Genomic DNA, 72089 nt, shown 5'->3' on the forward strand with positions numbered 1-72089 from the left:
TATTTATAGTCTTACGCTGGAGTTCCGTACGTTGGACCAGCCCACTCCGCTTCTGCATCAGGGGGGAGACAACACAGCTACATGACCGAGATATTCCCCAGTGTCTGAGATAATATGGTTGCGTCCTCTGTGCAGTACACTACACGTATCAATAGTATATCCACACACGGAAAAGTTTTTGGTGTGTATAGTGAGTTGTGTATAGCATATCACCGGTAATGTTAGGATTGTGTACATTATTGTTGATGTGCGAGTTCCTTCCCTTATACATAGTTGATTGCCACATCTCTGAATATTGAGCTGGTGTGCTGTTGAGGGGATATATTACTTTGGGAAGGTCCGTTGTCCTGTTTTGCGCTGCCTCTGAGTTAGTAGAAGGGGAAGGGTCAGGAGGGGTGGTTGTAGTGGTGGTGGCACTAGGTGTTGTGATTTTATTGGATGTTGGAAGTGCATAATTAGTACTTCTATTAGATATTTGTCTTTATATTTGGGTGTGAGTTGGATGTAATTCACGCAGCACATATTCCACATACTTACACTAGTTAAATATTGATATTAATTTGTTAGTGGTAAGTGGGTAGCATTGTAGATTTGGCTTGTTGTTGAAAATATGGGGAAGTGGTGTTTTTTGATTTTTTACAAAGGGAACGCCTAGTTTGTATATCATTAATGTTAGTTGTGGTTCTGGTTTGAGGTGATTTTCTTGGAGGAAGCAATAAATTGAAGAATGGTAATATTTGCAGTTTGTACGACGTTGAGAATGGGATAATAATTAAAAAAGATAAAAAAAACAGATATGCTTAATGAACATTATAATGAGGAATTATCATTTAAAAAACTTTTGAAATTCATAGAAAAAACATATGTTTCAGGCAGGTTATAATTAGGAATTATCATTTAAAAAACCTTTGAAATTCAATGAAAAAAACATAGGTTTCAGGCACATTATAGTTAGGAATTATCATTTAAAAACCTCAGAAATTCATTAAAAAAACCATAGGTTTCAGGGGTGTTATAGTTAGCTGAACTAACTGTAACTCTCGCGCCCGCAATCCACTGGTGATGATGTCACATATTACATCATTCATAACATGGTCAGTGACATCACTGATGACATCACTGATGATATCTCAAATGACAGCACTCAGGCAGGAGCAAATTTAGTGACCCGACTCACACCAGCACCCTGTATAGTGATTGCCGGGGAGCCAGCTGGGGTTGTGTGTGCTTTGGGGCTCCCCCTGCATTCCCCAATGAAAGATGGCTTGTGGGTACCTCAGGTAGGCAGCAGGGCACCCAAAAAAACTGAAAAAGTGGCCAGCCCCCAGAGGGGAGCTGACAGGTCCAGTAGTGGCAGCAAGGCTCACCTTATGGGCCCTAACAAAAATTAAAGATGTGGGTGTCCCAAAACTATATTTAAAATAAATAAATGAGCAGCAGAAGCCGCTCATTAATTATTCACTGCTCCAGCAAGGAGTGCACCATAATGTCCTTGGACATTTTAAAACTATTTATTTTCTTGCTGGTGGTGCCCCTAAAAGGGCAAAGGAACCACCAAACATTGTTTTTATATTGTTCAGGGCTGCAGGAAGTGCAGCAGCCACATCCAACAACATTTAAAAAAAGCAATTTAAGTCTTCTGGGTGATGGAATCCATGACCTCTGAGAACTTCCCATATTTTATCTAAGCACTCCGAGCTGGAGCTGCATATTTTTCAGTTGGGGTGCAAAGACCACTAGTGGTTGGTTTTATTGTTGCACTTTCTGACCTGAAAAAAAGTATTAAAAAAACTCAAACATTTGTTAATATTTTTTTAAAGGGCCTTATTAAGACATTTTGTCATAGTCACTATTATTAAGCTTTGCAATGTGTACATTAATAGAATGTATGTTTAATTATGGTTATTAGTGACTTGTTGAAAAAGACAATTTATGTGAATGTGCTGATCCCATGATAAAGCCAATAGGCATTGCCACTATTACTGTGGCTTTTGAGTCTTTGACAAAGCCTGTAGGTCTGCCTTACTTAAAACGGCATATTTTATATTGTTAAATGATATTGCCAGCCATACGTGGGGTGGGGGTTTGGGGTCAAGGCTTGGCAACAGGCCAGGCCCTGCGCCCAACCCCAACCTGCTCACGGCCCACATACTAAGTCAAATTCCCACCACATTTTTCATTAAACACTTTAACCCCTTTGTCGTAGCGCGAATTCCGCCACAGTGCTGGGGGAGTGGGGAGTGAGCTCGGCGCCGCTATGCTCATGACAGACCCATGCCATCATGAGCCACGGGCGGCGGCGTGCTCATGAAGGCGTGGTTCTGTCACGGCCCGCCTGCTCATTAATTCGCCCGCACATCAGCACACCCCGCCCGTGGCTCATGCCAGCGTGGTTACGTCATAAGCAGGCAAGGGGTTAAGAGACAGGTATTTCTAAATGATAACACAGTGAAAAACAATGCCCATATTACAAGCTCAGGTCCCTGAACCTAGGATGCTTGCAGTACACAATTGAAATATGTTTTCAGACCAAAAAGTGAACTAAATCAGATAATCAAGTAGTGCATTATTCATATGTGATGACTGTAGATCCTAGGCCCTTGAAGTATGGGCATGGGATGGGGGCACTGCGGATTCCCCAAACTAACTGTCTTGGAGTTCTGAAGGTAAATGAGCAATAATGATGCCATTACCTTTAGTTTTCATTATGTCACATTTGCTGTGCTTCAAAGATTGAGGTCAAATGTCAGGCTGTGTGTTCTAACAAATTGCTTCTTTTTCTTTTAACATGGACATTGGTGTTTACTTTTCTTTCTCTGACTGCAAGGTGAGAAGATTTTGTAAACTTAACTATCTGACAATCTTGCTGATGAGAAAGAAATAGATGCAGGATTTCACTTTTTTTAACACAACAAAATGTAAATATCTATAATTAAACTGTACATATATTTCAAAACATAGCAGTATAGAAAGGATAAATAAGGTTCTTTTTAAATTTTGAAGTGTGATGGAAACAAATATTTTAAAAGGATCAAACCAAATCAAGACATTTGACTTGGTGATGCGCAAATGACAAATATTCTCTGCAACCTGGCTTCCACATATTATCGATTGTGCATTATGGGCATTTATCAGTAAAACTGTGTCTTTTAAAATGTAACTGCCATTTCATTCGAGAATGTACTTTCCCTATATGACAGTGCGCTAGCACACAATGCTTTAGTAATATATTTCTGACAGGGTGCTCCAAAATGCACTGCCAGCTACATACTACCCTTACCACAAATAGGTGTTAAATATTTGATACACTTGTTCTTTGTGTAACACTTCTATTTTTTTCACAATCCTTCCGAGTTCATTGATGTAACATTGATGGCAGCACCCCCCACTCTGAAAATTGTTCCTGCACCACTGCTGTAGGTGAGACTCCATCGTTTTTGGGATCTGCGAGCTATAAAGGGTAAGCAGCCATTTCAAGATTGTCATTTAACCAGATGCAAGTGCAGCAGGTAGTGAGGAAATGGAGCAGAACACCTCCTGCCAAACGAGTTTGTATGTGCGATGGTCTGAGCAGAGACCGTCTGCCACACTGCTGCTGCTGTTTCCTAAATACAACGTTCTGCTGAGATGCAGGTGGCTGACACCCTTGTTACTGTCAAGCGGATCAAGGCTTCAAATGAGCTGCTTCTTTCACTCCTTAAGGGTGCAAACACTAGGATAACAGCAGCCAACGAAACCATGTATGTGAACGGGAGGGAGGGTGCAGAAATGCCCCAGCAGTACTGCTACATGGGTTCATTAGGATCGCTCTCTTTTTCATATTTTTGGATGCAATGCCTTTATAAAATCTGAACATTTTTCTATTATTTAAGGTTTGTTACATTTCATGTAAAAAGACAGGACGTGATTGAAAAAAACGTTTTTCCTATAAAAGAAAATTGCAAATAAGACACCGGGTTCAATCATATGAACAGGAATACAAAGAATGAAAATAAACAAAAATGTCAGGAGGATTTATTTGGCAACACGATTGTTGAATCGCTTTTAGGCTGAAAACTAGCACTTCTGTGTGTGGAAAAATTTAAAAGTCAATTACCTGCTCTTTGTCTGCTGCTCCATAACATTTATCTTTACTCCTCATTAAACTACAAGTAAAAAACATTTTACTTTTTTGTTATTTTAGGCTTTTTTAATTCTATAGTTGGGACATTAGAATGATTTTTTCAATTTTAATTGTTAATGTTTTATTAATCCATGCTCTTCAAACTAATAATCTTATAGGAGGAAGTCCTTTCTAGCTCGTCAGAGTCCTTACATTAGGAGGGGCATCCGCACCCTTGATTCAGACACACACTCTGTGGGGCAGATTTACAAGCCCCTTGCGCCAACTTTACGTGACCGTTGCGTCACTTTTGTGACGTAGAGGCGTTGTAAACAATGTGCCACAATGCAACTTATTTACAACGTGACGTATCTAGGGGAATGCGTCGCGTCAGGTATAATGTATGCAGGGTGGGTGTTCTGTCGCAAGGAAGCCTTGTAAAAGTCACTCAGTGACTTTTAGGATGCCGCTGCATCAAAACCTTGCGCCTGCTTGAAGCAGGCGTAAGGAGTGATGCAGCATGGTCGGAATAGGCATTCTTAACCATTGCTGCAGTTGCGTCATGCTTCCGACACAACTCCAGCAATGTGTTGCCTTTCCAACAGAAGATGCGTCACTCATCTTTCTGTCCTTGCCCTACGGTGCGCCACATCCATGGTGATGCAAGGCTATTTTTCCGTCACACAATTGAACTGGTGCATCTCTGCAAATATGCAGAGATGCACCAGTTCTTGTAAATCTGCCCTTATGTATTTAAAAATGTAATGCAGCCAAAATAACATTTGTTTGCTTTTTTTAAAAAGTTAGGGTACCTTGCCTATAATATATGCTAAAAATTATTGCTGAAGACCATTTCTTTTCTTGTCTGAATACTACAAAAAACAATACCTACAAGAACAGAGGGAGGGCAAGGCTTTCAGACTTTAAGGAGGAAGAGAATGAAAATAATCAGGAATCAATTGTGTCATTACCACAAAGTCGTCTTCGTCATCAGGTACATGATAGTGGAATTGTTAAAGGTCTTCAAGCGAATAGGGGCTGAGCTGCCAGTAGGACCAAAAGATTTGACCCCACGAATGGTGAACTGGACCATGTGAAGAATCCATGCTTGCTCTTGGTAGCTTGAGTCACGAACGAAAACTCTACTCAGTAAAAGCATTTTTCATATGTGGAACAAATTACTAGAAGCAACACACTGTTGAAAATTAAAATAATTGGCGAGCCAGCGCGAAAGAATGAAAATGACGAGAATGTAATAAATAACACGCCTACAATGTAAGGAAATGTGATGCAGAGATCAAACATTTTACCATCATCGAAATGGGCAAAGTTGAAAAATATCCCAGTAGCAAGAAAAAAAGAGGTGAACTAATGAACAAGAAATAGGTTATAATCTGTCCATATTTTCCGTACTCCAAACATACTGCTTTATACCATTAGTGTGGACTGTACTAGAGAGGTGCACGGAGAGACCTAGATAATGTGTTAGTCTGGGTTTGGTAATAGCTATATTAGGCCAAGTGGGTGTAAAATAACTATTTTTGCCATAATGATATGACTTTCATGTAATATAACTGAAATTACTTGTATTTGTTGGTCAGAATTACTGAAACACAGTAGTGTTTATATAGTGATTGATCTTGCTTTGGAACACTTTCTTTGTGGGTGAATGTATTTAAAAAAAATGTTAAAAAGTATTTGAAAGAATGAGGATTTTGGGATAATCACATGTCTGAAAAACAATTTTGGGGTCATCTCGTAGCTTGCACCTTCAGATCCTCCAACTTATATTCACTTCTTATTCTTTTCTTTACGGAAGTTGCTGGCATTGTCTTAACACTTACATAATTTACACCCCCTATAACAAATTTCTCTAACAATTGTATACAAAAGTATGGGACTGAGAAAACAGATAAAGACATGGATTGGTGGGGTTAAAATCCGTCTCAATGCACCACGTGATCAAACCACTAACCACCCTTAGCAAATCCTATTCCACTCGCACTAAACCATATACCAACAGACTCATACAATTCACACTGAGCTTTTACCACATGCAACATATTAGTAATTGTAACCATGCAATGATTAATACACTTATTATTATCAGGTAGGAACTTGCAATGCTCTTGAGTCCTCTTTTGCAATAAGGCTATCTAATGCAAAACACTTTTTCATCAGCATGGGACACGTAGCCAATCATTCTTCAGCAATGTGGGTAAAAAAACCAGTGTTTGCAGCAAGCATGTCCACCAAAGTAAACAGTTTTCTAATTTTCACATTGTTCAAAGATATTCCAACAGGTGGCAAAAAGGCACGAAACACACCCATCAGGTCTTGTCCGAAATCATACTTTTTTCTTTTAGGAACAGAATAATCCCTTTCACTCAACTCAGTCATGTGCTACACATGAGAAAACAATAGAGCAAGATAAGATAGCAGCTTCCAATTCAATCATGTGAGGGATTAAAATAGGCAGTTTTACCACGGACATAATAAATTCCTTTAATAAAAGACTCTTCACCACGCAAAAATGTATCATCCTCCACAAACCACATTATCTTCACTCCTTCCAACTAATTCTATCAGTGTTTCACTCTGAGGTCTCTCACGTGCCATGCATAACACTCCCTTTCGTTCACGCTCCTTTCAAAGTCTAGGGTGCAACTTTGTACATCTGAATTTCTCCTGTGCGTCATATTGCAACTGGATCACTCTTCACAATTTCCACGAATACCCATGCTCCTCTTGCTGTATTCTTTAATAAACTCATGCTCCACAACATTCAATTGACATAACAGCTTGTTGGTTAGTGGCATTAGGTGCTGAGTTAATTTGCATCTTCGACTTCTAAGGCTTGGAAACAGTTGTAAGAGCTTCAGTGCCAAGAAGTTCTACCAAGGAAGTGTTGAAGTTGGTGAAATATGGTACAAGAAATTCTTGTTTATAGAAAACATACACAAAAACATTACAGGTAAAGAGTAAGAAAAGGGAAGCTGATATTATGTGACCCCCCTTTGCAAATGAAGTATTGAGAAATGTACATACATAACAATTATTAAGAAGCATAATCTTAGTGTGTTTCGCAAGCAAACCTGTATGTTTGCACTATAATCACCTATAGACGTAGCCCTATGAGTTAATCTTGGATCAGCTTATCTATTGTGTGTAGTAGTTCATTCGAAATTTCTATTCTGGGAAGATGAGTCGTATCAAGCCAGTGAAACTGAGCAGAACAACAGGCTAAATAAGAAAATGATCATCAATACCAGGAACTCTAAGGAAAACAATTGGTAAAATATAATTACTAATCTATAATCGAGCTACTAACCTTTAAAGTATATTTGTCAGGTCAGTCTGATGTAGATGAGTACAGTCAAGTCGCAAGAACACATCAACATTTTAGTTTATTAACTTAGTCCAATGTAGGTCCATGGTTGCACAATTATCTTGATATGATACCGAGGTATATGCAGTCTGTTGAACCCTAAGTAAAGTTACTTTGTATATTTTAAAAAGGAACATTTTAAAAAATGAGTCATAGAGCAGCAAAAACACTTTTCAGTTTTAATTCGCAACCACGTTTTTGGAGGTTCTTCTTCAAAAATGTACTTGCAGTTTTTCGAAAGAATGACATCCACAGACAACTCTGCATCAGTCCTCTGCAAAATAAGACAATTCAGAAGCTAAGTACTTTCTGTTTGGCACTCCCTTTTTTTGGTAATCTTTTAGCAACTAGAGGTTAACTCTCACTGCTATTGGGATTTTGTTCTGCCAAATCTGTATCCTCCTTTGAAATCTTCTCTACCTCTCCGATGCTCGGGACACTTTTCTCCTCTTTGCTCATTCTTGTCTGTATTCAGATTCACTTATGAGCACTGCTACATCTGCATCTTCAGCTGGCTCTTGGTTCGCAGGTTCCTTTTCTGGATGGCCTTCATTAACTGTGTACTTCTCAACTTCAAAAGTTCTGGAGATTCGAATCTTCCGTTTTTTCACTACAGCATGAGTTGGAGCTGTTTGAAGTGGAGCAGAATCTTGCTCGTGCTCTTGCTTAACCCCTTCAACGCTCATGACGAGCTGAGCTAATCATGAACCGCAGGTTTTTAAAAAAGTCAGCGCACAGCGGGAAAATGCGCCACACGCATGGAGTTAAACTCCTGTCCTTCCAGCAGTTGTTGCTGATCTTCAAGATTTTCAACGCTGCCCCCTGGATGTATGAAGTGAATTTGGGCTTGACTCTGAATCTATGGTTACTGTCAGCACATCCTTATCTTCAATCCTCTACACTTGTTAACATAAAAAGATGATGAATGGAGTGCTGAAACCTTCCCCCCACTCACCACCAGTCAAGAGATCTGGGCTGAATCCATAGTTTTTTTGCTCACTATGCCACCCCAGTTTTGACCCAACCATATGCAGATCAATCTAAACCTTGCTCCTCATGGAAGCAGTATAGCCCGAACTGCCAGGTCATGTCCTCCCTGGACCGGAAACAAGCATCCTATGAGCGGTTTTGGGGTATCACCCCTCATCAGCCAGGCTAGCTTTAATTCAGTGGCACAGTGAGCAAGGGACCCATGTCTGGGCATACCCATGGCTTCTTAGGGAGAACACAGTAATCACAACAAGATGATGGATGGAGTGCTGATATTTTTAACCCACTCACCCCAGTACAGGGATCTGGGTTTAATCCATCATTAATTTGCTCACTGTGCCACCCTAGTAGGGACCTAGCCATATGCAGATCCGTCTTGACCCTGCTCGTCATGGGAAGAGTCCAGCCCAAACTGCCAGGTCAGGTCCTCCTTGGACTGGAAACAAGCATTCTAGGACCAGTTTTGGGATATCACCCCTAGTCATTCAGGCTAGTTTGAATCCAGTGGCAGAGAGAGCAAGGGACCCATGTCTGGGTATACTCTTGGCCACTTAGAGCGAACCTAGTAAATACGGCAAGATGATGGACAGAGTGCTCAAACTTTTCACCCACTTAGGGCGATGGGACATGTTTTTGTGTTGTAGTTTTGCCCTAAGTGTGATGGGTATGCCCAGAATTGGGTCCCTTTCTCGCTGCGCCACCGGTTTTAAGCTAGCCTGGCTGATGAGGAGTGATAACCCTCATCTGTCTGTCACTACAGTGGTACTTCTGCTCAGTATGTAAAGCTGTGCAAATCAATGTCATTATCTCAATTTTAATGTGGGTACATTTCTCTGACTCCAAAGAAGTTGTCACAAGGAATCTAGGGATCAACTCCTTTAGTAATAGTTTGGCCATCATCATGCTATCACATCACCTATTGGATATACCTCAACCCATGTAAAGAAAAGGCACACTATAACTAACACGCAACCCCTGTAGAGAAAATGCACACTATCACTGAAATGTGCCTACGGGCCTTATTATGACTTTGGCGGTCCTCCAGCAGCAACGCCACCCCGCCGTCTGATGAAGTACTGCCAAAGCCTCAGTGCAGCTGCCCAGCAGATTAGGAGTTTAATCGACCTGTGTGTGCAGAACCATACAACAACCTCCACTTTAGAAATAACATTGAATCATTCATACATATATATTTTCTGTGGTTATCCAAATGTCATGCCTGTCTTTTACACAGACTTCTGATTTCCACTTTTTTCTTTTTTCATCTGAAGCTTCATCTAAAAGTATGGCGTGCCCTGCTCCCTTCATCCCAAACTAACCTGATTGATGCTAAGGGTTAGTTGGCTGACCTCCCATTATGAGCTACAGGTACGCGAATAAGCTCCAGAGGCCTCCCTGCAGCTGCCCAGCTTACCTTCTGCAAATGGACCTGCCTGGGCCTGCAACTGGACCCAAATTAATCCTGCTGCCCTCAGGTGGAATGTGTTCCTGATCCTCAAAGAGGTGCCTCCTCAAGTCCTGGACCCTTGGCTGGCATCAGTTGAGCTCCTCCTGTAAAGAAACGCAAAATCCTGAAATTCAAGGCTCCTTGTGACCGTGAATGGGTCAGTTGCTGTGACTCTGCAATCTGCGATGACTGCAAATTTGAAACTTAGGCAAACTCGACTCATTGCACTACAGTGACCACCAGCGACTACTAGCAAGGCGAGATCTGCACTTTTTGCTATAGCAACAACAGGCATGTTAACTTCCAACGCGAAGCTCCAACAATGACTGTCGGCAATGTCTGGTGGCATTTTCACTCTACAGCTATGACGATCCTTAACACCAAAACTGCTAATCATCCAACAGCGACAACCATCCACAATTCTTGCCCTGCTCCTTGCAGCCTCCTCTACTGTAAACACAACTCTTTACTTTGGATGAGAAGGCAACTTTTTCAGTTGGACTAATGTTGTCCCCGTATCCAGGCCGTGCTCAATCGCAGTCGGCCTGAACTTGCGACTTTCCCCAGTCTATCATGACCAGATGACCATGAGTGGTGCTGTAGGTAATTTGGTTACTAGTTGCGGGTAATGTAACAGCAGCCACAATTCTTCTCAGGGTGAAACACAAGCAAACCCCAAATTAACCTGTGATCATCCCCCTGGTAGATTGGCATAAAACAGTCAGGCATAACTTAGAGGCAATGTGTGAAAACACCACATTGAAAAATCCCACCCCAATTTAGAACAATGAAGGAAAGTTTAATGAATTATTTGAGATCAAAACAGCAAAAATCCAATCAGTAGAACCAGATATATGCACTTAAAGAGTTCAGATAAATGTATCACCTAAAAGCACAGGTCATGTCGGACTGGTTGAAAATCACAAGTTCAGGATGTTTGCAATTGATTGTGGACCAGATACAGGGACCAGGTTAGTCCTGCTGAAATAGTTACCTTCTAAAGTCCATTATGAAGAGAATTGTTTGAGGTGGAGGGAGTTCTGAGGCGCAGGGAGAGCGTTGTGGGTGGTCATCGTTGTAGCGCAGTTAGCAGGCAGGACATTGCGGATGGTCATCACTGTAGCGTGAAGATCCTGTCAGGGCTCGCGGACAATCGTTGCCAGAGGTCAGCATTGGTGGTCATTGTGGGCTTACAGTGCTGTAGGGCGAAGTGTAGATCTTCCGTTGCCAGTCATCACTGGTGGTCGCCGTGGCACGAACAGTTCACTGGAGCTTTGTGTTAACTGGCAGTTCTGGCAGTGATATCTTGGAATGAACAGGCATGTTCATGGCCATGAAGAGCCCACAACTTCAGGATTTCTCCTTTTCTTGGAGAGGGAGCTCAACAGATGTCACACCAAGGCCACGAGCGCCAATCGGGTTAGACAGGAAACTCTTGGTGATCAGAAACTCACTCTAGCAGAGGCCAGAAGGGCTCAGGCAGGTCCAATTGCAGGTCCAAGCAACAGGTGAGCTGGGCAGGTGCAGGGAGGCCTCTGGAGCTTTTTGGGTCCCTGTAGCTCAAAATAGGAGGTCAGTCATCAGACCGAAGGAGCCACTTAAGTCTGGGATGAAGGGTGCAGGAACAGTCTTCCTTCACAGCTAGCAGACAGCAGGGCAGCAGAGTAGCAGTGCTTCTGTAGTATCCACAGTCCAGAGGTGTACTGAAGAGTTGGGTCTGGGGGTCCAAAATTATACTTGGTGACAGCTTTGAAGTAAGGGAAGATTCTGGACATTTCCATCCCCAGAGGTCTTTGGAATTACCAGGCTTCCTGCCCTAGTCCCAGCATGTCTGGGGGCAACAAACACTAGCGTCAAACCCTTTGTGAAAAGCTTTAGGCAGAGGCTTTGTGATGCGGAGGTGTGCGAGGTGACAGTTTCGCTCCTATCAAGTCAGAGATGTGCCATCCTGCCATCTATGCCATGCACCTTATTCTCTTTTTGTCTCACTATCTGGGAACAATTCACAAAGACCATTTGCCAGCTACACCTAGGCATGTGACCCAGGAGGATACAGGCTGCAGGCACCACATGGGTAGTACAAGCAAATGCCAACTTTCTAAAAGTACACTTTTTAAAATTGTGACATAAAATATGACTTTGCCATTAAAGTGGGTTTTAAATTACAATTCTTTAGACACCAAACTCAACATTCCTACCTTCTCCTAATTGAAAGTTATCACTTATTAAATGTAATAATTGAACCCAAAGTTATCCTATGGGAGAGGCAGACCTTGCAGTAGTGAAAAATGATTCACAACCAGGATATGTAAAAGTTAAGAGTACATGTCCATATTTTTAAATACACTGCACTTTGCCCTCTGGGCTGGTTAAGGTCTACCCTAGGGGTGACTTATATGCATTGAAAAGAAAGGTTTGGGCCTGACAAAAGGATTCTTTTGCTAGGTCAAAATGTCAGTTTAAAACTGCTTACACAGGCTGCAATTGCAGGCCTGAGACATGTTTAAAAGGGCTACTTAAGTTGGTGGCACAATCAGTGCTGCAGGCTCACTAGAATCATTTATTTTACATGACCTGGGTACATGTAGTACCACTTTACTAGGGTCTTACAAGTAAACTAAATGTGCCAATTGGGTTAAAGCCAGTTTCACCATGTTTAAAACAGGGAACACAAGCATTTTACCACTAATTATCAGTAGTAAAGTGTGAATAGTTCTTAAAGTCATTAAAAAGGGTTCAGAAAACAGGAGGATGACCCTGCAGAAAAGGTCGAGTCCAGCATGTACCCATCCAGCAAAAAGCTAAGGTAGACTAAGCAATACCTTGATGGACTTCCATTATTCCCTTTATAGGTGATGAAATGTGAATGAAGGCCCTGTCGTGCAGGGGTATTTGTCAGTTTTATGACTCTCTGAACTCAGTTGGATCCCTCTGTCTACACTCTCTTGATGCACTTGACTGACTCATGGGGCACCCTTCTCCTCACCTGTGGACCCCATCTGTGAAGCACCTAACCGTAAGCTGTTCACAGATGCATCTCAATATGCAGACAGTACTACCAAGGCCAACAAAGTGACGTGGCCCATTCCGCCCATTTGATCAGACATTTCTCCCCAACCCAAGGAAAATTTTCTCCATAAGGACAGCAACCAACAGAGGCCACTGGCAGCTGTCAGTGCCAAGAGCCAGGCCCAATGCCATCCACCGCCAGGTGGAGGCTTCAAGCCAGGACATTAAGTAGACCTCTCTTCCAGCATTGGAACTTGCAAGGAGTTCTATTCATATGGGTTCCTGAGATTGATCTGACCTCTGAGGTTTTTCAGAGTGGGGGAGCAACAGTCCCGGGTGTTAGGCATGCTCATTGCACTCTACCTCCCACCAGTCCAGGTGTGTTATCCTCTGACTTTTTTCCAGTCCAGGGTCCATACCCTGGTGCTGAGCTGGAGTCAGGAGTGAGACTTTCCTCCCTCCATCTGGGCTCCCGTACCCTCCGCTGGGTAGTCAAGTCAAGTCAAGTCAAATAATTTATATAGCGCACTACATACCCAGAGGGTCTCAAGGCGCTTGATGGGGTGGGGAATTACGTGTCGAATATCCAGGTTTTCAGTTGCTTTCAGTTGCTTTCTGAATGCTAGATGGTTATGAGTGAGGCGAAGGTGAGTGGGAAGTGAGTTCCAGGTTTTAGCTGCCAGGTAGGAGAAGGATCTTCCTCCCATATTAGTCTTGTTGATGCGAGGTACAGTGGCAAGGGCTTGGTTGGAGGAACGTAGCTGGCATTCGGGTCCAAGTTCGTAAAGTGCTTTGTGTGCGTGGGTTAGGAGGCGGAATGTTATCCTCTTATTGACGGGGAGCCAGTGGAGGTCTTTCAGGTGACCAGATATGTGGTCGTTACGCAGGATGTCTAGTATGAGTCTGGCTGATGCGTTCTGGATGCGTTGGAGTTTTTTCTGAAGTTTTGCGGTGGTGCCGGCGTACAGGGTGTTCCCGTAGTCTAGGCGACTCGTGACCAGTGCGTGGGTGACCGTTTTTCTGGTTTCGGTGGGGATCCAGCGAAATGTTTTTTTGAGCATGCGAAGAATGTTGAAGCAAGATGATGAAACGGCGTTGACTTGTCTGTTCATCGAGAGAGAGGAGTCCAGGATGACGCCTAGGTTCCGTGCGTGGTCCGTCGGGATGGGTGGTCCGTCGGGATGGGTGCTTTTCCAAGGGCCTCTGGCCACCAAGAGTCGTCCCAGGCGGAGGGAGAGGTACCTAGGATAAGGACTTCTGTTTTGTCTGAGTTCAGTTTCAGACGGCTGTGCTTCATCCACTCGGCAACTTCTTTCATTCCTTCATGTAGGTTGGTTTTGGCGGTGGTCGGGTCTTTGGTGAGTGAGAGGATCAGTTGAGTGTCATCAGCGTAGGAGATGATGTTGAGGTTGCGTTGGCGTGCGATGGTCGCGAGGGGGCTCATGTATACGTTGAAGAGGGTGGGGCTGAGTGAGGATCCTTGTGGAACTCCGCAAGTGACTTCAGTGGCCTCTGACTTGAATGGTGGGAGGCGGACTCTCTGAGTTCTTCCGGCAAGGAACGAGGAGATCCATTCCAGTGCTTTTCCTTGGATTCCGATGTTTCTGAGGCGTTGTAGGAGGGTGCTATGACAGACTGTGTCGAAGGCTGCGGAGAGGTCAAGGAGGATGAGGGCGACTGTGTCTCCATTGTCCAGTAGAGTACGAATGTCGTCTGTTGCTGCGATGAGGGCGGTCTCAGTGCTGTGTTAGGCTCGGAAGCCGGACTGTGAGGAGTCGAGGGATTTGTTTGTTTCGAGGAAGGCGGCGAGCTGGTTGTTGACAGCTTTCTCGATGACTTTGGCCGGGAAAGGTAGGAGCGAGATGGGGCTGTAGTTTTTGAGTTCGGTGGGGTCGGCTGTGGGTTTTTTCAGGAGGGCGCTGAGTTCGGCGTGCTTCCAGCTTTCCGGGAAGGTGGCGGATTTGAAGGAGCAGTTGATGACGTCTCGGAGGTGAGGTGCTATGATGGAGTCTGCTTTGTTGAAGATGTGGTGAGGGCATGGGTCTGTAGGGGAGCCAGAGTGAATGGTGTTCATCAGGCGGATGGTGTCCTCGGTGGAGATAGGGTTCCAGTCGTTGAGGATGTTCGAGGGGGGTGAGGGTACGGCAGAAAGTTGTGAGGGTTGGTCTCTGGGTTGGTTGTCGAAGCTGTTGTGGATGTCTGCGATTTTGTCGTGGAAGAACGAGGCTAGGGAGTCGCAAAGGGTTTGAGAGGGAGTGATGTCGTTGGAGTTGGCAGGGGGGTTGGTAAATTCTTTGATGATGTTGAATAATTCCTTGCTGTTGTGGGCGTTGTTGTCTAGTCGGTCTTTAAGTGCGGCTTTCTTGGCAGTCCGGATCAGTTGGTGGTGTGTGCGGGTGGCGTTTTTGAAGGCGTCCTTGGTGCTGGTGTTCGGGTCTTTTTTCCAGGCCTTCTCGAGGGAGCGACAGAGTTTCTTGGATTTCTTAAGATCATCGTTGAACCAGGGGGCGTTTTTGCAGTCTAGTTTGTTTTGACGTTTTTTTAGAGGTGCTAAGTTGTCGGCGCTATTGGTTAGCCATTGAGTGAAGTTCATGGCTGCTTGGTTGGGGTTCGAAGAGTGGGCAGGGGGGTTTTGAAGAAGCGAGGAGGAGATCTGGTCGATGGTGATTTTGTTCCAGTTTCTTCGTAGAGTGGGTTGAGGATGGTTGTGGGTCGTGGTCTTTTTGAAGACAAAGTGAACGCAGCTGTGGTCCGTCCATTGGAGAACTGTGGTGTGACTGAAGGAGATATGTTTGCTGGAGGTGAAGATGGGGTCGAGTGTGTGGCCTGCGTGATGAGTGGGGGTGTTAACAAGTTGTTTGAGTCCAAGGTTGGCGAGGTTGTCCAGTAAGGTGGTGGCGTTGCTGTCGTTGCTCTTTTCCAGATGAAAATTGAGGTCTCCCAGTAGAATGTAGTCCTCGGACGGGAGGGCGTGAGGAGTGATAAAGTCAGTGATGTCTTCACTGAATTGTGCACGGGGTCCTGGTGGCCTGTAGAGGAGGGTACCTCTGAGAGTGGTCTTGGGTAGCTGGGTAGTGCTAGCCCCAAAAATCTTAGCTTGCAGGGTGCCCTGGGAAGTCAGCTCTCCCAGCTCTTCTGACACTGGGGGCATCTCGTTTCCCAGAATGAAGTCAATGGGGATCTGAGGACTAACTATTACCCCCATCTGGGCCAACTCCCCACCCGACTCCAGGGATACCAGGGCAAAGGCCAGGAAAAGTCCTGCCCAAGGGCCTGGGTTACCATACACACCTGACCGGTGTACTGCTCTGGAAACCATCATTTTCACTACCATGGTGAGGCTTGCCCCAGTGTCCCTCAAAGCAGTTATGGGGATCCCATTCACCTTCACCTGATGAAAGTGACAATTTCCACCGTCAGGCATAACAAACTCACCCTGTGAGTCTATTTTCCAGCTAAGGGAGATTAAGGCATAGTGTTTCACCTACATCTGGGGCCTATTGCCCCCTAAAGTCACATTGGGCACCCCTGTAGAATTCCGACAAGTGAGTGATTCCTTTGAACAGGCTTAGCCCCGACTTGAGCCCTAATTCAGAACAATAAAATCACCAGGGCTGGAAATGGGGTGCCCTGGGCCACCACCCGCCAGAACCTCCACCTTGCTTCTCAAAAAGGGGCTTAGGAACGCTTTCCCAAGGAAGTAACGAAATTGAACAGCAAGGAGGAGGAAGAGCCCAGATCAAAAGCTGGCATCGGAGCACTGAAGTTGAAGCCGCAGCCACAAAAGTGGGTAGAAGAGGTGTTAGCTGTGATGTGCGAGGCATTTAGCAGCTCATGTCTTCTGTGTCATATTGCACCCTGCTTTTCCTGTTGCCCTGCCTTGTTAAAGGCTGGGGGTGTGGGGCAATAAGAGGGAGATCAATGGGCCAATGGGCCGACAGGCCAACAGGTTGAGGCTATAATGGAGTTCTCAGACATCGGTCCTCAGGGCTTGACGGCAGCAGGTGAGCACCCAGCTCTTGACTGCGTAGCCTGCCTGCATAGCCCAGCTCCTGCAAGCCCTGTTTTACCCATCTCCCGAACTAAATCTTGAGCCAGACTTTTGTGGAGTGCCTGAGGCGGGAAGACAGCTGAGTGCCTGGCGAGTCAAGTACCAGCCGTTTTGATTGCACTTGTTGTAGCCAGCCTGTGTGTTTTTGGGTGTTCTCTTCTAGGTCCTGGTGCAACTTGTGGTAACTGATCCGCATACCCATGCCTTCACCTCCTCTCCCACTGCTGTTTCATCCCCCGTGAGCAAGTGGACAAATATGCTTGGTAGGGTGGTGGTTAGTATACAACGCTTGGGTAGAGCTCATGTCCAAGGACGTGGCACAGCTAGGTGAGGACGCAGTGTGTGGCCTGGAGTTGCTACCCCCATCAGCCTGCTATTATCCTCATACCACCCTGTAAGTCATCTTGTCAACTGCCACATCCTGATCTGATCAGATGTGGCAGTTTATATGGCAGAAAGCTCTAAGACGCCCAACAAGAGCCTTAGTCACAACCCTAAACATGAGCTAATTCAGTCGTCCATCATATGTCACACAAGAGCTTTGCCTACAAAAAGCGTATTCACAGGGGATCATGCAAATCAATCACCCCAATCAAAACACTAAATTACTCAGTATGTTTGATTCAACCAGAACTTTTGACGCTGACCCTTTCAACTCCAGCGACTAGTATGCCCCATAGCAAGGAGCTTGGGCTGTATTAAATCACTTCTCACAGTGTGGGAGAATATCTGGAGGATAAAATCTTTCCCCATCTAAAGCCCCACTCACAAAGTTATGCACCTATTCTGGAACTATGTATAAATTCACTCCGTCACACATGTCACCTTGTTGCACTTTATTCACTTTATTGAATTTCACAGCCCTACATGATTCAAACAGGAAAGAACTATTTTTGTATCAAAAATCATGTTCCGCTACAGCTTCCATCCTAAAGTCTATAAAGAAATGTATTAGACTCACTTCTGCATGATTAATAATACATAGGTTTAAAGCAATTGTTCTACCCAACAGAACCATTTGTAATTTGTTTTATTCTGGAACTTGAGCAGCCTATTCAAACTCCAGATGACTTGTCTCAGTCACATGAAACACCACCCTCATTTCTGTAATGATTAAAGACCCTTTGAAAAATCAAGTAAATGATGTGCCCACCTTCTTTGCTCTTTTTGGGAGACCTTGATGGTTTTGATGGTTTTTCAAGCTCCTTCCCCTCACTTCGGAAACACCAATCACAGGAGTCAGCACAATGGAAGAGACTTCTCAGCACCATGGACACAACTTCCAGGGCATTCCAATTCCAATAAGATAAGCCAGCTATCCAGATGACTTTGTTGGAAATACTTGCTGATTTAATTGATTGAAGAGATGAACACATATTGTTGAAAGACCTCCTGAATGAATCAACTAAATCCTCCTCACACACACACTTTAGTTGCCCATGTGAACGAATCTTGGAAAAACGTACATCTTCACCATCTCTTTTGGTCAGTCTGGTAAAGGAGGACAAACATACTAGAGCTACTTCACAGGCAGCATTCCTTAGACATTACCCAATGGCTATACCACAGCTCAGCAACCCTGGCAAATCAAACAAAAGTCCACGGCCGAAAGAACAATTGATGATAGACAATCATAAGTGTGGAATAATTATCAAAACTCCTTGAACATTACCACAGAGGAACTCTTACAAAGTGTCCATGTGCCATAGCATTGTCCCCGGAATCAAATTCAGAATTGCCTGAGACAACAGCTCGAGAACTGTCAGAAGGTAAAAGAAAGAAAAGGAGGAAATAACTTGAAGGAAGGAAAATGCATCAAAAGCCTTATGCTTAAAACAGGCAATTACTAAATATTTTCCGATATTTGCCACCACTCACACAGTTTCCAGGTCAGTCTCCCCACAAGGGCATGATAGTGAAAAACAGGAGATGAGCACCAACACTGGGGCATATCATTTACACATTAATCCGGATGCCAGAAGTTGCAACCCACTAAAGTGATGCTCAACATAGCCTAGTAAATGTGCAAAGTGTCCAATGCCTTAAAAAAAACTGATGAGCCTAGCATAGAGAGACATCAGGAAGACGGGCCTTTTGGGGCAATTGACAATCCAATCAAGATAATCCCCCCCTTGCCATTTATCCAGTCCACCAAAACTACAGCCTCTATTGAGAATTGTGCCCCAGGCCTGGGATTAGAAGAGATATTAACAGCAAAACCAATGAATTCCCTGAGTGTTAATTCACCGCTCTCTATCCAGAATACAAATCAAGAGGCTCTTGGGACAGCCTGAATAGAGGCAATATCTTATGCTTACTAGGCGCACATAAATATTTAGCCTACCTGAGATCCTCTTACTTTGGAACAATAGGGTTTAGACTACCCTGAGAGAATTGTTCTAAAGAAACTACCATCATAACCTGGTCTTCTGCTCCTCTGCCAGTCAAATATTAGAAAACTATCAAATCCTTGAAGAATGGGGAGTAAAAGAAAGTAGTCTTCTCCCCCAACTATCCAGATGCTTTCCTTCATGATAAAGTTTCTCTCACTGACCTGCAACTTTTAGTAAAGGATCCCCTAAGACCACAACTACCAACAAGGCAAAAATCAACAGCGCTAATAATCGGAGTGGGGCCACAGTCTTCTAGAAACATTCTACCAGCAGAAACCTTAAGGATCACATGGTCGCAAACTCAAGGATGCAAATGTAAACTATTTCACAACTTGAATATGTTGCAAGATGATTGGGCCTAGATCCCATTTTCCTTGAACCACCGGGGTGCATTAAGGGACATGAGAAAACTCCAAGTGCATACAATACAAGCAACCTCTGAATGATTTCATGGAATATAGCAAGAATAAAAAAGATAATGCTTGATCCAGGTCTTAAAGATGTCTTATTATCCAATGAAATTATATGCTACATGAAATGTGGGTGAATAAGAATTTCTCCTTAAAGGGTTTTAAAGGATTCCAATTGACTGCTGAGCAGGCGAAAAAGGAAGGCATTTGAAGGAAGGGCTCTCAATCTATGTAGCAATCGAGAAGGCCCTAACTACAGTAAATGTGAATTTAAATACTTCATGCATGATGGGAATTAAAATGAACAACTGAAATTTCACAACAGCAACATCAGCTTTTATTTTTAAATATCTATATAATCCCAAGGCCACTCATAAAGCAACACACATTAACACGATTAGAAAGCATATTGGAACACCTACTATCAGTCCATGGTCCCATTCCATGGATACTAACAGGAGATTGTATCTAAACTTGACCACTAATGGTGCAGTGCGGGGTTTCTTGAAAATGTAAATGCCAAATGGAGAATCCTGCAGCAGAATTAATCATTCATGGACCTGCCCAAGCTGGACCATTTTTTGCTGAACTTCCTTGAGGATATTGGCCTGTATGCTCTCAATGGCTGTATAGCTCCTTTCCCTCACCTTATTCTGGGACTTGTCTGGGTCACCTTTGACCTCCCTCTCCCTCTGCTGGGGGCAACCTGAACTAACCTTTTTGTGGTGACTCCCAGGTGCCTTCTTGGAAACTGTGATACTGATCCAGAGGTCTGCATCCTTTGTAAGTTCTCTGGGGTCAATGAGCTTGCTGTCAACCAGGTGCTGGTGTAGCTCCACAAAACATGTACTGAGCATGTGCTCTTTCAGTATCAGACTGAACAACCCAGAAAAATCATCAACTTTGGTGCCATGCACCAATCATTCAGTGCCTTGTCGGCATAATCAAGATCATCCACCAAAAACTGCCTCTGCATCTTGTGGCTATCCCCACACCGAATGCACTACTGCTCTTAACACCCCACACCAATTTAGAACAATAGAGTAAAATGTAATAAATAATTTGGGACCAAAATGAAAAATATCCAATCAGTAGAATCAGAAATATGCAGTTTTAAAGAGTTCAGAGGAGAAGTATAGTGCCTAAAAGCAGAAAGTGCCAATCACAATTCTTTGGTCATGTGAGACCTGATGAAAGGCACACGTTCTGGCTGACCACAGTGGAGTATGGGGCAGATACAGGGATCAAGTTAGTCCATCAGAAAGAGTTACCTTCTAAAGTCCAGCATGAAGAGTTCTGCTTGCGGTGGAGGAAGACAAGGAGCAGGAAGAGCGCCGCGGATGATAATCACTGTAGCACAAAGAGGAGGCCGGGTGTAGCCGGTGGTCATTGCTGTAGTGCGAAGATGCTGTTTGGCATCAAGGACAGTCTTTGCTGGAGGTTAGTATTGGTGGTAACGCAAAGTGCAGATCTCCTGTTGCCAGTTGTCACCATTGAACGAACAATCGGGTTAACCAGAGCTTTGCGTTGGTGGGTTGTACGGGTGGCCAGATCGCGGTGAGAACAGGCCAGTCTGCAATCACAAAGTGCTCAAAACATCAGGATTCTTCCTTTACTTGCAGAAGGAGCTCAATGGATACCACACCAAGGGTCTAGGGCCTGAGGGGATCCTCTTTGGGATCAAGATCTCACTTCAGCCGAGGCCAACAAGGCTCAGGCAAGTATAGTTGCAGGTCCAGGAAGCAGGTCAGCTAGGCATTCTTATGTCTCTGTAGGTCAGAACAGGGGGTCATTCAGCTGACCATTAGAGTCACTTCTGCCAGGGGTGAAGGGTGTAGGTCCAGTCTTCCTTATCAACTAGCAGGGCAGCAGGCAGAAGAAGAGCAGAGTAGCAGGGCAGCAGAGTTGCAATCCTTCGTGCAGTAGAGCAGCACCACAGTGCTTCTGTAATATCTACAGTCCAGAGGTGTACTGAAAAATTGTGGCTGAGGGCCCAATATTTATACTTGTTGCCAGCTTTGAAGTAGAAGAAGGTTCTGGAGGTTTCCACCCCCAGAGGTGATTGGAATTTCCTGCCTCCCTGCCCTGGCCCCACGTGTCTGGGGGTATAAAATATTAATGTCAAACCCTTTGTGAGTGTGCTTGGCAGAGACTTTGTGCAATTAGGGTATGTGACAGCTCCGCCCCACTATCAAGTCAGAAATGTCACATCCTGCCAACACCTATTCTCCCTATTTCTAACTGTGTGGGAGAAGTATGCAAAGACCAACTGACAGCAATACCTAGTCATGTGCCCCATGATACAAGCTGCAGGCACCAAGTGGCTAGGAGCAGAAAAGTGCCACTTTCAGAATAGAGACTTAAAATCTGAATTTAGCATTAAAGAGGGTTTCAAATTGCAATTCTTTAGACATCAAACTCAACATTCTTACCTGCTACCAATTGAAAGTTAGCACTTATTAAATGTATTAGGTAACCCAATGTCGTACTTTGGGAGAGGCAGGCCATGCAATAGTGAAAAACAGTTATTTTCACTCTAGGACATGTAAAACTTAAAAGTACATGTCCAACCTTTTAAATACACTGCTTACAGCCTAACCTACGGGCGATATAAATGTATTAAAAAGGAAGGTTTGGACCTGGTAAAAATGTGTATTTTGCCAGGTAGAAATGGCAGTTTAAAACTACACACACACAGGCTCCAATTGCAGGCTTGATACAGTCAGTGCTGCAGGCCCACTAGTAACATTCACTTTACAGGCCCTTGGTACATGTAGTACCACTTTACTAGGAACTTACAAGTCACTTAATTGTGCCAATTTGGTGTAAGTCAATTTCAGCATGTTTAAAGGAGAGGGCACATACCCCTTTGCGTTGGTTAGCAGTGGTCAAGTGTGGATAGTCTCAAAAGCCAACATAAAAAGGTCTAGAAAACAGAAGAAAGAAGGTAAAAAGTTTGAGGATGACCCTGCAGAAAGGTCTGAGTGCAACAGGCACTTCATGCTTTTAGGAGCTATATTTACAACAACTATAACATTGAACATCTCCGGTTCTACTGATCAGATTCTTGATGTTCTGGTATATTTGTATTCATTATAATTTACTCTATGTTTTGTAAATCAGTTTGGGTTTTTCCCCTGTGTTATGTTTTCACTTTTTACTGCTTGTATGCTACATAATTACTTTACACATCGCCTCTAAGTTCAGCATGACTGCTTTGTGCTGAGCTACCAAAGGGGATAAGCAAAGGTTCACTTGCTGAATTTTGAAATTCACCCTGACAAGGATTGTGGTTGTTGCCTGAGTGTGGATTCCACCCCTCTCAAGTTCCGCAGCCCCGTCCAGCCAAGTACTGAGTCTTACTCACTCCTGCAGAAGTTGTCCTACTGGAGTCCCTGGGAGCATTTCATTCTCAGATGTCAAGGAGGGATGCAGCTGATGGCCAATAGCACTCATGGTTCTGCAGTGGCAGTTGCTGGGTGACCATGGCACTACCTATAGCAAAACAGTAAATTCCTCTGATTCTTCTCATTGGTGGAGGGAAGATGCTCGGGCTCTGATACTAAGTCAGGGCTCAGGATTGCACAGGTTGCCACTGTGTCCTCTCCTCTCGATGACGGCTGAACCAGGCAATGTCCCTTGTTCTTTGTGGTGGCCCCCTCTGGCATACGAGGGACCCAACCTTACTCTACATGTGGACCATCGACTAATTGGCACAGCACTCATTTCCTCTTCACATCAGCCCCCCCCTGGAATACGAGGTTGCCTGCTTCACTCTGCATAAGGGCTATGTCCATTGTATTTTTAACATGACTCTTCATTTTCTTTCAATAGCATATGATCCCACTCATTCAGTGCCTCAAATTGTATGGGTTTAGGATGTGGCTTTCTCTCAAGCATTTTCTGCCTCAAGTAAACAAGCGATTTCTCCGCCAAAATGTACCAATCTTGGAGCGTCGCACAGAGAGACTCAGTGTGAGATGTCAAGTCAATAGCAGCATACTATGACACAATGCTCCCAACACTCACAAGCAAACAAACAGCCAAATAAACTAATCTCTTGCCAGCTTAACTTAAAGTATGGAAGGTAAGGAAATCAATTTCAAGAGAAGAGAGCATAGTACCTTTATTGCACTATCAATCACACACAGGTAGGTTTTAACCAGAGGCAACCCACCTTGATCCATGTGTCTATCCCTGTGCCTAAGAAATAAACAAATCACCAATCTAAATCAGAGTACATTCACAAATAAACTATTAGTAACATGGAGAAATACCTTATAATGGTGTGAATCTAGCACTACACAAGTACATACCTCTGCTTTGCAGACAAGATCAATGAATATGAATAGCTCGAGATATTGAATTTCGCCAAATCTGCTTACCAATATTTCGTCAATAACTAAAATATTCGAAAAAATTTTATGCAATTATTTATGACTACAACAACACCTGAATAGTTACAAGAAGAAACACCATCAATCCTAAACTGAAGTATGACAAAAGCATCAGAATCACAGTAAGTAGGCCACTTAAAGACCTGCCAATCAGAATTGCAAAACAAAAGAGCTCCCATTCAGTGAAATTCATACAAACATGATCAAATTAGATCCACAATACAATCAGAGAAAGCCAAAATGCACCACAATACATCATGCCCTATTGATACCCACACCCCTTTGCTCTGGAGCATCAGAACACAGCAAATAATCCAATTTAACAACCATTAGAGTACAAGCATATAAAATCCAAATTATGTGGTACCTAAATATTTTGATGTGCCAGCAGAATTTGGGTTGCACGTTTTTGGGTTGTCTACATTACCCACCAAAACTGATGATGCTGTCTTGATTATCTCATAAGGTAGGATATAAAGCATCTGTGCAGGATCGGGCAGTGTTCGCCTTAATAGTACATGAGGCACTGTGCCCCTAAACAACACCCCAACAACATGGAAATAATCAGCATTTCAAGGAAATAAGGACTCCAAAGAGAGTCAACACCAAGTTGAAAATCATGAAGGTGTATACAAAATTAAAAGGCGTTACAGAATGCAAAAATAAGGTTTGTCTCTACGCAGGCAAAATCATAATACAGAATTAGCATAAGGCTCAGTTAAATGCAGCAGGAGGTTTGATATAAGATCATCCTCATAGGACAACCTAAAGACAAATCCAGAACGTGATACAAATCAACAGGAGTTATATCTTTGAAAGTTGGGGTAAGCAATGATTAGGTCACCTCCAGTTTCATCTCATCTCTTTATCTAAAGAAATGCAAAGCAAAACATTATGATCAAAAGCAACTTTGCTAAACATCTTTCTCCAAATACTAAAATAATGAATGCAGGTTTGACATCAGTTCAACGGACGCAACAGTACAAATCTTGCTACATTGAATACAATGACAAAATAATTCATGAATGGCTTTCTGTGACAGAGTAAAAAGAACCAGAAAGGGCTTTGATGTTACAGTCTAAAGGAAAGCTGCAGGAAGCAGTTTCTATTGTGCACTTTTTGAATGTGTGTAGGAACGGATAAACAAAACACAGAGTCTCATGCAGTAACCAAGATGGAGCCGAGGGCTGCAAGTATTAATTAGTCAAAATCAGCTACATCAATACTGATTATTTGCAACTACTTGATAACAGCAATATCCATCTTTGATGATCCATGATTGTAAGTGTCATTTACGAAATTTCCTTTAATGCCAAAATGAACTCGGACACCCAATCTAACTTTCCTTAATGTCCTTAGATCAACTTAGGACTCAATAGTACCCACTCTGATCCTGAAAAAGACTCTGGCGAATCACATTTTTATTCTATGAGAACCTTCAAGGAAAGGACAAAACAGCTATTGGCACCTGAGCAATTCTCAACAAAATAATCACTTCTGTCGATAATATACAGAATTATAGAAAAGTATCTGTGAATTATGGGGATGTCTTTCACCACGGGGTTTTAAGTGACGAGAGCGAAGCTCGAATTGTCTGTGATGTCATTGAAAAACCCCAAGGTGAAAAACATCCTAGTAGTCCACTTTTTTTTTTAAAACAAATTTGTATTGGTCCGAACGCACATATAGTGCATAGCCACGATACCCGGAGTCTGCTGCACACATTAATGAATCAACAATAGCATCATCAGACTTTTCATGAAAAACACCCCCACAACCCCGCCCCATTGCGCCGCTGCCATTACACATTTACCAAAGAATATCTCAACCAAGAACCTGCTAAGTCCACCGAGCCACCACCTGCACCATACCAAATATCCATTAGTCAGATTGTCGGGAGGGAGGCCCTCTCAGGTGGGGGGTCCAAGTCCAGCCCCCGGAAGTCGGCCCACTGCTTTATGGATCTTAAAATGCTTGTGGGGGCACCCCCTGGCTATAAATATAGGTTGCTCAAGTCCCATACAAAAGTCCATGCCGTTCCTCCAGGCGGCCAACGGCGGGTAACAGGGCGCCTTCCATGCTTTGGCAATGTCTTGTTTGGCCAACATCAGGCCCAGGAATAACAAATGGCGCTTATATCTATTGCCCCCGACCCCCTCCATGACATGCAGCAGAGACAATTTCGGGTCCCGGGGGAGCTCTCAAGCCAACACTTCAGATAAGCACTTAAAAACCCCATCCCAAAATCTATGCAGTGCTGTGCATCCCCAAACAGTGTGTAGGAGTGTGCCCACTTCTGATCCGCACCGGAGACAGTCTGGGGAACCAACCATGCCCGCCCTCCATAAGCGCTCTTGAGTGAAATATGTGCGATGTTAATACTTAAATTGTATCAGCCGCAGGCCCGTGGAGATTGCTGCCTCCCTAGGACTCGCCAGGGCCTCCGCCCAATCTCCTACCTCTAAGTCCCCCACATCCCCCTCCCACGCGGATTTAAGTCTTTGCAAATCAGAAGAACAGTGGTGTACCAACGTCTGGTATGTACGTGAGATCTTACTATCCGGCAATTCCCCCATAAAGAGCTTGGCTTCCAGCGGACTAAACTCGGGAAGTTGCTCAAGGTCCGCCAGTATGGCTTCAGTGCATGTCTGAATTGGAGGTACTTAAAAAATTGAGAGCGGGGCATCCCGAATTCAACTTGCAGGTTCTGAAAGGACTTCAGAGAGCAGCCCGACATCACATTTCCCAAGGAGGAGATACCTATCGCATCCCACCCCCAGAAGCCCAGCAGCACCTCCAGGTGGGGCAGGCGACCATTGTGCCATAGAGGGGTTTCTTGAGTAAACACATTCCACCATCCCATTCTGCGCAGCGTTTGCCTCCAGACGTGAAATACTACCTGCGTGGCAGAAGGAAGGCACCACCGAAGCGATGCAGAGTACAACAGTGTATGGACGGTCGCCGAGCCCATAAAGTACCGCTCAACCGCGTAGGCCGGGTCGCCCCTATCACCGTACCACCATTCATTTAAGACCAATAGGTTTGCCGCTTGATAGTAAGAGAGCACATCTGATGTGGCTAGTGGATAAGAAGCATGTCCGTAGCGTCACACGAGCAATCCCCCCCCTCCCACAGAAACCCACGCAGTGCCGAGTTAACTTGTTGGAACCAGCAAGGCGGAATCCGATATGGGTGATTCTGTAATTGATACACTAGGCGAGGGAGCGCCACCGTCTTAAAAATAGCTTACCTACCATAGATGGTAAATGGCATATGGGACCACACCTTCAGGTCCTCGCGCCTGCGGTCCCAAACCGGGGTGAGGTTGTGATCCCGGGATGCAGCCGCCTCCTCCGACAGAAACACCCCCAAGTACTTCACCCCTCCCGTCGCCAACTGAAGGCCCTATGCCCATGCTCCCACCCGCCGCTGTCCACCGAGAAGCCACAGCGTGGACTTACCCGGATTCATGTAGAGACCAGAGGACTCGCCAAAAATCTTCAAAATACGCAATAGCCGCGGCCCAGACGATCCAGATCAGTGAGAAAAAATAAAACGTCGTCCGCGTACATCGCTATTTTGTCAGCCAGACCCGAGGCCCACCGAAAACCCTTGAGTTGGGTGTCGATGTGCACCCACGCCGCTAGGGGCTGCAGGGCGAGCGCGAACAAGTAAGGGGAGAGGGGGCAGCCCTGACGCATCCCCGCTGGACCGAAAAGGACCTGGAGACCACACCCCCAACCCGCACCGAAGCCGTATATAAGCCAAGAAGCGGGGGCCCAGATTGAGGCGGCTCAACAAAGCAAACAAATACGTCCAGCTCAGGGAATCGAAGGCCCGATCCATATCCGCCAAAAACAAAGCTGCATGCTCCTCCATACTCTTCCAGGCAGAGATTGCGACGTGGGCACGCCTAATATTGTGTTGAGTCGCTCTCTGCGGCACATGCAAGGTCTGCCCCCTGTGCATGGAGGGAGAGACTTTGACATACAGAAACAAAACGTACAAATTACCTTCCCTAACGAACTGTAACACCTCCAATGTTATTTACATTATTCTGTGTCCTTGCAACACGCCATATGTAGGCCAGACTACACAGAAAGCAAAGACCAGAATCTTGCAACACATGAGCCGCATCAGATGCAAGACACTAGGGGCGCCAATGGTGGAACATTTCACCAACCACAACCATCCACCAGAAAGCCTCAGATGGAGAATATTGGAAAAAATCAACCCCAACCCGAGAGGAGGCTCCATATCATCCGCATTAAATAAAAAAGAATGCAAATGGATACATGTCTTAGACTCTGTAGCCACAGGCCTGAATGAACAAGAGGAAATTGCCAAACAGATGGGCTTGCTCTAACACCATCCATGGCCCTGCCCTGCACCGCGCTTAAGCATGCATCACCGTCTTGGCAATAACCCATGTGTGACTTTTTTCTAATTTGTAAATAACGAACAATGGCAACTCTTTGTGCGTCATCACTAACTGTACATAGTCGTTTCAACAAGCATTCAAAGACATCATGTTCCAATTTTAACCTGCCAAGCAAAAAGTTTTTTATGTAACTAGCCTGGGGTAGTTTTCTAAATGTCCATACATGTATTGCAAATGTTGCTGTACCTGATGTATGTTATATGTCATCATTCACTTGCCACTCAGTAAGCGTCAATATTGAAATGCACAGATATGCTGTCCTACCAGCATACACAGACATCATGCGAAATTAGTAGGCTCGGAACATTTGCCAATGTAACCAGCTTGTTTCTGGCTCTATACACAATTGGTGTAATGTGTGCCCATACCGAGTGGTGAACTACAACACCCGTCTTCCCAATGACAGTTCCCTTCCCTCACCCAGGCACCGCGTCATCAGCGCACACGCCACTTGCGTGATACACTAGATGACGCTCATTGTTGCTAGGCAATGACGCTAGAGCACCTACGTGCCGGCGTCCTCGCGGCTCACTGTGTAAAATCGTCTGACAGGCTGAGCCCGGGAAGCTGACAGAAGGCAGCGAATCTATGGAACTCGGAGCCAGCGATCCCATCCCTTTACTACTTGGAAATGGGTAAGTCGTTTCTACGTGTTTTACCCTAATCGGCCACAGAACCCAGCGATCCCTTCGTGTGTAAATCTGTGAAAGTCATCCACCTATCTTATTCACATTGGGAAATGCGCGCATTTTTAACGGACGTCGCTCATTTAACCTTTTTAAGCGGAGTGGACCATTCCTACCTTGGGCACTGGTACAAGTGATTAATTCACCTTTGGGGCAATACCAATTTATCCATCGACCATACGGGAACCCCTCACCACTCCCTAGGGGGATGTATGTCAATCTGTTCAACTATCCCAATCCTTAGACCCCAATGATAGTAGCGACGGTTAATCTGTCCAAGCTTTTCCATGTTGAGATGGTCACCGCTCCTTCTCTTCCACAGATTTTACGGCCATTGAGCCTCTACCTCACAGGCGATTCAACACGACCTGCAACCCGTGGGTAAGTAGATCTACTGCCCGGTCTGTTTGTCGACTCACTCGACCTCATAAACTAAACCCCCCCCTCTGATGCAGAACCTGTTACTTTATTTACAGACTGTCGTGCAACACATCCCTGTCTTGATAAAGACCCGCCGCGACCTCACACACAGGCGCAGAAGGGTCGAAACGTCGACATCCCACAAAGGCCCATTACTTCTAGGATTCCGAAAAACTAAAAGAAACGTTATGAATCTCTAAACACCTACCAGGACACGGCCTTCTTTAAAAGAACTGTGTATATATGTATAGATTGAGTGTATAGATTTGGATCCCTCGCTGTACATATTGTTTCACCATGTGATCACTATTCACCATTGTCACTATTTTTGCACTTTAAATTCACTTGGACAGTCTCTTGTCTGTATTGTATGCAAAACCAATTGAATGAATTTAATTCAGATAAACAGAAAAAAGCTATGAATATGACCTCGAGTCTTTAATTGTGAGATTCTTGAATTGTGTTGTCAAAAGAGGGGGGTCCTTAATCTCATTAACAGTACTTTTGAATTACTCATGTTTCTTACCCGACAGAACCATTTTCTATATTAACCGAGTCGCTCTCTGAGGCATAAAGCCCGCCTGGTCCGGATGGACGAGATCTGTAATGTGGGGCTTAAGCCTATTAGCCAGGGCCTTAGCCACGACCTTGGCCTCCGTATTGAGCAGCGAGATCAGTCGGTAGGACGCATGGCACTCCGGGGGCCTACCCGGCTTCAGAAAGACCACCACCTCTGCATGTCGCCAATCCGGAGGGAGCACGCCGCTCTCACGCGCCTCCTCAACCACCGGACGAATGCGCGGACCCAGCTGCATGTGGAACCACCGAAAAAATTCACACGGGAAGCCGTTGGGTCCCGGGGCCTTACCGGGAGTCAGCTCACTCAGGGCCATGCCTAATTCCTTGTCAGTTAGGGGCCTATCCAGTAGTTCCCGCACCTCATCTGAGACCGATCGCGGGGGGAGATCATCTATGAAGCGCTGGACCACATCAGCCATCAAGCAGTCCTGAGGCGCATACAGCCCCTCATAATACGCGGCAAAGCTTTCCGCATTTGCTGGGGGCTCAAGTACGGGCACCCCCGCCGGGTCCAAGATTTGGGGCAATGGTTGGGCATGTAGTGTGCCCTGACACAGACGGTGCAACATCTTGCAGGATTTGTCCCCCCACTAGTACACCCGGCTACGAGTAGCCAGCCAGGCCTGCTGCGACTCCTCCATCAAGACCGCGGTATACTGCTGTTGGGCCAGAACTAACTGTCGCCTGGCAGATCTCCCGCCCGCCTCCCGACTCGTACGCTCCAGCGCCTCCAGATCCGCCTCATGCTGCACCAAGTCTCTCCGCCGCTCCCTACGAGCCGCCGCGCACCAGGAAATATCTACCCCCCACAATGTGGGCTTTAAGGCTTCCCAGAGGATGGTCGGGAAATCAACGGAGTCTACGTTGGAAGTCAGATAATGATCAATCTTTCTGGTCATATGCTCCCTGTAGGTATCCTGCAGCAGGCGCCACCCCGACAGGCGCCACCGAAGCGGCTGTCAGGCCGGGCCTACGCTAAATGTGAGGGCTTGCGGTGAGTGGTCAGACAGGGATCACATATGGGATCCTACGGTGTATAAGGATAGCGAGCCCCTCGTGAACCCTGAGTGGTAAATTCGGGCAAACCCAAAGCATTGTAGGCATAGCGCCTTCGTGCCAAGTAAGTGGGTCTCCTGAAGTAGTAGGACATCCGCCCTGGCACTCTTGGCATACTGGAGAATAGCCCCCCGTTTCACCTTATCCAACACTCCCCGCACATTCCAACTCAGTATGCGCAGGGAGCACGGGGCTACCCGCCCTCCCTTCTCAGCAGTAGACATACGGAGATAGTACCGTGTAAGCTGTAGGCGTCTCCGTGGCTCAGCATGCAAACATCATGGCAATCAGCAAGAAGCGAAACATGCGCAAACAAGCCCCCATTCCCAATCCTGAACACCAACTCCCCCCACCACCCCCCACCCCGTACCTCCCGAACATGGAAGCACCTGTCACGGTCGGATCGCAGCCTAGTTCCCAACGGGGGAACTAGAACCACCCCCTCCAATGGATCCCCCAGTGATAACCCATAACCAAAGGGCTTTCACTCCCTCCCACCCACACTTGTTGGGTCAGGCTCCCAGCCCTAGGAATACGCGCACCTAAGCATCTGTAATTACCATACATTCAGTCTGTTATGGAAGTCCATGGCTTCATTTGACTACTTGTTGCTGCTCCGGTGCCGGATCATTCTGACGGGACGTGGAACCTGAGCGTGATCTACGTCCAGACCTCGACCTCCTACGGCGTCGCTGCTGACTTCGGAGACCATCACGGGCCATACCGCTCGAGAATGAATCCGATTCTCCGCTCTGGGCCAATTTGACTCGAATTTTCACCGTCTCATCCGTCCATCTGAACACCTCCTCTGGGGAATCGAAGAACAGTGTGCGGGACTTATAAATAACTCAGAGCCGCGCTGGGTAGAATACTGTAGCTTAAGACCACGAAGACGGGAATTGGCTGCAAGGAAGGACTGTCGCTGCTGCTGCACTAACCACGTGTAGTCCGGGAAGGTAAGGATAATAGTGTTGCTATGTGTGAGAGAGGCCTTCATCTTCGCCTATCGCAGAATAGTGTCACGATCAGAGTAATTCAGAAATTTCGCAATGATCGGCCTCGGACGTGCTCCAACTGGGGGCTTCTGCATCAGGGCCCTCTGGGCCCTTTCCACTACAAAGCAGCGAGAGAGTTTATCCGGGGGAAGCCAGCTCTCCAGCCACTGGGCCAGAAAGCGCTCCACATTATCACCCTCACAACCCTCCGGAAATCCCACAAAGCGTAAGTTGTTCCGCCGAGCTCGTCCTGTATCAACCCGCATGGCCAAGCCCTTTTGTATCTTCTCCATGGCTGCGACCTTTTTTTTAAGCACGGACACATCATCTTCCACTTCTGATATGCGGGTCTCAGCGCCGGTGATCCTCTCCACCGCGTTCCTCAGATCCTGGCGGAGCAACGTAACATCCGCTCCCACAGCCCCGATCCCGGCGTCTAACATGTCCCTGGACTGTGTTATGGCTGCCAACAACGCCATATTATCGGGTGCCGGAGTCTGTGAGCCCGCAGCGCCAGTCGCCTGGCTCGCCTCTGTAAACTTGTCGAGGGTCCCCTGTTTGGTGTGGCCGCCACCAGCACGATCCCTCGTCATCGTGGCTGCGGTAGGTGGTCCCCGCAGTATGTCTCTCCCCACCAATGCCCGTCTCCACCGGCAGGTCAGAGGTCAGGTAGGGCAACCGATAAGGCAACGAGCCAGCTTCTATGGTCTGCTGGTCGTTTGGACTCGGCACGCAGAAACACTGGGGCAGCCCCTCGGTCACTGCAATATTGGACCAGCAGGTATGGTTATGGACGACGTTGCCGGGACCCCCCTCCAGGAGATCAAGGCAGCAATCCCAGCAGGTCTCTGCACAAGCACTACCTCACGGATCCCGGGGCTTTACAGTCCCATGCCGGGGCCCGGTCCGATGACCTGGAGGATCAGCGCAGAGGGAGGGGGGGAGGAAGGGCCAAGGCACCCCACTGCACACCACCAGCCCGCGCCGCTCACCGCAGTCTGAAGGTTGGCTCCGATCACGGCAGGTAGCCACCACAAGCGCAGCCAGTCCAAAGGAGTGCTGCCCGAACACTGCCCCAAGCCAGGAGCACAGTCCTGTCAGTAATGGCGCCCTGAGCCTCCTCCTCACTTCAGACCCTCTCCAGGATTTGTAACCTGCCTCAAAATGGCGGCCGCCTCAGAGTGGGGCTCCCCTCGATATCCACGGGAGCTGTTCTGGCCAAGTCGCCTCCCCTGCAGCGACGCTGTCCCGTTACAGAGCCAGGATCCCGGGCGTGCTTAGCTCCGTGTGAGCTGGAGAGAGCAACGCTCAGCCCGCACTCGCTCCGCCCGCAGCTGCCTCGCTGCCCCGCGTTCGGTGTCCGTCAGATGTCCCCCGCCGGACCTCTCAAAAATCGAGGCCCCGGCTTCAAGCTCCGCCGGTCTCGCAGGCCGCTCTATGCCGCCAGAGCTCCACTCGTCTTCCGGAGCACGGGAAGTTGCCGCTGCCACCACCGGGCAGCTCCCTCGGAGCTGGCGACCTCGCATGAGAGAGCAGCGCCCTTGTAGATGCTTAGGGCCAGGATAGCACCCCAGGATATACGGTGGCTGGTCGGAGCTCTCGCTCTACATGACCGCGATCGTTGCCGGCTTAGCCACGCCCCCTAGTAGTCCACTTTTTACCCAACTATAATTTTATGTTCTGTATGGCTACCAAAAACATCTGCCTCTCCTTTGAGCTGCTACACAGGGGAAGAGGAGCAATGGTGACGCCATACATTATAATGCCTCTCGTCCCTGTTCCAAATGTTTTTAAAAAAAACATGACTTCCTATCACCCACCCTCTGTGCCTCCTCTTTCTTCTGTTATAGAAGCTGTAGTCCAATCTTTCTCCATTGCTCACATACCAGGATGGGAAATTCATATTTTGGGCCCTGTTAACTCATCACAAGCAGCTCATTTAACACTTGGCACTTGTTGCATTAATTGAGAGCAAAAAGTCCTGATTGAATATTGCACAACTTTAACAAGGATGCTTTGCTCGACTGAAAGCTAGTGATCCAGTGGAAGGGGTGTAACTTTTATACTCCTTCACAATATCTCCAATATCATGTATGAAACTTGTATTATATCTAAGAGTTTGGGCCCATAGAAACTCAATAACCACCTACTAACAGCTGGTCCTCCGATAGACCTTTGAAGAGCTAATTGGGACTCAGATAATAAAAGAGGGATGCAGGGCCGGACTGGCTACCGGGCAGTTTTGAATGCTGCTGCGCTGGGGCTTAATTTCGTTGATGGGGACCTGCATGTACGAAACGAAATTCGTTTCATTTTTATTATTTCAAAGTACAAACAGGTCTCCATGTACGAAATCAGCCCCCACTGCAGTAAACTCTTCCAGCAGCTCGGCAGCATTCCAAACTGCCCGGTAGCCAGTCCGGCCCTGGAGGGATGCTATTTCCTTCATGAGGACCTATAATGAAGGAAAAGCCTAACCAAACAATATAATCACAGTATGCAATAATGTAAAATAATTCACTGATAAAGACAAAATCTGTATACTTATCAAGTCACTTTTATCTAATTCATCAAAATATGAATGGTCAATACAGAAAATACATTAGTAATGTCAATTCAAAGATTATTTCAATGTTACATGAAAAATTACAATTACAGATTGACACAAATCAATCACTGAAAACCATTCTGCTTCACTAGGAATTTGATAAAGAATCACAGCTGAATTTGGCACTATTTGACCATATGCTATTACTAATTTTACGCAAATCCTGAACTATTCGGTACTTTCCATTAGGTTTGCAAATTCCGATTATAGGTGAATGGAAAGGACTCCCTAAAATCTCTTTTAGAATACCTTGTTCAATCAACATTTCAATCACAGGTGTTATTCCTGCAATTGTAAGTACCTGACCTCCTGTCTGTGCTAACTCTCCCCCACAGCTCCGCAGTCAAGTCGCCATGCTGCAGCGCTCTGCCCTCATCCTGGTGAGGATTCGCCTCTGCCTCCTCCAGCAGTCTAGCCTCCAGCCTCATCGCTACCACCGCTCCCCTCCTCATCCGTAGTGTACTCCTCTGGCTCCCCTTAAATTTACTGAGCTCACTTGAGCTTACTTTATTTTTAATTAGGCTTACTTGAAGCTTAATCTACTCGCCACTGCTGGCCCTGCGTCCCCTCATCCCCGCTCCCTCCTCCCGACCTGCATCCCGCACCCTCACCAACTTAATGGCAACGGTGCAGTGTATGCACCGCTGGGGCTCCGAAGGCACATTTAAGGCAAGCCTGTCTGCGCCCGTCCGCGACCCTAACGCAGCCAGTGCCAGGAACCCTGGATCTCCGGCCATCCATCGCTAAAATACCACCACCCTCCACAACCTCAACCCCGGAAGACTCAGACTGCCAATAGGCCTCACCGGATACGACCCATAGCCAGTTCTCCTGCCTCCAGTGCCACCACACCTTCACCACCACCCCGGCCTCCAACACCACCGACGCCAGCACCGCAACTCCCTATGATGAATCCTCCTTAACGTTTGCCCCGTACACAAACACATCATAGAAATCTGGAACCTACGTGACTCTCTCTCGCCCGACATCGCCTTTTTCATGGAGACCCTGAGCAATGTCTCCTCTGCCCCCAACATCAACACCGCCATGCCGGACGGATACAAGATCCAGAGAAAGGACTGCCCCAACCACCTGGGAGGGGGCCTCGCCATCACCCACAAGAGCACCCTCCGCATCACCACCTCCAGAGAAACCTTCCCCTCCGCTGAACACCTGCACTTCCAGATCCGGACCAGCCACAATGCCACACTCCGAGGAACCCTCGTATACAGACCTCCCAGCTCCCGGACACCCTTCGCCACCACCATCACCAACTTCATCGCCCACCACGCCATTGCCTTAATGAACTACATACTCATTGGAAACCTGAACTTCTACCTCGACAACCCCAGGAACCCTAACTCCACCATCCTTCGTGACAACCTTGTACACATCAGATTCGAACAACTCATCACCATACTGACCCACAGAGCAGGACACACCCTCTACCCTATCTTCGCGGCAGGGATCAGCATCCACTTCAGCCACACAACGCAACCACCATGGACTAACCACCACTGCGTACACTTTGCCGTTGACAAACCCAAGGCACCCAATCGAGCCCCACACCTACCGCAAAGGAACTGGATCAAGGTTAACGACGAACAACTTAACTCCACCCTCACCCAAGACAACCACACCTGGGCTTCCAACGCAAACATCGCAGCCAGAGAAGTCCACACTTGGATCTCCAACTGCGCAGATGAACTCTCCCCACTACACAACCTCGACAAACAGCACCCCTGGAAAGTCGCCTGGTTCACCACCGATCTCCAAGAAGCCAGGCGCACCTGCAGACGCCTGGAGAAGAACTGGAGAAACACAAAGAAAGCCGAGAACTACTCCACCTACAAGGACGCCATGACAGACTACCACAAGCAAATCAGAACCACCAAGAGGAACTTCATCCACAACAAAATCCTTGCCAACTCCACCAACTCCAAGGACCCTCATTCACCAACCCACACAGTGAAGCCACAGACATCACCCCATCCCAAGACCTCTGCAACAAGCCTGAAACCTACTTCCACCTCAAGATCTAAAACCTCTACGACACCTTCGTCAGCCACCCACCAAACGCCACAGCTGGCCCCCCACCCTCCAGAGACACCAGCCAGCCCACCATCTCCTGCTGGACTCTGACCTTGACCATGAAAGGTATCTAATCGGGTGCCCCCACTGACTCCTGCCCTCCTCACATCTACCACAGAGCCGTGGCCGCCATCGCACCCGAACTACAATGCACCATCAACACCACCCTCAAAACAGGCACCTTACCAGACAACTAAAAGTGTGCAGAAGTCAGGCCCCTGCTCAAGAAACCCACAGCTTACTCCACAGACCTCAAAAACTACCGACCCATCTCGCTCCTCCCCTTCGCAGCCTAAGTTGCAGAGAAAAACAGTCAACAGAGAATTGACTCGATTCATCGAAGAGAACGCCTTCTTCGACCTGTCCCAATACGGATTCTGAAGCAACCACAGCACCGAGACCATCCTGCTTGCTGCCACTGATGACATCCGCACCCTCTTTGACCAAGGCCACTCAGCAGCCCTCATCCTACTCGACCTATCAGCGGCCTTCTACACCGTCTCCCACTGCACACTAGTTGCCAGACTACACAACGCCGGCATACAAGGAACAGCCCTGGACTGGATCTATTCATTCCTCACAAAGGAAGAAGACAAAGGATCAGACTACCACCCTTTCTTTCCGATTCCATGAAACTCACCTGCGGAGTCCCACAAGGGTCATCAGTGAGACGACCCTCTTTAACACCTACAATGCCCCCCTCGCAGCCATCGTACGATGATGTCAACTCAATAACCACCTACTAACATCTGGTCCTCCGATAGACCTTTGGAGAACTAATAGTGAATCAGATAATAAGAGACAGCTGTTATTTCCTTCATGAGGATCTATAATGAAGGAAAAGCCTAACCAAACATAATCACAGTATGCAATAATATTAAGTAATTCACTAATAAAGACAAACTCTGTATACTTATTAAGTCACTTTTATCTAATTCATCAAAAATGTAATGGTCAATACACCAAATACATTTGTAATGTCAATTTAGGATTATTTCAATGTTACAGGTAAAATCACAATAACAAAATAATGTATATAGCAAACACATCAAAATTCAATGACAAGTGCAAGGGATAGAGAGAGAGGGAGAAAAGGGAAATAATACAATGCAATTTCAGTATGCAATGCAAGATTCATATGAACCTTGAGTCAAAGTACTAATGCACAGCGTGCAATAGTCATAAATATCCAACCCTTCAGCCGGAAAGGTATAGCTTGAGTAACATCACCAGCCGATGAAGTGCAAGGTAATCAGGATAGATTTTGTTCAAGGAAATCAGGTTCGTACAGACAGCATGTCATGCCCAGTATTTGCAAAAAATATAGCCAGCCACATTAGCATAGAGAGAATACAGCAACAAAGCCTCTCTTCTCATAGAAACAGCTACTGACAAATTATTTTCCCATTGAAATAATTATACTCCAAAATGTTTATAAACCAGTCCCCAATTGTTTCATTTTCACCGTTCTACACAATTCCATTGGATGAATTTATGAGGTGATCATTCTCTAGGATATGTCATCCTGAACTTTAATAAGACAGTCTATTGCTAAAATGAAAGATGTCATCACTCCAAGGAAGCAGGAGAAAACTTGAAACTCTTCATGTCTTCAAGCTCGCTTCCACATCGGCTTGTAACATAGTCAACTCAAGTATTCATAGAAATAAATATTCTACCATAGGGAGGAAATTCTAGTGATATATTTATGCACCTCTAAAGAAATAAATCAGCTTTTTGGAAATAATGAAGGACAAAGTACATTCGTTCGGAGGCCTACCTTAGGAAAGGAAAAACTCTAGCAGTATGTTTTGAGGCCTTTAATTGAGAAACCATAAATCGTCCTTTTTCTGAAGAAGAAAACACACTCATTACTATTATCACTGAGCATTACTAATATCACTGAGCACTAGAAGGTGGATCATAGGTAAGGCAACTTTTGCAGGGATAGTTAGAGGTACCCATTCCCTCTTTCATCAAGGATCATCAGATTCATGAACATTAGAAAACCATGGACTTATTTTCAAGATTTATCCTAATCAAAATCCTATCCTAGTGCACACAACATGAATAGTAACTATATCAAAACATAAACCAGATAGTTGCAATATTTATCAGGAGACTGAATAATAAAAAGATTTGTAACATAATGATTATATCACGAAGCTTCATGACGGTAAACCCAGCTTTTCTATCAGCTAAGCTAAACTCAGCACCAAAGCAAGCATGTTCTGAGTTTGATGAATGGTTCGCACCCACATATATATTTTTAACATTAGAAACAATGTCCAGAAAAAACAAGCAGCAGATGCTCTCCCTGTTTCTATCTACAAGTCAGCAGAAAAGTCAAGTGAAAGCTGGATTTGTCTTGTCCTTGGTGTTTAGCAAGGAAAGGTGATTATTGCTATGTATGACCCTCAAATTCGAATCCATGGTAAGAAGTTCCTTTCTATCTTAAAACTCTCTGTTCTACTTTATATTTTCCATCTGAATATTGTAGAACAGTTCCAAAATAAACAATTAGTAGTAAAGCACTTGGAACTATTTACTTACATTCTGTGAAACCTTGCTTATCATCGAAAAAAAAATAGAATAAAGATATCCATTTCTATGAAGCCTTGTACATGAATAAAAACAATTACTAGAAAAATAATTCAAACCCTACCTAAAACATCCATGCATACTGAATTGTCACCATGTCACAATGTAAAGAGTGACATTAATACATATGCATGTATATTTGGATCGTAGACCTAAATAAACCAATATATAATAAAAAAGGGGGATATATATATATAATAAAAAAGGGGGATAGCTAAAAGAAAAACATATTTGTTATTTACAGCATAAGGTTTTTTTTTAGGTGTTCACACCAGGAATTATTGTCATGCAGGGTTCTCCACACATCACCACACCCCATGCACCTATTTATCTTTTCTCCTGACTCCTCCAAGGACCGCAGAAGTCAGGAACCCAGTGCCCTCTTTCCTCATGTAGTGGAGCTGGAGCATGGAGTGATTGTCTGGATACTAAACCAGTGTCCTCTCTTCTACTTTCGTCCTTCACTTTGATCTCGGTAGTGATCTCTGGCTCCCAGCACACTCCCTGGCTCTCTACAACTCTACTTACTACACAGGGTGTTCCTGCTCCCACTCACAATCGAAATTGCTCTCCCCGTGGAGACTCTCCTTTAACAGCTTGTCCACATCCTCCCTTTTTCTCCACAATCTTGATGAAGGTAAGGAGAAGAGCATTTGGATGGTACTTGGCCATAGTTGAACGTCGCATGCTACCTCTTTTTCACAAAGGCATGTTCAAGCACTGTTTCAACTGTATGACCAAAAAGCAAAATGTATAAGAGGTGTTGATGATGTTGGTGGGAGCAGGTAGAATGTTGAGGCAAAAGCCTGAAACACTGCCTCTACATATGGGTCATCATAAACTGATGTTTACTTCCAAAATCATTAGAAGGTTTAGTGGTAACAAGAATAAATTTTCCAGAAGTGCAGGCTTACTTACTTAGTAAGAAGTCCTTAAGATATCTGGATAGAATTGTACATTTAGTCAATTTTCTTTGAAAAACATAGCTAGGAATAATTCCTGAAAGGAATTTGAGGATGAGTTGATTCGTGAACATTAAAAATGCTAAATTAACATCAAACCAGAAATGAAAATGCCTAAGCTTATCATGTCTTTAACGGCACTGAGTGGTTCAGGCACTTCCTTTCTGATTGCTGTATGAGCTCCCACTTTTTTTTAAATTGTATGTTAATCATGGTTATCACAAGATAACGGACAGAGGGCTGAAACTTTTCAGGCACACACCCCCAGTCACAGATCTGAATTGAATCCATCATCATTCTTTAGCTCACTTTGTTACCTCAGTTCAGACCCAGCTATATGCATATCAGTCTTGACCCTGCTCGTCATTGGAACAGTCCAGCCCGAACTGCTAAGCCAGGTCTTCCCTGAACCTTGCTCACTTTCTTGCTAGCCTGGCTGATGAGGAGTGAAACTCCAAAACCTGTCCCAGGTTGCTTGTTTCTGCTCCAGGGAGCACCTAGCCTGGCAGTTGGGGGTGGACTGTTCCCATGAGGCACAGGGTCAAGGCTGATTTGCATATGACTGGTTCCAAACTGGGGTGGCTTAGTGAGCATAGGAATGATGATGGATTAAACCGAGATCTGTGACTGGGGGTGAGTGTATGAAAAGTTTTAGCACTCTGTCCATCATCTTATTGTGTTTGCTGTGTTCACCCTAAGTGGCTGGGTATGCCCAGACGTGGGTCCTTTGCTCCCTTTGCCACTGGACTCAAGTTTGCCTGGCTGATGAGGTGTGAAACCCTGAACCCAGTCCCAGGATGCTTGTTTCTGGTCCAGGGAGGACCTGGCCTGGCAGTTCGGGCTGGACTGTTCCCATGAAGCACAGGGTCAAGACTGATTTGCATATGGCTGAGTCCAAACTGGGGTGGCTTAGTGAGCAGAAGAATGATGATGGATTAAACCCAGATCTGGGACTGGGGGTGAGTGTCTGAAAAGTTTCAGCATTCCGTCCATCATCTTATTGTGTTTGCTTTAATCATTGTTATGCCTCTTGATTATCTTATCCCACACAATATCTAATGGATTGTGTAAATCCAATGTACAATTATTGAAGATATTAGAAGGACATTGGCTGGCAGTAGCCTCATTAAAAAATGTGCATCTTGCACAGGTGCCTAAGTATAGAAATCCCCCCCGAGCCTACTTGTCTCTATGTACACATTTCTTGCCAATGGTTGAGATCTACTGGAAGGTTTAGGGAAACAAATGTATGACATGATTAGACTATGAAATTGGATCAAGCCCTGAATCCATATTGAAGTTAGCGTGTATGCCAAATCCAATGTGTGCTCTCCTTTGTGCAAGGGATGATAAGGCTCATCTGCATGCAAGCGAAAATCAACCAATGAAATCATTTCAGCACAATGAAGAGAACTATACGGTACAGTTTGATATATCTTTAAGATACAATGCAACTGATTGAGTAGACACGTATGTGATAGAAGATGAAGGATACACTGAGCAATGGCAAATAATCAATTACAATTCTTCCCATCTTTGCCCTCTGAATGCTTACCCCTTTGAGTTGTAAAACTCCAACCCTACTTAGTTGTAAGTAGTAAACAGAGAGCTAATTTAACTACTCTAGGCAATGCCAATCATTTCGGCATTTACTTCATGAAAAGGGTTTAGCAGGCTTTAGTAAAACATGAAAGAGATAACTCATGGCTATCAAATGTGTATTATCTACATAAAAAAACATTGCACTGCTGCTGCACATGCACATGTTTATGTGCAAGAGGAGTTACACATCCCTGTTATCTTGTAATTGTAGGAGAGGAGAGAGAAGTCTATGATGCTATAGCCTAAGTTGTGGCTCATTTGTATTTGTGTAATGAGACAGAAGAACAGTTTGCAAGCACTTACACAAACATGGTAGATGAAAACGGTGCACAGGCATGGGAGTGCAGGGTGCTATTGGAAATCATAATAAAAGCTTCCCTTTCACATAAAACAGCCACAACAGATGCAGAAACAGAGAATGCAGTCCCCTAAAATTTCACAGAGCTGGTATCATATACACATGTGCAGTAGCAGCTTCCTTTCCAGACAAAAGAAGCATAGTGGAGGCAACAACCTAAATCTTCACATGCACACACACATACTCATAAAAGATACTAACAGTGTTCAAGTCATACATATGCTACATGGTTATCCACAATGCAAGCTTCTTTCACACGCAGAATAGGTACCAGATACACATTGTCAGTGGAATTCTCCACACACTAAGAGGTACAAAAATGGTATCAGTAGTGTCAGTTTCCTTCATAGACTTGGAACAGGCACCACATGAGCAATAAGAGAGGAAACGTCTTTATCTCACACAAACACACACATGCACACATGCACAACTACCACATGGGCATACTCAGTTCAAGCTTCCAGCAAACAAATACAGCAGATATCACAGAATCTTTAGCAGTGTAACTTTTTGCACTCACATAGAGAATGTTACCACAAAGATAGTACAAGTGAAAGCTTTCATTGCACACACAAATGAGGTATGTTTTAGACAGCTGCAGTACAAGTTTCATACACAGACGCATGGACAGTTAAACATGTACACAACATGGAGAGGAGCAATTCAAGCTTCATCTCACACAGAGAACAAGTTTCACATGGTCGTAGTCTTTCAAGATTTGTCTGCACAGACAGAAAATCTACCACATATGATTCAGCAGTGCAATCATTACTCAAACACATAAAACAGGCACAGCAGATGCACAAACAACGAATGCAGTCCCCTAAAAAATTCACACAGAGCAGGTGTCATACACACATATTCAGTGCCAGCTTTCTGTTCAGACAGAACAAGCATAGTGGAGGCAACAACCTTCAATCTTCACATACACACACACATACTCATAAAAGATACTACCAGTGTTCAGTCATAGCACTGTGTACACGTGCCACACGGATATCCAGAGTGCAAACTTCTTTTACATGCGGAATAGGTATCAGATATACATTGTCAGTGTAATTCTCTCCACACTAAGAGGTACAAAAATGGTATCAGTAGTGTCAGTTTCCTTCATAAACATAGAACAGAAACCACATGAGCAGTAAGAGAGGAAATGTCTTTATCTCGCATAAACACACACATGCGCACACACACACACACAACTACCACGGTATACAACCTTTACAACGAAACTTTTACAACAAACTACCATTACAACGCAACTTTTACAACGCAAACTATTACAACGCATTGCTCTGGGGGGCGCTCTAGGATAGGGAATAGGTTAATTTACTATCCAATAACCTTCCCTACTATCCACGGGGACTGGAGTTGGAATAGTAAATTAAACTATTCACTATCCAGCGCCCAAAAGCATTATGCGTTGTAATGGTATGCGTTGTAAAACTTACGATGTAAAGGTAGGCGTTGTAAAGGTAGGCGTTGTAACATCATACATCCAACTACCACATGTGTATACTCAGTTCAAGCTTCCAGAAAACACATACAGCAGATATCACAGATGTTTTAAAGGTGAAGTATGTTTTATGCATCATCATTGTAAGCTTCAGACACAGACAAATACACACATAAACATGTACAGACACACATACAAAATGTGTTCCACATGGGCATGAGCTATTCAAGCTTCATCTCACACAGAGAACAAGTTTAACATGGTCATCATAGCGCAAGCTTTGTCTGCACAGACAGAAAATCTACCACATGAGAGTCAGCAGTGCAAACATTACTCAAACACACACAAAACGTACATTAACAGCACACACTTTTCTAACACATAATGAACATGGTTTCACATTTGCATCAGGAGTGCAAGATTTCATCGTAATCAGACAACAGGTGCTGCATGAGCATCAGGCTACAAACAAGGATGTGTCTCCCATACTATAAATACAAAAAAAATTCACATAGATGGAACCTAAATAGTATTCCTCTTGTTTTCTATGAACAGACTCTATATTTCTTTAACTATTTTAGAAATAGCATTCACCGCTCAGTATTAACCTTATGCATTTGAAAAAATTCCCATACAACTCTTGTTGACTTTAACTTTTTTTCTTTTTGCTTATTATTTAGTAAGAAAGGGTTTTTCACACATATGTAATCTCTACATTTGAAACCAATCAATAGCCTATCTCAGCGTAGCACAGGAATTATCATTCACGATGACGATCAAATCAGGGAGGAGGCAAGACTATTTATGCAAGGTCTGTATAAGGAAGACACCTGCATTTTTCCACAGAAAGCGGAAGATTGGTTGAACCAGCTAGGTAGGTTGGTTGAGCTAGGGCTCCCTCATATATCGGAAGCGGATAGAGCTTTTCTCAGTTCAAGTATAAGTGAGAGCGAAGTTAGAATCCAGACTAAGAAAATGACCAGGGGAAAGGCAGCCGGCCCAGACGGGCTTCCAATAGAGTTATACCTGATAGTTCTCGATAAAGTTGTTTCTGTCTTAACGATTTTGTTTAATAAGATCTACCTATCGGATGAGACTGTTCCAAAATCATGATCTGAAGCCACAGTTACCCTAATCCTGAAGCCCAACAAAGATCCCTTAAAAATCGAGTCTTATAGACCGATTTCCTTGTTGAACTCGGACTACAAGATCTTTGCGGGGGTTTTGGCAGCGAGAATGGCAAAACTTATCAAAACCATTGTACATCAGGATCAGAGGGGCTTTATCCCCGATAGGCAGTTAAATGAATTAACTTTTCAAGCTATTGCGGCAATAGATGTGGCAATAAATAAGAAGCTTCCATTGACTCTTGTAGCCATAGATGCCGCCAAGGCTTTTGAACAAGTGAACTGGTCATATTTGTGGAAAGCTCTATCTGGGTTTGGATTTCCAATTAACTTTGTGTCAGCAATCAGGTCCCTCTATTCCAGCCCTCGAGCAAACAATCTAGTTAACGGACTTCCCACAGACTGGGTAACAATCCATCGTGGCACCAGGCAAGGGTGGCCCATTGACACCTCTTTTGTTCAATCTATATGCTGAACCTTTTGTCTGTCAGCTTAGGTCCGATCCCGTGATTAAACCTTTTAAAATTGCAGATCTGGAACAGAAATTTGCTCTACATGCCGATGATCTACTTATGCTCACCTCTAATCCAGCCGAAGCCATCCCGAGATTAGTAGACCAGGCTGAGTCATTTGGGGAAATTTCGGGGTACAAAATAAATAAAGATAAAACCGAGATCATGGAATGGAACCGAGATATGGAGACACTAGGAGCTAAGCCACGAATGAGGTATCTGGGGATATATCTGGCCCAAAAAATTGAAGATATACCTAGAATAAATTTAGCTAGAGTCTCTAAGGATGTTTGTGGTTTGCTTCAGCGGTGGTCAAGCCTCCCTTTAAACATCTTTGGGAGGGTCAACTTGATAAAGATGATCATCTTGCCAAAAATAACTTTTTTATTCCATTATCCTTTACCACGCCTGATATCGCGAAATTACAGGGAAAAATTGGCTCCTTTATTTGGAATACTAAGTCACCAAGAATCTCCTGGAAAAAGCTAAGGAGAAGTTAAATACAGGAGGGCTGGCTTTGCCGGACATACTTATTTACTGTCACTCATTTCATTTTAAGAACTTCAGAACACTGGTTAATAGGACTGATGCATCCTCACTAGGTTTACTTTTTAGGCATTATTGCATGATATTCCTCAGGAGCAAGAGTTCCCTCTTTTTAAATTCGGTGATCGAAATTCTACAAAAAAGTAAGGCTTAAGATCCTGGGTGCAGCCTAGAAGAACTGACTATATATTAGGAAAAGTCTAAACATCCCCTATTACGCATTCCAGACCCCGATCTGGGACTCTCCGGGTACGCCAGTCTGTCTCAAAGATCAATTGTCCGGGCCCTAAGAACGGCAGGTCTAAATTGTTGGGGGGACTTGCAGAAAGATTCGCAGCTTTTAAGTTGGGGGTCCCTTTCTAGTATGACTGGCGGGACACTCACTAGGTTCAAGTATTATCAGTTGTCAGGATGGTGGGCAACCAAATCCTGGGATTTTGAAGAATCAAACTCAAAATTCGACTCAGTCTCAAGAAGGGGTAGATGGAAGCGTGAGGTCTCCTTCTGGTATTGGGCTATGCTAGAGGTCGAGCGAATGACAGATTCTGAACTACAAAAACTTTGGAGTCATGTCACCAGTCTAAATACTAACAACATTAAGGACATTTATGAGGGACTCTTTTACTATTTTGCAGGCAGTGGTTAAACCTGCTCCCCCTAAAAGAAACCATCTATACACTATGCATAGGGTATACATAACACCTAAAAAATTAGTTAAGATCACTGGCCTAGAATATCATTGCCCTAGGTGTAAGCACACGGCCGCCAATGATTTCCATATGTTTGTCGAGTGTCCGGAGATAATAAACTATTGGATTAAGATACAGGAATTTCTGGAGGACGTCCTTCATCAACAATTGGAAGTCACCCCGAGGACTATTCTCTCTGGACTTAAGACAGATTACCATCTAAATGAGCTATCTACAAAATTCATCTTTTACGTCATCATTTGGGCAAGGCGCAAAATATGTAGGGCCTGGAAAGACGTAAATCCCCCGACCTTCACAGAATGCCTGAAACATATAATTCTTATAAGTGAATCTGACATGGCATATGACAGTACAAGTTAGGATAAGATCTGGGCGGCCCTTGTGGCTTGGCGTAACAGGTAAATGGTGTTCCAATGATTTTCCCGGGCACTGTTGATTCTTTTCCTTCAAAGTAACACAGGGTCCTCGTGGCGGTGTGAATTGGAGTGGACTAAGAAAACAGTAGCGGCTTCAGGGATTTACATCTTTCTCTCCATATTGGTCTTAAACATCATGGTCGGAATAGGATGACCAATCGAGAGAGGACGTGTTGTTTCCCGTCAAGAATGCCCATCATGGTGTATGAGGAAAACCCACAAAAAAAAGAAGAAAAAAAAAGGAGTGCAAGATGTCATCGTAATCAGACAACAGGTGCTGCATGAGCATCAGGCTACAAACAAGGATGTGTCTCCCATACTATAAATTAAAAAAAAATCACATAGATGGAACCTAAATAGTATTCCTCTAGTTTTCTATGAATAGACTCTATATTTCTTTAACTATTTTAGAAATAGCATTCACCGCTGAGTATTAATCTTATGCATTTGAAAAAATTCCCATACAACTCTTGTTGACTTTAACTTTTTTTCTTTTTGCTTATTATTTAGTAGGAAATAGTTTTTCACACATATATAATCTCTACATTTGAAACCATAAAGGCAGAATGCAAGACAAACTTAAATGCATATCAGGAGCACAATTTCCACTTGAAAAGAACATGTGCAGCTCTTGCATTAGTAGTTCAAAGCACAGCACACACACATGCAGGACAGTTACCAAATGGGCATTGGCCCACAATTAAAGCTTCACTCACACAAGGAGTATGCACCACGTGGGCATCAGCATTATAAGCGTCCCTTTCACATACACAAGAGGTGTAGCACAGGCAATAGCAACGCAAGTTTGCCTCATATAAAGTTGAAAAACAGGCACACCATAGGCAGCAAAGGTTCTGGATCTCCCTCACACACATAACAGGTGCAGCACAGCCAGATAAGTCAGTGGGAAGAAGTGGCTACCACTGAGATGATCATGTTCCTTCATTTTAGAGATTTGTTTCCCACTTTTCACTGAAAAAGCTCAGTGTAGCACTGCTCCAACATCAGTGACCTGTGGGTATCTTGTATGTCACAGGTGGGTTCAAGTTAAACTGCACATTTTGCGTCCAAGACCATCTGAAACTCCAATCAAACGAAATAAGTAAGTATGTTTATTTGCATATTAACTAAAATCAATACAAGATGTTGAATAAAAAAATGTGCTAAGAGAAAACATTATTAATGAAAAAAGAAATTCATAGTTAAAAACATCTTACAGCGTGAGAACAATAATCTAAAACATTATGACTAGTGGTTCGGTAATGCATTCCGTGTCCAAATTTTTACAAACGGTTTTATACCAACTACTGTTTGAGAAGAAGTTAAGAGACACAATATGAAAAAAAGGGAGTTCATTTTTGGGACATCATGCTGTACTAAAGAGGTGTACTTGTGCATTAAAATAATTTAGTCCATAAAGTGCTCCATGCATGGATGTTCCCATAAGGATTTTTTGATTTCTACTTGGGGGACATCATGTAATTTACAGCATTGACGAAGATGAGTTTGACCGGACTAGATTGGGCGCTGGGGCCTCCTGGTTAATGACTAAATTATTATGTAGTAATGGAATATAGGCACACAGTTCAGCTTACAAGTGCTAGAAACTTTGTCTAAAGATTCCCTACCCCCAAGACAGTAATTATTTGTCTGAAATGACCGAGTTGACTTAATAGTTTGTTCACTTGTAGTAAGAACTTGACAGTCCTGCAAGAGAGCTGAGTTGATTTGCTGTTCAATGATGTCAGCACTGCAAAACAACATGATCTGAACCTAAGGGCCCGAAAGGAAGGGTAGAGTAATTTCTATCTTAGATGATTTACGGCTGAGCAAATACATAGGAAATGTAGTAGGATTTCATCAAATCGACCACATAGATGGCAGAAAGAGTTCAACTATCTTTGGTTCCAGGACGGGACCTGGTCTTTTGAAGGAAAGGCTCCCATTTGTGTTATTAAAAAGAAATGCTGGATAGTCTGAGGGTTGTGGCACATGGGGTAGTGTTGGGGCCCCCGAATGCTGTAAGACTGTAAGACTGTCCAGACGGATTTTGTATGCCAAAATAGCGAGTGTGGATACAAATTGACAAAGAAAAACACTTCATGGTAGAGCAGAAGGACCCCAGCCCAGGAAGTGGTGTCCCTGGAGAATCTTGAAAAAAATTAAAAGCACATGGCAAGGTGCAGCAGCTCATTACAACACTGATAGCCAAAGAGAGCACATAAAGATGGCTAGCCAGACAAGTGAGAAAGAAGGCAAAAAGAGGCTGCACAAACTAAAGTTTTCTGAAAGGGAACTGGACATTATCATCGAAGAGTGCTGCAACAACCATGAGCTGATTTTTGGTCAGAGTTCGCATACTGTGCCAGAATCCGACAAAGGGAAAATATGGAGCTGCGCGTGAATGCCCTAGGTGTGGCTGACCAGTCACTTCAGGACATTAAAAAGAGGTGCTTTCCAGGGCAAAGGAGAGCGTGGCTGCACAGCTGCGTGATGCACAACAACAGGAGGTGGCCCATCCAGCCTCCCGGAAGCCTCAGCAGCAGAGGCAATGGTGGAAGCCACCAGGCAGTAGTGGGAATTGGAAGCATGGACACATCTCAACCTCCACCACCTCAGGTAAGTGAGAAATTAATGCCATATTATGTTACACTCAAGCCAGCACACCACATGCATGCCCCACACACAGACCCCACTGCATCTACATGCTCTGACGACACATTAATAAAGTCACAGTTGGTGCATCATGGGAAATGTAGTATGTGACACAAACATTGCAGTTAGGGACTGACATAAGTTGTCAACATAGTACAACCATAAAGATAGTGACTCAGAGCATTTCCTTTATTTTCCCTTTTGCAACATAGATACACCTTTGGGATTAGAGCCAAGAGGAGATGTGACAGATTCTGAGCAGGGCCAGATGGATGAAGGACTGGATGTTCCAGGTTGTTCCATGTCATTGGGGAGTGCTCCAGCGCTTGACGAAACAGCCACACAGCAGCAAGCAACATCCCATCGCACTCTGGGCACAAGGGTCAGGGTACACCTTTCAACCCAGCGATCAGGAAGCCGGCAACAAGCTCTTAGGCACGCTCTCAGCCACACCAGAGCAGTCAATCAGTCTGCGTTTGCTGGCCTGGAGGATTACATGTTAAAGGGTCAGCACCTCCAACAGAAACAGATCAGGATGATCAATATGAAGTTGAGCAGGGGATTTGCCAATATAACACAACAATTGGCTGACAATCAGGCACATATTGAGGCAAAGAAGGATAGAGCACAGCAGGGCACATGAAATGCAATCCATGACCAGGGCAATTGGTCAGCTGGCAACGGCCACAACTCAACACAGTAAGCGCACCCTGGCCTTGCAGGTCGAAATGGGTCACTACCGTGGCGACGTAGCAAGGGGCCTGCACAAATCACTGCTGCAGTTGACGCTATACAGACCAACATGGTAGCTACCGGAGGAGCCACAAACTCAGCTGACAACAAAGTGGCCAGCAGCAGCAGTGTTTCTACTGCAGATGCACCAATGCAGCGGTGATTTAGCAGTCGGCACTCTGTGCTCCAAAGTGCCAGATCCCCACATGCTGGACATAGGGGCAAAAATAATTTGATTTTCTGGGACGTTCATTTCCCTTTTTTTTTGTGGTGAAGTAACCACATTACATTTACAGTTTGAGATGCTTATGTTGTCTGAGATGGACAGGTTGTCCAATAATCTAAATTGATATGTCCTTCAAGTAAAGGGTAATTGAAATACACAGATTGACTGTTTCTTGTGTAGTTTATTGTGTATATACTGTGAATGGTTATTAGGTACCTTGAAAAGTAATGCCTCGCAATGTGGTCCCTGTGCCTTCTCCCCTGTGCTGCTGAGCTTCTCTTGCTTGGCTGTTGGGCTGGTGGCCCAGGCTCTTCATCCCCCAAGTCCGAATCTGACAACTCTGTCACCAAGTCACACCTGCATGCCATGTTGTGGAGTATGGCACAGCTTGCCACAATTTTGCAGACTGTTCCAGGCATATACTGCAAGACCCTGCCACTCTTGAGAAGACACCTGAATCTTGATTTTAGCATGCCATATGTGCGTGTAATGACTGACTTGGTGTGTCTATGTGCCCTGTTGTATCACCTTTCAGGTACATTGGAGGGAGACAGGTACGGTTCAGGATCCAGGTACGCAGGGCATACACACTGTCACCTGTGAGGAGATGTAAGAAGTTGAGACAACATGCAGACAGACATTTATGAGCAAATACATCTCACTGTGGGCGTGGGGATTCATTACCTAGTAGGTATCCTTCATCAAAGTCACCTCTTTCTGATTTCTGCTTTGTGCCACGGTGTCTGAAGATGTATGAATCATGGGTTCTTCCTGGAAATTTGGCAAAAATGTTTGTAGTGATGTGGTTTACGTCACAGACAACTTGGATGTTGAGTGATGTGCACTTTTCCTATTATGGAATATATATTCTATGCGTGATTGTGAACATATGGGCACATGGGTCCCACCTATGCACCCTATGAAGTGTGGGAACCTTGCTATTCTATAAAATTGCAATTTGGTATTTTCAAGTTCCTCATCATTCCTTGGCAGATAGATGTGTTGATGGATGTGGTGTAGCTGGGCACCTAGGAAATTGTGGAAGAAACGCAAAAGTGCACTCTGTGACACACCTCCAGCCACTGCAATTACATCTTGATAGCTACCAGTGGCCAATAGGTGGCGGGAGCACAACACCTGCACATGTGTTGGGATTGTATTGCTGCACTGGGTTCTGCTTTCCAGATGTGACTTCAGGGTGTCTCTGAGGTCTAGGATGACTGTGCAACTCTGCCTGTACTGTTCATATATCTCTTCCACCGTCTTCTCAAACAATGTCAGCCTGACTCTGAAAATCCTCTCCTGTCTCCGCCTCCTCAGCAGAGCAGCAAGTATCCACATCCTCCTCGCTATCACATACAGGGCAGCCATTTTAGAAAGGTTATGTTGCATTCTGGGGCTGTTTTTATAGTTTGGGACTGGTTACCACCTGTTTCAGGTTAGTGGTAACTTGCATGCGGAAAAGTCTCGTTTTATGCATAGTCGCAGTTTGCGACTTCATGCATATTATTTTGCGTGCCGCTATTTACAAGTCGCAATTTAGTATACGCAAAAAGCAGTCGCATTTTCTGCAACTCGTTATTCATTCACAGCGCAATGTTTGGTTTTGCAAATGCATTTTGTACAATGCGTACGTCAATATTTGCATGCACAAATATAATTGCGACCGATCATCCTCTTATAAACTGGTTCTAATCCATCAGCCTCCTCAGGACCAGGAGCCAATGATAACACTGGCAAAATGTCACTTTAGGGAAAATATCCCAAAAGCAGACTAGCAACTACTCATATAACAAGATCCTCATAATCTGTGAAGAAAGTATAGGTGTGACACTATATGAACGAATTTGCTGTTCTCTTTGTTAAAAAAAATGTACCCCTTCACACCAAATAGTTTTTAAAATGCTTAAATATGATTTCCAACTGTTCATTGTTCCATTAATTAGAGATCTTTTAAAACACGAGACTGACTGCATTTGTTTTCTCACAGTAGAAATGTACTGCCCGGTTTAGTGTTGGTTAGGTGTAGACACGGAATGAAGCATGTGTTGTGCTTAGTCACAGCTGCTTGTTATTGAGTGAATAGATTCACTTAAGTAAACAAAAGCTCAGCCCGAGGCTGGCAAATCCGAGGTTACCACACTGGCCCACCTCTAACAGAAAGCATTTGCGCCTCCTGAATTGATTGAGAACACCTGGGTGCGTCATGATCTGGTCCAGCTGAACAAAATTATGCAAAAAAGATGTTGGTCCAAGGGAATATTTTCATCTCAAGGCATAACTCAGCTAATTACAAGGAGGCAACACCGCTCTGCATCCAACACTGGCAGTGTTCCCTGCTTGCAGCCACATACAAACCTAAATGTGAATCCTTCAGTTGTTAAGACAAACTTTGCATTTCCCAATCCTGACTCATTTGCCGTTAAAAGTATTTTTGGTTGTGGTGTCATGTTTTTCTGATTTGAGAAGGCTGAACATTTAGCTTTCATAATGACATTTTATTTACACTGTAAGGAAATTCATATTTTTATTTCACTTTTCCATTTCCTTTTTGCTGTGGACATCAGGTATGTTTGACAACTGCAGTGGCTAAACCTGCTGAACAGACCTAGTCACATGTGTTCTGTGTGCGTTTCCCAAATTACCCTAAATGTCACCCTGATAAGGCAGCTGTCACTGTACATTTTCCCTCCACAGCTGCAAAGAGGACAAATATTGGAAGGGCTGAGGGATACGTTTGTCTCATTTAGTTCTGAAACATAACCCGATTCTAACTAATGTAATGTGACATTTCATTTGTAATATTTGATTAGAAAATGATATCAAAACTAATTGGTCAGCATATAGATAACCTGAGTTTACAATATTAGTAATGAAATATTATTCCATTTGCTAGATGAGGATCTGGCTGCTATGGAATATGAAGCACAGAGGCAGTGTTCTTCAATGAAATTCACCTCACTCATTGGGATCACCCACCTCATCAGTTGCCAATTCAATGGCTAGCCAGACACTGCTCAGGATAAGGAGGAGGACTTCCCTGGGGTCTACCAAGTGGGGCATCGGTGCCTTATAAGAATCTGCAGCATATTTTCCGATTCTGGAGGAGGGACATTGAGGCTCGTTGGAGCCATGCCCTACTATACACCTGCAGCACGTGTTAGATATTGTGCTCAGATTTCCTTTAAAGTTCTGGGGGTGGATTGAAACAGCTGTGGATTCAGCTGTCAGTCTGTGAAATGCTGGTTAGCTATACATAGCTGACACAAGAATTAACTGTAGTGGATGTTTGGTGCATGGATCTCTGGGGCAATTTTGATCCCAAAAAGCATGTTCCAAGGACAGGAAATTGATCTCTCTATTGAAAACCTGGGATTGGCCTGTGAATTTTGTTCGGATTGGCACGGTAACAACGGTGGGGCGGTGGGACCGGGTTGGGGCGATTTCGTGTGATGATGCAGAAGGAAAATTAAATAAATAATTAATTTTCCCTCTGCATCGCCCTTCGAAATCCTCCCCAACCGGGCCCCACCGCTGTTACCTGCACGGACTGCGGCTGACCAATAGCTGGTATACACTTTAAAACTCTCTGCCTGACCTACTCCAAGGAAATAATAACCTGTCTGGAACTGAATAGAAAAAAATATTGACCTTCCTGTGTGCGGCACAGAAATAATCTTGTACACCAGAAAGAGGCCACTAGAGTTGTCTCTTCCTCTGCCTGAACTTGTGATTCTAGCATTTTATTCCGAGACTGGTGATAACAGTCTGTTTCTTGCCTGTAGCTATAATCAGTCTTAAGGTCAATCCAGTGATGCCTTGCTTACCCCTTAGGAACTTCATGGTCAATATTGGAGGGCCCAAAACATCCTGAGACGGAGATGCTGTGGCATCCCTGGAAGTTGGTGCAAGGTTTTTCTTGTGCACATGCGAGATAAATTGTGGGGATCCTTTACAACAGCTGAAGTCTGAGAAGAATGTCATGAAGATGTGGAAAATTCTCTTCAATCTCTACCACTACATGTGGAAAGCTTGGAATTTGTGCAAAAATTCTAATGGAAATCGTTGGCAACATTAAAAGTTGCAATTGCATTGGAAATTTCCAGTCATGAAATCCGACTTAATAAAGTAATTGCAGAACACAGATTTAAGAATAGCCTCACAATAGATTTATTCCTACAGAAATGTGTCCAAGTCGTAAGGTAATAAAAATGTGCAGTAAAGCCAGTTTACATCTAAGTCAAACCGACATGCCTATTTGAATTATTTTATTTGGGGCACTTTCTGTTCTTTTTCATACCCTATTATCCATATAATAAAACTCATATAATTGTAGTTCAATTCTCGTTTAACGTGATTTCAATCCCCCTGCCAATATGCATCCAACATCATGTATTTAAAAGAGTTTGCAGCAGTTGTCATAGTTTATAGTTTACCTTATAGACCAGTCTCCCTATAGTCATGAACCAACTTTCTCTATGTTGTTGTTGAGGTTGTAGCTTCAGCAGCCCTTATCTGTGAGAAAAGACATTTCCAAATGTAGATTAACAAGGTCAAGTGGTATTTCTCTCAATTCATATCCCCAACATAACCTACTTTGGATTACTGTCTATCTCACTGCACTCTTAACCCAGTAGCTTGTAAGCTTGGACACTTCTTACAGAAATATACAGTAAAAATAAAATGCATACAGTTATCATAAGGAATCATATAAAACATTTCATTGTGAGTGAACAGTGGATAGCACGATGTCTAAGGGTGAGTACCAGGTTACTGGACACCAACAGAACACTTTGAAGAAAATGGGGGAGACATCTTGCAACGTTTTTGCCATCAAGGAGGATATTTTTGAATGTCAATTTGAAGAGACTTAGTGAAATTGTTGCACGTAGTAAGTAAATTATTTTGAGGTTTATTATCTTTCACTCAGCTTCATACAGTACACTTTAACTTGGTTGAGTATACCGTAATTTTGAACCAATTAGAACTCACCTGTACTATGATGCAATGCGTGTGGAATGTTTAATTAGTATTGATGTGATGTCATAGAATGGTGGATTCAGATAAGCTTGTTCTTTTATTAGGAGCAGATCACCTTGCCATGGCATGTGTGTGGACCTCAATTATACTTACATGTTAATTAAGACTTATTAACATCGTCTAGTTGTGATTGCTGTCACAACAATTTGGTCACGAGTTGAAAAGGAGGAGGTCTGTGTTGTAGTATGAAAATCCATATGCAGACAAGTTGTAGGTTCCAAGTAGTTCCTTCAAGTCAAGTTTCAAGTTTTATTGTATTTGATTTGGTTCTCCACTGAGAACCACAAATATTAAATACACAGTATTCAAATTTACACAATTTTGTTAAAAATTTCATTCTAATATAAAATTAAAAATGGTTTTAAAAATTTGTAAAAATTGTGACATACAAATTCGTTTGGCGGAACTTTACATAAAATAATCAATTCCTGTACTGAGTTAATTCTACATTGTAAATAAACTGGTCGTAAAAATCTTTTCCTTGCTTCTACCACTAACGCATTTGTGCAAATAGATAATAGATGTTCCAAGTCCTGCTCCTCACTATTACATAAATTACAAATAGGGTTTTCTTTTGAATACCACCTAGATGTGATGGTTTTTACAGGAAGTATTCCGAATCGGAGTAAAACAATCGATCTCCTGACCCCGTGGTACAGGTTAAAGTTAATATATTGCTGAGGTTTCTTATATTCTATAGTTTCAGAAATATTTTTATATAATGAGAGTTTAAGACAATGTTGAGAGTCGAGGTCAAAACTTGTGGTAAAGTGCTTTAGAAAAAGTTTCAACTGGGCAGGAGACCAAGAAAGTAACAGCTCGATGTTAACCTCTGATAGCTTAAAAGCAGATAAGACATTTTTTGAGAATACATAGTTCGATGGTTTCGCGTTCGAATGTCTCAGTCTTTAACAGGGATCGGAGCGTTCCTTCTTCAGCATGGAGGAGATTATATGCCCACCTGATGATATTGGCGATTCCTCTGGCATAGGAGCTAGTCAGTGACAGCTCGAGGCGGAGCGCTTGCACTGGAACCGATTGAGATAACTTCATAATTTTTCGCAGGATCTTCCCTTCTTTTAAGTCTAGAAAGGACCATTGACTTATTGGTATGTGCTCAAGTGCGTACGACAGTACTGGTGGGACTTTGGCACTATATACCTTAAGCATTGCAGAAAAATGTCTTTGTCCAGATGCAGCGTATAGCCGTAAAAGTGCTCCCACATGGACATCAAATTTACGCGTTAAATTCAAAGTATGGGACTTATTTTGTAAGGACTTGGTAAATATTCTTCCTAAGTAAGTGTATTCTTTTACCACTTCCACCGTTTTTCCCCCTAGTGACCAGATACATTTAGTACTCCTTTTTCTTCCAGAGAACGGTACTATTTTAGTTTTCGAGATGTTTGGTATTAAATAACTTTCCTCTGTATAATTGTAGAGGGCCTCAAGGCTTCTTTTCAAACCAAATGGAGTTTGATCTAAGATAATGACGTCATCCGCATATAATAAAGTATGTATTTTATGAGAAGCAATTTTTGGTGGAAAATTACATATCTGTTGAAAACGTTGAGGCAAGTCACTGAGATAAAGGGAAAACAGTAAAGGAGCGAAGAGACATCCTTGCCTAAGGCCATTTGGGGTAGGGATTGCACTAGTAGGTCCTTTTTCCTTCCCCATTTGGACATGGCACCAGGTATCTGTATGTAATACTGTTAATATATGTAGTAGATTGTCCGGGATACCCATATTACTGAGTTTTCTCCATAGTGTCGCTCTGTCTACTCTATCGAATGCAGTGGAAAAGTCGATAAAAGCAGCATATATAACCAGAGATTTTATTGTAACATATTTATCTAGGATGGTTTGCAGAACAGCGATATTATCGGTGACTGAATGCTTTGGTCTAAATCCAGCCTGGTATAAAGGGATCAGTCCAGATGAAAAGGCCCAATCTTTTAGATGGTCTAATACTGTAGCTGTAAAAATCTTTCCTGTTGCGTCTAAGAGGGCTATCTTTCTATAATTACCAGGATACAACCTTGTACCCTTCTTGTGTATGGGTATTATAATACTCCCCTTCCAAGATTTGGGAATATCTCCAGTTCTAAAAATGTAGTTGAAAAGGGGAAATAGCATCTTACTCCATTCTTTGGGGTTGCATTGGAGGACCTTGATCGGTATTTGGTCCGGACCTGTTGCTCCTGTTGATCTTGCCTTTCTTATATGTAGCTCAATAGAGAGTGGACTAGTAACTTCACAGTCTGAAGATTTTATTTCCGAGTTCCTGACAGGATGGTAGCTCTTTTCTATAGTAGTGTTTAATTTATATAAATTGGCCAGATAAATTTCCCATTCTGATGGGGGCACCGGGATAGTTTGTAATACTTTTTTCGTGCCTATTTCTTTAGCAATTATGTTCCAATATGCACGTTGGTTATTTTGTTTCGCTGCTATTTGCCAATCTACCCAATTTTTATCTTGGGTTATTCTCTTGTTTTTTTCTCTTTCTCTCCTGCGTTGATTTTTCAGTTTGTTGATTTCTATCTGTCTAGCTGGTGACTTTTCTAGAAATTGTGCTCGTACCAGTTTGTTTAGGTAAGTTATATTAGTAGCTAACTTTTTTTTTTTTTTTTGTTTCTTTGGAGGTTGCATCAGCTTTTCCTGTAATTTTTGTGTTAGTTTTTGTATCACAATTTCGAAGTTTGTTATCGGATTTGCTGAGTGTATTCTTTGTAAGAGTTGTGTTAAATCAATTATGGAGATTAGTTTGGTAAGAGTAGCAGAGTTCCAGTGAATCCGTCTTTGAGTTGGGTTTACCAGGACAGTACTACAGCTATACATAATTTGATTTGACTGGGACTGTTGTACTTTCCACTCTGTAGTTAGCTGTAGTATCGCATGATCACTACCATCGGCAAAGTTGATTTTAAGTTGTAAAACTGATCTGTATAGATCATAGCTACAGATCATGTAGTCCAGTAGTGAAGGATTACAGTTTCCCTGTCTTGTATTTGAGGCAGGTATGTCTCCTTCTACATTGCCATTTAGTATTGTTCCGTTTAGAATGGGTAGCGATGCTATTAGAATCTTCCCTCTTTTATCCGCCTTATTTTCTTTTGGAAAAAGTGGAATAGAGATTCCCAGGGCCTCATCTGTGAGCCAATTTGCCCATTTCGATGATAACTCATTAGAGATTTTCCCATTAAGATCACCCATGATGAAAAGCGAAGGATAATCCTGATTTTCTGTTGTTTGTTCTATGTCTTTTAAGATTTCTATAGTAAGTGCGTCCAAGTAGTTCCTTTATTAAGTTTCAGTTATAAATGTAGAAAGATGGTAGAAGGATGGTAAATAAGATGGAAGTAAGATAGTAGTGTAGCCCCACCAGGAGCAGTCTCCCTCTGCTCAGCCTCTCATCCTCCAACTGACCCTCTCACCAAGCCCGCACACCAACATTCCATGACATCACTCAACATTCTCCCATCAATCAGGCTGAACAGAAGGGAGAATATAGGTGTAAAGAAGGGAGAGAGAAATCGACCTTATAAAAGTTAGCAGCAGAAGTTCTGCACTTTTTTTTGAAAAATGTAGTCGACAACAACTATTCGGCAGATAGTTCGCGTTGGACTCTCGAAGTAGGCTGGAGTTCGAGACGAGGCCTAATTGAAGTGCAAGTATAGTTTGAATGCTTGTGGCATTTGGCGTTTCTGACTTTAATGGTTCTTCTGGTACAGTTGCCATTTGTCAGAGTGGGGTTGCACAGGAAAGTGGCAGTTGCTTGGTTGTCAGTTCGGACGCTGCTTCATAGATTCGTGCTACCTTCTTGTTGGTAGCAACTGACAACGTGTCACACAATGATCTTGCCTGTTGTGATGTGCGCACTGTGGATTATAACAAAGCTTGTACAGCATCTCATTGTGAACGTCACATGCTGTGTGAGCATCACCCGACGTGCTGCCTTCTTAATTTGGGTTGCATACATCTTGGACCAAATTTTGGCTTCTGACTAACTGTCTTGTGGAGCATCGGTAGAGTGTTGTGGCAAAGCTGTTGTAATGAATTTTAAAGCGCTACATGCGTGTTCAGAATGTTGGGAATGTTATTCTCATGCTGAGCATTCTTGCTCATCAAGCTTTGTATGCAATAATGCTTTGTTGATGTTCAAATGTTATTTCATGTTCGCGGCTCGGAATGCCTGCTTGGGTCCAGTTAGGTAGTTAAGATGTTGTGATCCGCGGTGACAAGACGTGCCACGGTGTGGGCTGATAACTAAGAATAAAATGGACCTTTTGGAAGTATCATCATGTTGAGCTCCATCTCATTGCATATTGGCGACGAGTTGATGTTCTTTGTTAGCCCACCGTCGTGGGGGATAACACTATTTTTTTTTTTTTTTATTTCTTCAAAAAAAAAAGAGAGAACTACACCACGGACCAACAAAAGCATTTCTTCGGCAATGGGCTTCGGTGACGCGATGATGGATCAATGCAGGACGACAATGCCAGGCAAGCCTGATTCCGGTCAGCGTTATCACGCCAAAGTGGTTGGTGGCCATCTTCGTTGCGACCTAAAGTTCATTTCCTGACAACAATGTTGCATGCCTACATTGATGTTGGCCATCTTTGGTTGGCATAAATAACTGCTTTGCTGTGGTTTGCTTGCACATTCGGTGACAGGCACATCGCTATTTACTGGTCATCTTCAGAGGCTTTCTTTCGCTGGCCTGTACATTCGTTGATAGACACACTGCATGCTGGACATAGTAAGTTAAGGTATTACTGTGTTTTGCCTACCTACTCGGTAATAAGCACACCATTGCTATATAATAAGCTATTATTTGAAGATTAGTACTCGGTGATGGGCACACCTTAGGGTATTTAAGAACTGTTTGTTGTTTTTTGCCACAGAGAGTGGACATTTTCTTTTCTTTTGTTGATATTCACTTGCTTTGTGTGAAAATGACCACTTCAAATGCAGGTATGAGGGCAAATATTAATTCTTCTACTGCTAATTCTCAGCAAACTATGACTATGATGCACAGCGGATGTTTAACAGTCTGCCTATTATACCTGCACCTTCTGATGATGGCCAGTGGAATATTTATTTTGAGGCTATTTTTAGATTATGCAAGCAATGCGATGATGAACCAAAGAAGAAAATGTTGTAGAATACATATCAGCTCGTAGGGTACTGACATTCACTTGTGAGTTTGGTCCTAACTTGAATACTTACATTTGTGACCAATTTTCTTTAACTGCGCTTCAAGGAAAATACAGGAAAGACTTACACTTATCGAAGTTCTGGATCTCGCAATGAGCGTTGAGAGATCTCTTATTTCTTCCAAAATATTGCATCCAGAGTCTGCTATTGTAAATACTGTTTCAACCACGGAGGAGTGCACTAAGGTTGTGCGTGCTATTAGTGCCAAAGGGAAACAACTTAAAACTTCTAAATAGAAAATGTCCTGCTTTAGGTGTGGCTCAAAAACGCACCATACTACCTTTCCAGATTGTCCTGCAATGGGCAAGCAGTGTACACTTTGTAAAAAATGTGGACATTTTGATAGTGTATGCAGAAGTGCTAGACATACAACAAAAGCAGGAAGTGCAACTTGCACTGACTCACTCAATAATGTTGTTTCCGACTTTGGAGCGTAGCACTCAAGAATGATCTGTTAAAGGTCCTTTGTGCGAGGTTCTCATGACAACATTAAGTTAATAGTCATGGCTGTTTCAGGGTTGACCATAACCATTTTACGAGACACTACTTTTTATGAATATTGAGGTACTGATAATTTGCTCTCTCTCTCACTGATATTAACCCAAAGGCTTTTGGCTTTTGGTGAAATGCAAAATTTCAAAGCAAAAGTTTCATGTCTTGGCAGGGAGACATTAACCAACTTCTATGTTGCTTTTAAGGGCAGGAACATTGTGGGTTGGCAGGATTTGGCAAGGATGGGCATACAGCTGGTGCCTGGTTCTTCTAATCCAGTGATACTGGGGGAAATGTCCAAGATACCCATTTCATTTATTAGTGATGATCCCTAGGAGTCTGTTAATAGCATCCTGTCAGATTTGAAACCAATATTTTCTAAGCATCTTGGTGAAGTTACAAGATTTGAGCATAAAATGAGATTGATTCCTGTTCCTCAACCTGTTGCCCAGAAGGTTTGTCCTGTTCGTTTGAGTGCTTGAGAGGAAATGAAGAACACCCTTAATGATTTACTAACTCAAGAGGTTATACAAGCCATATATTTTTCTCAGTGGGTTGCATCCATTGTCGTAGTGCTTAAAAGGACTGGTGACATCAGTTTATGTGCCGACTTTCGCACTCTTAACAAAAGTATTGTAGTGGACTGCCTTCCACTGCCTAAAATCCAGGAGTTGCTGGCTAATCTGGGGGGGCGGGGGGGGGCATGCTGGTTTTTAACTGCTGACCTAAGGTCGACGTATCACCAGGTTGGCTTATCTGCTGAGTCACAGGAATTGACTATGTAAATTACCCCTTATGCTGTGAGCACGTACCTTAATCTTCCATTTGGTTTGGCGTCTGCCACCAGCTTGTTCCAGAAATTTATGGACAATTTGTTTTGGAAAATAGGTGGTGTGCAGGCGTATCAGGATGATATACTGGTATATGCCAAGGACCTTGAAGAACATTACAATATTCTTAGAAAAGTGTTGTCCATCCAATCACAAAGAGGTATGAAAGTAAAGTTGAAGAAATGTAGATTTGCCACCAATGAATTGGAATACTTTGGACATACTGTTTCATGTAATATATTAAAACCAAAGAGTCTTTGTCTAGAGCCATTAGTGATGCAAAAGCCCCTGGGGACAGAAATGCACTTTGCTCGTTCCTTGGAGTAGCCAAATATTATGCACGTTTTGTTCCTGGTTATGCTCATTCTGTTGAGCCACTCAAAATGTTGCTTAGGAAAGGACAGAATTTTATACGGTTGGATGTGCAAAACATAGGGTTTGAGAGTGTCAAAAAACGTATTGTCACAGCCCCAGCTTTGAGTGCATTTCATGAGGGTCACACGTTTATTATTATTGTGGATGCCAGTGCTTATGGGTTGGGTGCTGTACTCAGCAAAAAATGGGTGGAACCGAGAAAACTGTCGCCTTTGCCTCCAGGTCTGCTAAGGCATATGAAAAGCATTACATAACTATTGAACAGGAGGCTTTAGCTTGTGTTTGGGTGGTCCATAAGTTTCTGATGTACATTTGAGGTACTAGGTTCGAGTTATTAACTGACCACTAACCTTTGATGCATTTCTTCAGCAGGTGTGGTAGTGGTAACATGTCATCAAGACTCAACAGGTTGGTTTGAAAGTTTAAGGAGTACAAGTTTGTCGCTCATGGCACTTGATGATGAGGGGGACACTTCTGTGCTAGATGATGTCGAATGTATGGCATTGGTGGATGCAATATCTGAGTACAAATCAATTGTAAGTTAGCAGGAGTGGATCAGTGCCTCGGATGAGGATTCTGTGTTGAACAAGGTTATGGAATATACTGTTGAAGGATGGGCTGCATTGTGGAATTTGGTGGGTGAATTGAGGACTTTTGTTCAGATTTCTGATGAGTTGTTTGTGGAAGGTAAATTTGTGATCAGTGGAGATCTCTTTGTATCACATTCCTAGCTATGTGATATTATAATCTCTCAGGCTCATGAAGGACATGTTGGTAGCACCAAAACTAGTATGAAAATAAAACAACATTATTGGTGGCCTTCTTTATATACCCAAGTGAAATCCATGATTGACCGTTGAGTGTCTCTTATCTGATAAGCATTGGAGAAGCATGCGTATTCCATTGTGTCCCACTCCGTTCCCTAACCAGGCAGGAGAGGAGTTGGCACTGAATTTCCCTGGTCCTTTCTCCACTTTACCGGCACCAACAAGGTATACCATTTTACTTATTGATTATTACTCTAAGTGTATGTACCATGCATTTATTGAATCTCAGGACACTCAAACGGTCATAAGGTTTTTGCAACACATTTTTGTACTAGAAAATGTTCTAAAATTTTTGGTCACAGATAATGGCACCCATTTTATGCCTGAATGCATGAGATGTTTTTTTCAGTGCATGGATGTTAAGCATCTCAAGGCTGTGTTATACGTACCATCTTCTAATGGTCTGGTTTAGCGTGCCAACAGAATAATTTAAAAGCGGTTGCAAACAGCTTTAGCTTCAGGGTTGGATGTAGCAAAATGTATTGAGCAGAAAGTGTGAGCCTATAATGCTTCTCCTCACTGCACCACTTGAGTGACCCCTTTTTCATTATTGAGGGGTAGGAATGTTCATACATCTTTGTATCCTAAAAAAGGTTTCTGCTCCTGTGAAAGTGGATAGAGTCAGCAACGTTTCTACACTCATTCTGGAAAAGGGTTAGTGGAACAAGAGACAGCTTGTCAAACTTGCTCCTGATCAGGTAGCAATTATGTACAAGAAAAGAAAAATTGTACAAAATACAGAATGGGTACACTGGCTTTTTCATAATCCTCAGTCTTGTGTGGACATGTGAGACGAGGTTAATACGGGTATCAGCACATCCAGAGTCACAAGCACAGTTCCTGGTAGCACTTGCATGAGTTCGGTAGATTCTCATGTGAAAAAAGTAAAAAATGTATATAATGACTATGTATGCAATTGATGTCAGTGTAGTAGGTATTACTTTGCTGTTCAGATAAACAGGGGGGAGATGTTGTAATGAATAGTAAAAGCGCTACACGTGTGTTGGGAATCTTATACTCATGCTGAGCATTCTTGCTCAGCACGCCTTGTATGTAATAATGCTTTGTTAATGTTCAAATGTTGTTTCATGTTCACGATTAGGAATGCCAGTTTGGGTCCCGTTAGGCAGGTAAGCTATCTGTTTCCGAGGTGACAAGGTAATGAAGAATAAGACATACCTTTTGGAAGTATCATGGTGCTGAGCTCCATCTCATTTTAAAAGCGCATTGGCGTATTAATTATTTTCCTGAACAGCAATGAGCCTAATTTAATACTAAGCGGCACTGTATTTCATTTGGAATTTATTTCCGTGTATCTGAGATAATCATATTTCGTATTCATATTTGCTTGTTCTGGTTCTCGGTAATATGTGACAATTTGTGCTATTCATTTACGGCAATTAATTTCAGGCTTTCGACGTCCATAAACACTTACAAGACGTGCAAGAATATTCCAGGATTTGTGGTAATATAGTTGAAGAAAGTTTCCCTATTTTAAAAATAAAGAGTACTAATATTAATATCCTTCATATGTTTGAGGAGGAAAAGCATAATATCAAAGAAGTACAAAACACCATGGCACAAAGCAACACAATAATTCGACCTGCTGTATTTTTAAATGAACCAGGCAAACCACAAATGCGACGAAAGAACTGGCACAGATCTATTAAAAATCATTTGATCGGTATTGATGAAAAAGCATATTCCGCAGAAACGAAAAATCTATAATGTTTGGGCTGCTTGGCAAAGCTGGTCAAGAAAAAAATGATAACTTTTTTCCAGCGTCTTACTGGGAAAGAATCTGTTTGTTTTCAGTGGAATTTTGCAAGGAAGGAAATGAAGTGGTGTATAGCTTCAAATTGCAGAGGTAATATGTAATATAGGTGACTGTGGTTTGCACTAATTATCAAGGGACAGCTCCCTGCATTAATTTATAGCCCAGGGTGAGGGAGCCTTGTTCTAAAAGGAGATCGACCTCACTTGGTTCAGAAGATAGAGGTAGGTATTGCTAGCAGAAGATTTTCAGTCAGTGGTCTGTGGAGATGGTTTACAATGACTGAGGATGTATTGTCATGCTAATATGTGCTTAGAGTATGGTTCCCATTAAAAGAAAGTCAGCAATTAGGTGAAGGCAGTTCCTTCTAGCATCTATGGGCCTCTACAGTCACATGGCTTTCTTAATATATAGAAAGGCTACCATAAAGAAAGGAAATCTAGTATACTATAGGAAATACTATATAAGACAATTAGGCTGAAGGAAAAAAACTGCCTTACTTGGAACTCTCTCAAGCTTTGTAAAATGTTCATCATGTTGAGTGATGGTGAGTTCTTTAAAACGTATCTTTCCTAGCTTTCCAACCTCATGATACTGTTTCAGAACACAATCATAATTTCAGTCATGCTTGATTTGATTAATACATTAGTTTAATTATTCTGAGAACATGATCTTCTTGTCTTCTGACTTTTATACTGTGTATTGTATTGATGATTAACAGGGTCTAGGATGCATCATCATTCAAGGTTGCAATAAATGTTCCTGTCAAGAGAGGATTTCTCTTCATTTAACTGGAGGTCACTGTGGAGGTGTTATGTATAGATCACTGTCATTCAAGATCGAAGTACAAGTGTAGTCAGTGTTGGACAGTAGTGATAAACATTACGTGTCGGTGCAAATGGTTGGTTCTTTTAGATGTTCACCCCCCAGGAAAATAGGAAGCTGTGGCACGGCCAGTAGGCAGGGTGGATTTATAGAACTGTGCACTATCCAAAATCAGTTGTTACTGTATCCTTTCAATGCCTGGGAAACACAGCAACCTTGAAAGAGTTGTTGTTTTGCTGAGGAAAAAGTCATATTTGCCCTATTATTTCCGGCTATTGCTCCACCTCTGATGTCTTGCTCTGATGCCCTTTCTACTTTACAGGACCAATCAGAACTTCCCGCATACAATTTTTTCCAATTGCTTTATCCAGTCATACAAAAGCCTAGGGTGGCCTTTGCTTATTTTATGTAAGTCCAATTGTAATCTATGACATGGCAAATATACCATCACAGTTTTACTCTGACGTAGCTCCAAATATTCAGGAGGACAACGCTTCGGGATAACATTATCCACCATTCCTTCAGCAAACCTTAGACTTGGCAAGCTATATCCACCTCACTGTGGACAGCTCACCAAATGGTGAATTGATCCTTTAATCTTTTAAAGTTAAATTATATTTAGAAGTCCATTGTGGTACTATTTGCTGACATGGTTCCTAAGATTTTAATTAAGACTGAATTTATATTCATCCTTATGAGACAATAATGCATTACATTTGTAGTGATGGTGCACAGTGCCCCGTTCAGGAGACAATAATGAGTCTGACACTTTATAGGGATTTTACAGGCAGGTACACGTACATGTCGCTGCTGTTTCTTTAATGTCTAATCCCTGACGCTGTTCCTGGTGTCAGGCCGCGTGTGTGCGTGCGATGGTGTGACCATATTAGTGTGTCATGTGACATGCTACATTCTTCCCCAAATTTCTTTACGTAAAATATACTCAGCATCGAAAAAAGAAGTCAGACAACTGATGAACAGTTTTGCGCAGTCTGACCGCTTATGATCTTGAGCACTCACAGTCATCCTTCTTCGTTGGTCTGTGAATCTGGGGTCATAGGTTGTGATGCTGTCTCTTGGATCCAGCCTATGGCACTGATTGGACCACCACTCTATCCATGGGATTAGAAGTCTTGCCAGTTGCTGGCATTGATGAAGTTGGACTTTTTCAGCGCCCGTGCAGTCCCGGGATAATTGAAGTGGCTTAGTAGATTGTCAAAGACGTTGTCATGCCTGATTTAACTCCTACCTTCCAGTTGGCAGGGATGCCGCTATCAAAAAGTATCTGGGTAATTTGATTGCTACCCCTAGGGGCCAATATCATTGCCCTTAGGAGGCTCATTACAACAAATGGGCATTTCTCAAAAGGAAATTGAAACTTCCAAACACTATCCCTGTTGCATATGATGACTCAGTCACCAACTTCAGTGTCTGAATGGCTTGCTCTCCTGGATGCACTGGCACAGGCATTGTTCCTTGTTCATTTCTGATAGTTATCACTTAGATCCGGAGGTGCACCAGACCATGGATCTGCATGGGGAATGTCATCCCTTGTGGCTCGTCCAAACATAGCGTCTGCTGGGAATTGAAATGTGGTTTTGCGGCGTACACCTGAAGTCTCCGGAAATTTTTCTGAGAGATAAGCAGGCACTTTAGAAAGTCACTAAATTAATTCATTTGGAACAGTGGCCCATTGCCAATTTTTAATGTCTGTAGCCCACATATAGCAAAGATTTAATCCAGTTAAAACATGGAATTGGTCACCACGTCAACAATGGAGAATTTCTAGTATGTGTTCGATACCACAGGCATGTGGTTACCATCTGACAGGGAGCCAAAATCTACACTCATGTCCATCCATTGCCCATCACTGGGGTCCCCAGTAATAATCGGTCCCAGCCTGTCTGGCACTCTGTTGGTTTCACACCACAGGCAGCTGATAAACAGTTTGTCGAGGCTCAACTCTAAAGCTGAGAACCAGACTTTGCTCCTCAGCCTGACCTTAGTTTTTGTTGCTCCTTGATTGCGCAAGGAACTGCCTTCATTGTTGCCGCAAACGGGGATAAGTAACTGGTGTCCTCGCAGTAGAATACCACTCTCTGTGATGGTGGATTTATCTCACATTCCAATGTACTTTCATTACTTGGCTGCTCTCATTCTCATGTACACTTGTGGAATAAAAAGCCTTTTTCAGGGGTTCATTGGTGCACCTGGTCCTTAAACCAACAAAGAAGAGATTGGCACGAAAGCTGTAATATCAAAAGAATGCATTTATGAACCTCACATGAGGGAGACTGTGTCAATACAGTACCGTCAGGCCACTGTAGGAGGCAGTCCAATGAGTATAGAAACCCTGGGTCTTTTATGCCCAGTGTATTGCTGAGTTAGCATGAAGAGGTGTGCACACAAATAGCTATTACACATATAAGGACTAACAGAAAATACTTAGTCAACAAAGTAGGAGGAGTAACAGAGTTGCTGACATCAGTTAAAATAGCCTGACAGTTATTCTAAGAGCAGGTGCATTCTGGCAGCTACAAGCTTTTCTGAGCATGTGCAATGCTCTGGCTCAATGCTGAAAGAGTTAACTGTAACTGTAGACTCAAGCAGAATACAAGGGCAGGCAATAGTGAAGAGGGAGAATCACATGGCGAGCACATTGCTAACTAAAATGGCTGCCAAAAACAAAATGGCTTCAGCTGATGCTAACAGCCATTGCAGCTAGTTTCCACACACTAACATTTCTATTGGTTGGACAGGGTGGCAGTGCATGCTTACTTGAGACTTGGATCATGTTTTGTTGCATCGTTGATGTCTTAGAGTTGGACTGTCTGAGGGCAGTTAATGGCTGTGACTCGTTTAATGTAGTCATTGTCCTCTGTTTACGGGCCAGGCATGGCAGGCTGACACAGTCTGGGGTGTCTGGAGAGATAGTCAGCTGGAGTAGGGCAGCCATGCTTGTTGCCCACTGTGAATCTGTATTTTTGCAGTGAAACTATCCACTTTTCTATGTGAAGGTAAATGTAAAATATAAATGGATACTTGTATAGCGCACTACTCACCCGCAAGGGTCTCAAGGCGCTTGTACGAATACTGCTGTGGAACCCATCCTGGCTTTCCCTATTAGGTGTCCACTTCTGGGCACCCCCAAGTTGGAGGCCAGGCATCCTTAGCGTTGTGGGGGCTGTTGTGGAGATTAAGCAAGCTATTGCCCAGAGTTGCAGAGTGGGACTCCATGATTGGAATAGGCACCGAGGCGAGAATTATCAGATCCGTGGAATTTTGAGCCCAAGACCCGCCGAGGCGGGGAATTGAACCCTGGTCCCGGGCTAGACCTCTGCATCAGGGTCTGTCGCTCTAACCATTGAGCCACACTTCTCCACTAGGGTGGAGGCTGCAGTACTATAAGAGGCTTGTGGTTTTGTGGTCATTGGTGACCTTGAAATATTTTCCACATAGGTAAAGATGGAAACAGGTGCAGCCCCTCCGGATTGCAAGTGCCTCTTTTTCAAAATGAGTGTATCTCATCTGTAAATGTGAATGCTCTTCTCACAAAGGCAATCAGTGTCCGTTGATCTTTACCCAGACATTGCATCAAGATGCTGACGGTCCCTGTAGTGCTGATGTCAGCAATGTGTTCCAATTCCTTGACAGGGACAAAATATGACATCACTGTGTCTTACAAAAATGCCTATTTGGTAGTTTGGAATACTGTCTCTTTCGCTGGTGCCCAAGTCCATGGTCTATGACTTTGTGAGGTTCCATAATGGTCCGGCAAGTGTTGCTAAGTTGGGGATGATGTGTTCAAAGTATGTGGCTGGACTTAAGAATCTTCAAACTTCTGATGGTAATTGAGATGATTCAGTGTCTCTATTGTCCACCCCTTTTAGAGGATCTACTCTGACCCACTCTGATCTACACATGAGAACTCGCGGCCATAAAATGCCAGTTCCTGTTGTAGAAATTGAAATTTCTTTCTGTTGAGTGTTAGTCTCATATCACTGATTCTCTGGTGGGGCGCAACAAGTCTCTTCTGATGATCTCGGATCGTGGGGGCAATTGCTGACATTAATAGCGCCATCCAGCCATGACAGGGCTTCCCAAATGGCATTTGAAAAAATGTCTGCTGCTGAGGAGATGCCAAAATTCAGATAGAGGTATCTTCTGGGTCCCACATGAGTCAGGAAGGCAATTATCTAATGACAATCCTCATGTAGCACTAGCTTGGTTGTATCCCGAGTTGAGATTCAGCTTAAAAAGCCAGGGAGCTGTTTAGATCGTTGATGAAGTTATCTATTGTTGGGGTGGTGTGCCGTTTTCTCCTGACTACTAAATTGGAAGACGCATGTTGATGCACATGTGAATATTACTAGGTTGTTTAGGTTTGCTGGCAACCACCAAGGGTGAGACCCAGGGTGTGGATTCTAAAACTTTTTCAGTGATACCTACATCTTATAGCTTTTGCAGTTCAACCTCAACAGATAGGTGAAGGTGAAAAGGGATATATAATTTTCGAAGAGCGACAGGTTTTATTGTCTTATCTAGGGATACTGGGGAGATTGTGGGCAGCCAAGCACTTTGAAGAGGTGGTAGAAGTCTTTTTAATAATTCTTCAATGCTTTGCGCACTGACTGCAGCTGCAAAGTGTACCAGCTGAAGGTCTTCGGCTGTGAAGCAACTAAGGGGGTTTCGATGCCCTCTGTGACAATGAAGAATTTTGTCTGGCAGCCCAACTTGCCATGGTTAATAGTGCACATCCCTTCCAAATGATAGGGATGTGTTCCATCATGAGCTAAGATTCAAATTTGTGTGGGCAGAAGCATTGGTGAAGATTGAAGTTGTCTAAACTGTTGCTTGCTGATCACATTCACTGATTCTCCTGTATCAATAACACGGGGAAACATCCATTACAACAAAACTTTTACAACGCACTACCATTACGATGCAACTTTTACAATGCAAACCATTACAACGCATAGCGCTGGGGGGCGCTCTAGGATAGGGAATGTATTTAATATACTATCAAACACCTTCCCTACTATCCACGGGGACTGGAGTTGGAATAGTAAATTAAATAATTCACTATCCAGCGCCTAAAAGCATTATGCGTTGTAATGGTATGCGATGTAAAAACCGCGTTGTAAAGGCATGCGATGTAAAAGTATGCGTTGTAACGTCATACATCCATAACACGTGATCCTCATATCCCCTATGGTCATTTAGCAAGAGGGGCATGATCGTCCTCTTTTGTCTTGGCTATCCAGCGTGCACGAGATGAGGAAGACTATATCTTCTTCTTCTTCCTCTTCTCAGCCTAGAAGATTTTGTGATGTGGATGTGCTCCACAAAGATGTCACATGGCATCCACAATGGTGTGCACTCCTTGATGCTGCACATCACCTCTCGCTCCTGTGATGGTATTGCAACGGCCACTGCTGCAGACTTTGATGAAGTGTTATAGGGGCTGGCAGCTAGAAAACGCCTTGCCCTTGAAGGGCAGTCTTACAGGGCATGAGCGATAAATCTGCAATATCTGCATTCTCTCCTCCTGTGCCTGTTGATGTTAAACTGTCTGGTGGATGCCTGGGACATCAGTTCTTTGGTGACAGCCTCATTCTTGATAGACTTGTGTTCAATGACTTGTCTACGGAGAGATTGTCAAAGGTAAGCTTCATCTGCTCAGTTCATTTCTTAAAAAGTTTGTGCAAGTGGGAAAACTTAATGATCTCGTCTAGCG

The sequence above is a fragment of the Lissotriton helveticus genome, chromosome 4_1 (genome assembly GCF_964261635.1).
Source record: "Lissotriton helveticus chromosome 4_1, aLisHel1.1, whole genome shotgun sequence".
Lineage (NCBI taxonomy): Eukaryota > Metazoa > Chordata > Amphibia > Caudata > Salamandridae > Lissotriton > Lissotriton helveticus.